The sequence below is a fragment of the Choloepus didactylus genome, chromosome 18, assembly GCF_015220235.1.
Source record: "Choloepus didactylus isolate mChoDid1 chromosome 18, mChoDid1.pri, whole genome shotgun sequence".
NCBI classification, from domain to species: domain Eukaryota; kingdom Metazoa; phylum Chordata; class Mammalia; order Pilosa; family Megalonychidae; genus Choloepus; species Choloepus didactylus.
Window position 1 is genome coordinate 49,997,007 of NC_051324.1, and position 72,089 is coordinate 50,069,095.

Consider the following 72,089-nt stretch of genomic DNA (forward strand, 5'->3'; position numbering starts at 1 on the left):
AGTACCACAGCCCCCGCCGAGGCCCCGTGGCTGGCAGACCCGTGTGGTTTAGCTTAACCTAGAGACTATGTCTTTGACAGGGTTTCCTGAATAAGGGAGTAAGTGCTCTTCACTAGGCGATGTCTGAGTCCAGGCCAAAGGCTCTTTCACAGGAGTGTGGTTGAACCTTGGACCAGAGGGCCCTTGAGGTCTCTTCCAACCACACAGTTTGTTCTGACCCAGTGATTTCTTTCAGGCCTGATTTGAGAACGTCAGAACCCAGTGGCATGTCTGTCATCAGCAGATACTGTGAAAATGCAACTAGAAGAATGTTGTTTTGGTACTTTTACACGTCAGCTGCTAATCTTTGTCGAATTTTCCCCTTCCCAGGGTAAAGAGAAGAGGAAGTGAAAACCGGAGGGGAGAATTTTCTTAAAGCACCTCTCATCCTGCTGACAACAACCAAAAACCCCCTTGGGTCTCAAGAGCACACTGTATTTTTTGGTAGCTTGCAGCCATCCATGGATTGCCTCATTTAGTTCTCAGGGTACCCCCACTATCCTCCACCTCCACCCCCAGGTGGGAGGTGGAATTCTGAGCAGTTCCGATTTCACCCTATTTACAAATGGGGGCACTCTGGGGCTGAAGGGAAGGACTAGGGGTGGCCGATTTGGGAAAGGTGCCATTCTGGAAGGGAGCTGGAAGCTCTGAGTTTTTTCAGCAAAGTGGGGTGGTGGCTCATCCATTGTCTGATGGAGAAAGTTCTGTGTGGACAGGGAGGGGAGCCAACCGTCCTCTGGGGGAGCCCTTCGGCCATGGAAGGCAGAGGGGCTAGGCTCCCCAGTACTGAGTCATGATCTGCCAATCTCTCCCAGCCTTGGGACTCCCTGGCTGTTGCAGAGCCCTCACCCCAAAGCCCAGGGCCTTTGGGGGCTCCCAGATGCAAGGTCTGCTGCCAAGACAAGGGTGTCTTCCCCAGGGTCCAGGAAGCCTGTCCCCCACCTTTCTCGCTGCTTTGATATATGCACAGGGCCATGGGAAGGTGGGGAGAGTCTGGAAGCAAGTGAGAAGAGGCCCTTGTTCTCCAAGAAACTTGCTGTCTCCTGGTGCAGATAGACAAGGACACAAACAGAATTTAAGGGGGTGAATGGAGGGGTAATGGGGCAGGCAAGGGAGTGCTAACAGGGAATGAGGCAGCCTCACCATTCCACTTTGGAACCCCCATGCCAAATCCCAGGGCAGAGTCTCCTGGCCCAATGCCCCTGCTCTGGTGACCCCTGAAAACCACAGTGTATGGTTGGGCAAGTATGAGGGCTCAAGGGTTCAGGGGGCACAGTGTTGGAAATCAGATGGTCCCAGGAAATCCAGGTCACCATTCCCATTGCTCTTTGGGAAAGGCTCCATAGTGTGGCTTAGCTGAGCTGAGAATAAGGGGCTGGGACGTGGAGGGCAGACAGTGGGCTTAGTGGGCGGGGGATATCGTGGTGGCCCTCTCCTGCCTCCCGTGGGTTTTGGCTTGGTTGGGGGTTGGGATCTTGGGGCCAGAGGAGAAGCTGGGGACCAGAGCTGCTGGAGTCCCTACGTTGTTTGACAGAGATCAAATGCAGGGCCATGTGGCATCCCAGTAGGGCTGAAAACGAGCCGAAGTGCCAGAGTAGAAAACAATGCTGTAGGATTAAACACAGAACCCCTCTCCCTCACACACATTCCGAGACCCATTTCCGTGTCTCGCAGGCAGGAGGAGTGGGTTGAGTCTGAGCTTGATGTGGGCTGAGAATCGGAACCTTGGGGAGGAGGCCATGGAAACCGGCCCCGCCCATCTCGCTGCCCCCATCCTGTACTTTCCACCCCAGAGCCTGCCTTCCCTTGTGCTGGCTCCTCTCTCCCTCTTCCACTGCCCTTTTGGGGCCATCTCCGAAGCACACTTCCATGAAACCTTTCCTCTCCTCCTCTGAGCTTCCTAGCTTGTAGGCCCACACGTATGCCACCTGCCCAGAGGCCATTCATGCACCACCTTCTCTGTCTCCAAGATTCTAACTCCTTGGGCTGAACCTCTCTCATGGCTGAGTTTGTCCTAACTCCTGGCTCTCTATGAAGCTGCCAATAAGAATCGAATGAGCACGTGGAAAAGATCCCTCAGTGGCTCTCAGGCCTCCGTCTACCATCTTTTTTCCTGGGGAAGAAGCTGCCTCTTTTCCAGGAAGAGGATGGGGAGAGAGTTGGGAAGGAGCACACACAGCAAATTCCCCTCAGAGATCGGGGAGATTTCATCAGGGTCAGGATTGTGGGATCAGGGGGCCCCAACCAGAGTCCTCAGGAATGATGTACCTGTTTGCTGGTCTAAGGCAGGAGGAAGAGAGCAGAAACCTTTGCAAACGGGACTCTGGCACAGAAGAATTTGTCTGGTCTACAAGTCTGAGAGGCGACTGGTTTTCAGGTGAGGCCAGAGCACGTCTACCCAGGTTTTTATTTCAGCTCCTTCTGTTCTTTCTGGGATACAGAGAGTGGGGTGACTGACAGGGAGCTGGACAACCTCCAAGAGCAGCCAATTCTGACCCCAGACCCATGTTTCCAAGTGAATAAAGCTGTGCTACAGCATTTCAAGCAATGATTCATATTTCCTACAAGCTAAGACCTACTTCCTTCTGTTAAGGCCTGGCCTTCCTGGGAGAGGCCCTCGGTGTGGGACTTAATGTGTGGGGACTTCATCTGCATCCCAGGAGTTTTGGAACTGGGTGGACAGGAAGCATCTGTTGTTTTAAAAACATACGTAAATCATCTCGAGCTGTTTTGAAGTAGCTTGGAGTGGCGATGGAGCCGGTGGTGTGAGGGGCTGGATAGGGGAAGGTTCTGTGTAAAGGGAGTGGCCGCTGGTATGGCTGCTTCTTGTTGGCACTGCACGCACCCGATCCCCGGAGCTGGGCCCTCTGCAACTGGGAACCTGCCCCTCCTTAGTCACTCGCACACACCCCGGTGCTGTGAGAAGCCGCCACTTGGTCTGGCCTGGCTGTTCCATCAGTCTCCATCTCCTCATTTCCGGGCAGCCTGGATTTGTTATCCCTCAAAGTTCAACTCTTGGAAAGACACCAGCCTCTTATTATGTTTCCTATCTGCCCAGAGGCCAAGCAGGTAATTTGGCCTCCTTTGGGTGGTGGATTCACTTCTGGCCTGGGTGTTCCGACTCCACCTCTGGCACCAGTAGGGTGGGAAGATGGACAAAGTGATTAAGCCCCATGGGTTGAAAGGCGAATTAATTCTCCGTGCAACCTTTTTTTTTTTTCTTCTTCTCTTCCTGGGTACCTTCAGATGTGTTAATCCAGGACTTTTTTTTTTTTCCTTTTGTCAAACAAGGTCTAATTTATATTAGTTTATTTTAACTGAATTTTTCATTAGAGTTTTGTACATGTGAACTAAAGATGTTTATCCTTGTTTAGTGTAGAAACAGTTTAACTCTATTAAACCCAGTTTTGAAAGATCATGCACAATCCACTGAACACATCAGATCAGTTTCCACACATTCCTTTCCAGTCTTCATCCAGATGCATATTTAATTGTATGCAGGCACGACACATTTACTTTTGGAAAACCTAATCTGATAGCATATACATCGCCCCTTGTTGCTACATAGTCCTTCTCACTATTAGTAATGCACAAAATACCTTCAGTCTCATGATTTATTTAACCAACTTCCTGTGGCTGGACATAGAATGTTTCTTTTTCAGGCTTAAACCACAGCCTTTGCCCCTCAGTCCCTGGGGCAGAGAAAGTGGGCTAGACTTGTATCAGGGTTAAAGTGATTCTGGACCTCCCCCACGTCCTACCCCTCAACCAGGTCCTGGGTCTGACCCCTCCTAAACAGTTCTGGCTGTGCTCAAGTGCCCACGAAGCTCCCTACCCCTCAGTTGGTGAGGGCATTTCCAGGGCACATTTTTGCAAAGTTTTTCAGTCACAGTGGCACTCACCCACTGTAAGTCATCTCTACTAGCCTAAAGGCAGGGCTCTGTTGTAGTGGTTGGTATTGCGGTTCCTCGGATGGATCTTAGCATACAGTAGGTGCTCAGCAGTTGTTTGTTGAGTGAATGAAAGCTAAAGGAAGGATTCCCAGCTGGGGTTGCTCTTTCTCCAGCCTGGGCTGCAGAATCTGACACCTTTTTCTGACTCAGGGGCCTTTGGGCTTTGACCTGTTTATCCAGTAGCTCCTTTCTCCTTCCTGGGTAACGCTGCACCCCTCTCCTTAAGGGTCTGGGCTGTGCACCTGGGAGTTAGCATGGCCCATTGCTTCCTCCACATCTGGCTTCAACCATAAACTGATGAAGGTTTATTAGTGCAGCATCCCCACCCCACCCTCTCCACACGTATTTAGGTCCCCCTTTATTTAATAGGGTGACCCCCTTGTCCCAGTTTGCCTGGAACTTTCCTGGATTTAGGACCGAAAGTCCCCTTTCAATCCCAGGCAAAGAAGGACAGTTTTGTCCTAGTTCTCTGAACGCATTTCTTACAAGCTCCTGTAGGGGGCGCTGGAGGCAAAGCGGAGGAGACAGTTGCCGGGGTGGACGGAGCGTTTGCTCTTCCAAATGGAAGGTAACATCACCCGGAGAATAACAGATTTAGGATTCCGTCTCGGGCCAAGTGGGATAGAAAACAGCTCAGCGCGAGCCCAAATCTCCCGAGCCCTCCCACAGGAAAAGCCTATGTCAGGGCACAAGACGCCGGCTGGGGAAGAGGGCGTCATCCCGTCCGCGGAGCCTGCAGCTGGCAACCCTCTCTGTGTCTAGATCCCGAGACAACAAATCGCATGTAAATAAATTGTGGCGAGTTTCAGGCTCTCAAGCTACTTGGGATGTTCTAGTTCTAACTCCCCAGACACGAGGACGCTCCGGTCGCACTGCCCTGTAACGACTTAGGCAAGAACAGGAGAAATGGGCTTGGTTTCTTTCACGTGTTCCAATCAACGCCCCACTTTCCTCTGGTTTATCAGATCTACACCCCCTTGGGGGACTGCGTGGGAAATCATAAAATTTACTTTCAAAGTGGGTCGCGATCCTGAAAAAGTAATCCTGCTACAACATTTCTAGTAAGAGAGGAGACCCCCACCGGTGCTACCTGGGTAATATCCTGACTTCAGCCGACAGCGCGGCAGCACACGCCTCTGGTTCTTCCCATGACTCGCCCGACCGCGTTGGTGCAAAACATGCATTGTTGAGGTATTCACCTGGGCTGAAAAGTATGTGGATACTATCACAGTTGGATTCTTTACTAGTTCTCCCACTTGTTAGCCCTTTGTAGTTAAGTTCAGGCAATAATTGCGGTTCACTAGATCTGCTGTGAGAACTGTTTTATAAGGAGGGCCTGGATGAAAACAGCTTGGGATGTCATCAGGGTGGACATTTCCATCTGCAGAAATTCTGGAAAATGACTATTAGGATACTATTCTATAAAGAGAAATCATTCGCTTCTAAGCCCTCCACCCTTTAAAAAATAATTTTAAGAACTGGGGAGTTGATGAGAAACTTGTTGGTGCTTTTCAAAGTGTTGTGGGAGAGAGAAAGGCCAGTTGGCAGTCAGTTTGAACTTGCATCTTGCAGTTCACCCATTCATAGCGCTGGAGTCAGATCTGGGTTGGAATCCTGTCTCCACCTTAAATTAATTGTGCAATCTTGGACAAGTTACTTAACCTCTATGCACATTAGTTGCCCCATCTTTAAAACAGGGGTTGATAATAATTGCATTCCCTCATGAGGTTGTTATGAGGATTAAATGAGATTACATGTGAAAGCACTTAACCCGGAGCCTGACACCTCCTGTATGTTCAACAACAACCTATTGAAAGATTCAGTGGCTCCCTTTCCTTAATTCCAAGCTGACTGCCTATTCTGTTAAAATGATATTGCTTCAGCTTGAATTATATTTCAGTTGATTAAGTTGTGGCTTGCTTTGGTAGTTCTCAAACTCATGTCACATTGAATAGGTTTGGATTTTTCCCAGGTGTTTTATTGTGAACTGTCATCTTCATCATCAACAACAATAGCAGCTAACATTTATTGAGTGTTTGCTAGGTACCGTGCACTGGGAAAAGTGCATTTCACACAGTCTCTCATTTTCTTCTCACAGCCACCCTCGGGAGACTGATAATTTAAAAGTTTTATCCCCATTGTGCAGATGAGAAAACTAAAATGGCAAAGCTGGACTTGAATCCAGAATATACTAAAGTGTATGTTCTTTATTACTCTTCACTGCCTCTCCTCACATGGCTAATCTCATTCTTTATGGTTTTTTGGATTTTATCAGTTTGGCTTTTTGGAAAGCATATCAAGTTTTAGGCATCCGGGTCCCAGTTACAATTGGTTTTGTATTTCTGGTGACCTTGGTAATGGTGCCATTGCTTGCTATTTAGGGAGCAAAATAGAATTTCATTGCAAGGCAAAGTGATCCCTGGTCTGATAAACTGACACAAGAGGAAACATTCAAAAGAACTGCACGCTGAAGGATGTGAAACCCATGGCAAAGTTCTGTCCAACCAGGCTTGAATAGGTTTTTTCTTTTTAACATTCCAGAGATCTGCCTTTCTCTGTCAAAAGCTGTCTTGGGTCTGAGGCAGTTGGACCTTAGATGAGCTACTCGCTTCTCACTTCTCATTGGCCTCCAGTTTCTCCTTTTGTAAAATGAGGGGATTGAAACAAACCAGTGGTTTTCAAAACTTTGATGTGCTTCAGAAAATGCAGATTCCTTGGCTTGACCCTGGAAGACTGTGAGTCAGTAGGCTTGGGTGAGACCCGGGCAGCCTCCCCGAGGAAATCTGATGTCCATCAGCATCTGAGAGCCACACACCCAGGCTGTGACTGACATGTGATGGTTTCAAGGAGATATTTTCAAGCTAATGTCCCATGATATGATGGAATGTTTTTTGAGGGGGTGGAAGAGCCATCCAAAGCATATACCCAGGAAGAGCTGGGGAAGTTTCAGAGTGATAAACTCTGCATAACATCCATCTAATGTTGGTACTTCCTGAAATTTTCTGAGACTCAATGAGGGAGGACTTTCAAAAGGTTCCCCACTGCTCACAGGTTGACAGGAAACCACAACCGGGGTAAAACGCAAATATAACACACCCTGTCAGACATAAGGGCAGTTATCTATGCAACACTTGTATCTTGTATCATCACAAACTTTACAAGTCATTTGGTTTGTGTGTGTGTATATATATGTATATGTATATGTATATATCACATATATTTATTTCATCTAATACTTTGATGGTATGGAGAGCTGGAGGGAGGGAAGTGAGGATTCAAAAAGGAATAGTTTTTATACTTATACTTCCCAGTATAAGTACACTGATCTCTAAGTGGATTCTTCTGTCCTGAGTCTTTTGGATTATTAATCTACAGTGATGAAATCCTTAAGACTCAGTCTCCATGTCAATTAGTACTTTGTTCTATAGCTTGAGGCTATTTTTGCATTCTCCAGGAAAAATGGTTTATAGGAGTTGATTGATCAACTCAGGCCCAAGATCATAAAGTGATCTACTTTCATATTAACTTCAGGAAATAGAAAATAAGACCCAAAAATACATAAAGCACATGGAAGCACATGGATTTATTATTATTAGTGGATCACTGAATTAACTTTCACTAATTTGTCCTTGAGTTATAAGCTGTTGTTGATCCAGGAATAGCTTCTAAGATAGAAGACAAGGCTCCCCAACTCCAGGTAGCAAGGAATATACCTACACATTTGTTAGTGTGGCCTTCCCAAAGAGTGTAATCCAGACTACTATGTGGGATTGAGATTTTGGGAGGTATGCAGATCTTTTAAATAATGTTCTTTAGAATAGTATGTATTTAAATATAAACATAACTATGAAAATAACTGTTTGAAACTATTTTCTTTTTATAAGAAAACAGTGGTTTTGCATTGGTGCTGATATAAAGTTTCCTTTTAAAATAAATTGAGTGAAATAAATAAATTGATTCAAAGAAATCTGTCACTTGATAATAATATACAGGTGGTACCAAGAAATGGTAAAAATTGTGATGATGGCATGCAAATGACTGAGCTCTGAGAATTACTGTGTAATATAAGTGGATTGAATGTGCTGGCTTCCCATTTTGCTACATATGAAAATATTCATGGTGCTCTAATCTATAGTATGGTTAGTATAGTCTAGTAGAGTAATAGTGACAGTATAAAATTTTAGTGCTGGACAGGACCTTAAGATCATCATAGAACAACTCTCTTATTTCAGACAGGTGGTTTCCAATGTGTAGAGATGTCCCTTGCTTACGTGCAAGTTCACTGGGGGAGGAACTGCAATTTTGCTGTTACTAAAGGAAACATTAATGATTTCTAATGGTCTAGACTTCAGAAGTAGAACATGGACAGTCCTTCTTTACCCTCAATTCATCAGATCACAAGTGGATGCTTGAACTTTTGGAAGAGAGACAAGATGAGAATGGAAAACGGTGTCCCGTGAGAAAGTATTTCAAGGGGTCTTGAAATATTTGAAGGTTTTTCATGTGATGATAATTACATTTATTTTGCTTGGCTTCAAGTTGTAAAAGTAGGACCAGAGGGGTGAAATTATAAGGCATTTTACCTCCATGAGAAAAAATACTTCCTAATGGTTACTTAAAGAAGGAAGGAGCTGTCCTAAGAGATGGTGGGCTGTCCAAGGCCAGAGGTATTTATTTAAGCAGAGCTGGGAGGACCCTGGGGAGGGGTAGGGGAGAGAGTGCTCTCTGGTGCTGGGCGGGTGTTTAAGGTGGCTGACCTTTAAGGTCCTTGCCACTCCAGAATGTCAAGGAGTCTGTGGCAGCCTTTCCTGCTTTACAAATGGCTCATCAAAGGGAGACACTATCTGCAGTTACCATCTCAGTTTTATGTAAAAAGCAACCATCATTTGGGAATTTCCCCTCCTCACATCACACTTTTTACTCCTGAGTACATGCAGAAGAAATTTAAGAAAATTTTCACTGCTAGATGGGAAAGCACAGAAACATAACTCAGTTAGTTGAACTATTTGTTTATCATAATATATTTTAAAAATCGGGCTGTTAAATACTTGATAGTTTGGGATTTGTATCACAATCAGGGTTTTGTTTAACAATATGCAGTAATTATTAGAGATGCCTAGGTTAATGTGGTAAATCAAAGTTCCATCATTTTCACACTCAGAAATCTCGAGTTACATTTGGAGTATAACACTAGCATATTTATTAGGTTGAAAAAAGTGAAATTGCCACTTTGTAGATAAAAACCTACACCAGCAATTTCATATGGTCCAACCTAATACTAAGTCATTTATAAACAGTTTTGTAATCACTAATACATTGACTTTGTTTTCTACTAAAGTTAGTATTTTCTTTACCATACTGATCAAAGAAACATTATGACAATATGTCAAATTTTAATTCAGCATGATTCTTCTAAAAAGCTTCTGAGTTCCTTTTAGCTTGTTATTGTAAAGTGGATTTTTTATTTGCAAAGACCTTAAATCCTCTAATGTGCAAATCATTAAGCCAATTATTGTTCCAGCAAGGTTTGCCCAGCGGTAAAAAAAAAAAAAAAAAAAAAAAAAAGCAAGCTAAAACTCATGCACTTGCTGAAACCAGGTGGGGAGACTGTGTGTGGTAGTGCTTAGGGGTGGAGGGGAACAATTTTTGAAATGAGGATTTAACAAAGTATAATCCTTCACTGCCTGTTCACATGGGAAACCAAAGCTTCAATTTAACTGCAGGCAATGGGAGTTTCACACTGTCAGCACCAACTGTCTAAATCGAAAACTAGTATCTAAATGTGAAGGATCAAAACTAAAAATTTGGAGGGATTTACTTAAAAGTTCAGTAGAGTAGATAGATATGATCTCAGATTCCCTTTTTCAAATATAGTGAATCAAAGTATACATCTTTTCTGTAGGACAACCAAAATATGTTAAAATGAGATAATGCCTTTCTTCTCCCAAAAGCTCTGCTATCCAGAATACAAAATAATCATACACTATAGGAGAGCCATTTCAAAGGACATGTTTGTTAAGACTGGGAAGAGTATTTGAAATTTGAAATTCCTGTGAGAAAATTGGGATTCCCCTCACCCATTTGTTGCTTAAAATTAAAATTTAAGCCCTCAAACTTGATGTATTCATATTCAAAATAAATGGACAAAATCATAGCTATTTTGGAGCAGGAAGGGCACTGAGATACTAAGTTGTTCGACCTATTTTACAGTTGAAATAGGCCCAGAGTTTGACTTGCCCACTGCTTATGGGAATATGAAAAAAATAATAAAAGACCTCTACTACATTCCACGTCCTCAAATTTGAGAAACATCCCAAACATTGGTGGTGTCTACATACAACATCCTGACAAAGAGGAATTTTAATTCAATCTTTCTCCCTTGGGGTTAAAAGCTGTCAAATCCCATTCTGACTTAATTTTCATTCTTTGGCCCACTTGTTGGGCAGGCTTTCCGAATGCCATCTCCAGCTCAGCAAAGGAACTATTTCTGTCCTCTTGGAGAATCTACACCATCATAAATAACCTTATGTCTTGCTCTGCCACTGTTCTCCACCCATGTTATTTAACAGCTTCTCTGCTCCATTTTGACTATTAGAGTACATCAAAGAGGATGTCTAATTTGTCAGGGATGAGATGGCTGACATCCCTAACCCAATGACACCCAGAAATCTATTTGGTAAGTTAATTGTGTGGCTCACAAGGAAATAGGAGAAAGATTCCATAGATTATTTAGAAAATCTATCCAGGGTTGTTTCCCAATGTTGATCTTCCTCTTGCTAGGAATCTGAGCACAGAGTGGAATCAAGCGTAACTAATAACGTGCTTTGTGCGGAAGGAACACTACTTAAATAACCGGGAATTCACTAAAAATGAAGTCTTGCTGGTATAGAGACATTATCTCCATGTAAGCACAAGGCTTACATTTATTTTTTAGTAATTTTAAATTCATTGCCTTTTTCATATTTCTCAGATGTAAATGTAGAAACTTTTGAAGTCAAAGACCAACCTCCATATGTAACACGTCTATAATGTAAGGGAACTGATTTTCACAAGTGGGTTATATAACTGTCTTACTATGCAGTTTATAAAGATGGAGTTGGGTGGGACAACGGCCCCAAGTATGCAAATTTACAACGGCTGCGAGTGGTCACTCCACACTCATGTCACCTCATTACAGTAACAAAAGTGTTGCTAGTTTTGCATACAAATATTTAGTGCATCAAAAACACTGACACTTTTTTTTCATTTTTTTTATTACATTTGGACCTTTAAAAACATATACCATTAGTTACACCACTTTTCAGGAAAAATCTATTTTAGTTTTTGGAAGCATACGTGTCACAAACTATCTTTTGCTTCTAGTCTCTATGACTATGGAGTTTATCAAAAAGGTAGAGTCTGACCTGTGGGATCCTGAGCCTTGGGGTTTTGAATGTTGTGATTACTGTAAAACAATTTTAAGTGGATGAACTTAATTCTCAGCTGTTTTTCTTCTGGAATGGACTAATCATTTCAAAGTTACTTATTCCATTACAAGAATAGTCAACTCCTTAGGTTTTGTGGTCTATTCTGTCTTTGGAAACTTGGTAAAAAAGTAATTGTTTTCTGTAAAATAAAATGAATTTACCAGAATGTACTCTATATTAATTATAAAAAAAAAAACAGTATAGATAACGTGTATGTGCTGTGTTCACTTTAATGACTATTTCTGGTAACTACCCTAACCATGGAGACAGCCACTATTTCCAGATCAGTCTGATCCAAGGGTAGCTGAGGACTACACTCAATTCCTTAACACAACTCTTGGTACCTGAAATTCTGATTAAAAATGGAAAAGGGGAAGTGAACCAACACTCATACATGATTACATTTTCAAGAAGCTACTCTTTGCAGAAGTAAACAGGAGAGGGGACTTTTAGGATGCTGTTGATGGGGACTGGAAAGGATTAAAGCTATGGCTTTGGTAAGCACCCAAGTGAACTGTAGGAAGGCAATGGTAAGAGCAGATTTGACAGCATCAAAGAATAATTCTCTAAAGATGTGGGCATATTCTCAATCTAAATTCTGAGCATTTCAGCAGTTGAGGGCTAGAAACTAGGTCCAAAAAAAAGAGCCACCTTCACAACTGCTTTGGAAAAGGTGACTGTGCCATTAGGCCCATGATGCTGTATGGTCCAAAAGCCTTTGGTAGTGTGATATGGACAAGAAAACAATTACTATACAAACCACATAACACCATTAAAACTCCAAAAAACATTATTTCATTTAAAAAAGTATTTAGAACACATAAAACAAGGCAACATTTATTCTTTTTTCTCCTCTTCTGGTATGGGATCTGTTGGTGTCTCCTCCACTGTTGCACTGTTGCTGTCTGAGCCAGTGTTGCTATCACTGGTTCCTTCCTCTGCCATACTGTCGACCCCCTCCTGCCCACTCTCCTTGTCCTCAGTAGATGTGCCTTCTTCACCATTCTGTTGGCCTTCTGTTGTTTCTTCAAGATGTGCCTCCTCTGTAATCATACATTTGTCACTGTCAGTTTGCCAAGACAAAATTTACGCTTCTAACATGCTGACAGTCTAGAGCTATGCTGTTCAATACTGCAGCTGCTATTCATGTGGCTAATGAACACCTGAAATGTGGCTAGTGTGACTGAGGAACTCTGAGCATGTCTGGAACAATTTGGGACATGTAAATCTACTTTTTAAATGTAAAATTTATGAAATCCAAAAGCAGATGAAGTATTTCTCATGTGTTCTAAGTATAAAATACACACTAGATTCTGAAGACTCAGTATGAAAAAAGGAACGTAAAATGTCCCATTAATAATTTTTAAAATGTTGACTACATGTTGAAATGGTATTATTTTGGATATACTGGGTTAAATAAAATATATGATTAAAATTCATTTCACTTGCCTCATTTTCCTTTTTCAAAATGTGGCTACTTGACAATTTAAAATTACATGTGTCTTGCATTTTATTTGTACTTGACTGTGCTGTTCCAGAATTCTTTGGATTAAATCAGTGTGAAACAGTTGGGACATAAGAAAAAAAAAGGAAATACAGACTATAAGCTTTGTATCAATGTTGAATTTCTTCAACTTCTTACCTGCACTTAATGGGATTGCATAAAAGAATGTTCTTGTTCATGGGAATTGTATATGTGAATTATACTGTTTGTTCAAGGATGTGTGCAGCTTGCTCTCATATATTCAGAAGACAGAGCAACAGATGATGGATGACAGATAGGGAGGGAGGGAGGGAAAGAAATGGTGGTGTGACAGGATGTTAAAGCTGGTGGACTGGGATATTGGGAGAGGGGGGTCGGGGTATGCTGGAGTTCTGTGTATGGGTTTTGTATTGTTTTTGCAACTGTTCCTGTAAGTTTGAATTTATTTCAAAAAAAAATAAAAAAAAAATAAAGTGGTATATAAATGTTAAAAAAAAAAAATCAGTGAGAAAGCAAGTGTGGAAAAAACATAAGGTTAATATTTTAGATACTTTGTTAAAAGCCAGGCTGGGCTGTTTACTGTAAGAAATTAAGAGCATGAGGTTCTTAAATAATAACAATTTTCTAGCATGGCTACTGTCCCTTCCATGTCTTGCAATTATGATCCTGGCCTGTGATTGTGTTTCCTATGACTACTTTCAGCTTGAACAGTGCCAGAAGTTAAGGTGACCTCAAAATTTTAAGTAATAATCAATTTAATCAGTATTTCGTGTAAGTTTTACATGTCATTTTTTTTTTTACCTTAAAGAATGCTTTTGATCAGGAAAATGAGTACACCTGGAATTAAAATTTTTTCTAGCAGAGGTTGGCAAACTTTTTCCTCTAAAGGGCTAGATAAATATTTTAGGCTTTGTGGGTCAGACGGTCTCTTGTAACCATTCAACTGCACTGTTAAGACCCCAAAGCAGCCACAGACAATATGTAAAGTTCCAATAAACTTTACTTTCAAAGGAAGAATCTGGCCTGTAGATTTTACTGTGCCGAACCCTGTCCTAGACACCAAAGACGATCTATCTTAAGAGCAGTTCCCATCTTGTTAAATAATATTGGCAATTAAGGTTAAAATACTGAGTCAATACCACCTCAAACCCAGTACTAAATGCTTTAATAATCTTCTTATTTACCCTTTAGAAGTCACATTTGGAGGCAGGTACTAAAATACTTACAAATGAAGAAATTGAGATTAAATAACTTACCCAAAGTTACAGTGCTAGCAAGTGGTAAAGGAGATTAGACCCAGATCTGTTTGATTCTAGAGCCAGTGCCTGTAACCATTATATTTTAAATCCTCAAGCCAGAAAATGACATGAATCAAACTGGGCAGATAACCAAGACCTCAAATAGCAAGACTAAAGACAAGATGCCACTGCTTTTTTGTACTGATAACTAACAATTTATGTCAATCTGCTATAGAGAGGTTAAGATTTGGAAAGAACTTGGTAGGTCATATAGAGAAAAACTCAAGAGGCAAGATTAATAGAATGACCTCCAAAAGCACTTAGAAAGAAAAGTCAAAATTAAAGACATTGTAAAAACCCTTGCCATTTTTTTGACATCACCTGGGGTAGCCCACCTGTCTCCATTGGAATGCTCTCATCTTCCTTCTTTTCTTCGATTTTATTAGCCACTTGTTCTTCCTCAGGAACAATACTGCTCTGGCTGTGTTCAGCTTGTTCTGCTGCCTCTTTCTCCCGTTCCTCCTGCCTTTTGCGGGCCTGTTCCTCTGCCTGTGCAATTTCAGCTGCAATTTTCTCCATATCCACTTCTACCTTCAAACCGCACAACTAGTAATCATAAAAAATAAAGCCTTCTTAATAACGTTCTGTTATGACAATCTTTGAACCAGAAAACTGTTTCAAAAATGAATTTTCTTGCATAGAAATTATATACATATATATGGGGAAAAAAAACTTGGTTCTAGGTCTTCTCTGAAATGCTGTGCCTCTGAAGTCTCAATCTGACAGAAACATTGTTAACGGCCCCAGCAGCCATGTAACAGCAGGTTTACAGAGGAGTTGGTGATGCAATATGGAAAACACCAGATTATATACAAGGCTTGAATTTTATATTTCAGGCTACCAAATACAGATTTAATTGTTTTGATACAAAATGCAAATTGTGAACTGTATCTGATGAAGACATTTGATGACTAAATCCCAATAAAATGAAAATAATTCTTGATTGTGTAGGAGTTAAATTAAAACAGCAGAGGGTCCTAGAGTGTATAGGTCTAGTATATTATATGATAGCTCAGATCTATTTCAATTTTGCTAGAAAAAAATGGGAATAATTTTATAAAGCAAAGATATTAAACAGCTACAGCAAAGTTACTCTGTTGCAAAGTGAGTAACATTCAATCATAACATTATTTTTGAAAAAAGAAAAAAATTAACAGTGACAGAAGAACACAACACATTAAAGAGATACCCTTTTAAGTTCATTGTTAAATGAATCTGTGCTTTCCAGGAATTTCCTCTTCTTTTCTTGGTGTCTCTCCTCTATTTGAAGAAGTTCAGCTTCTAGTTTTCGCTGTAAAACATAAAATATATGAACAGGCTTTATGCCCATGGAATCACTTTCTCTAAGGCAAATGCCAAAGACAGTAAACATGTCTCATTTTAATGGTCCACACCTTTCCACAGTGTAGCAAATAGTGTTCTAAATTTTTAATTTAAATCATTTATTACATAATGTGTGTAGCTAAGATTTTAAAAATATAAAATGGAGGATAGAGAAATGAGTATATAACGATTCATAAGTATATGCTACAGAATACTGTTTCAGGATTGAGCAATTTCTGTGGGGAAAAATTAGTAAAGCAGTAAAAGTTGGTAAGATGCCTCAAAACTCTTAGGTTAACATGTGTTTCTTAACAGATTTTTTCCCATCACAAGCCTCCACATTACAATTTTAATGCCAAACTTATTAAATCCTTGGGAAAGGTCCACTCCCTTAAGACTCTTCCCAGAATTAGAACAGATGAGATTGAACACAGAAATACTGAACATGCACATGCATGTATGGTACAGAATCAGGTCACCTGGGATCTGTGGCACAGTCCCATTTTATTTTAACAAATGTTTTGTAACTTTACCTGATGCACCATCAAGGACTGGACCTGTCGTTTGAGGACCTGCATCCTAGCTGTTGTGACAACTGACCGAACGTCTGGCACCACACTCTCACTAAGGATTTCACTGATGAGGCGGTGGTTTCTCTGGAAACGGGCCGTGGCTGTATGCTTCATTGAAAAGCCATCATCATAATCTGGAATAAACAAAAAGATTTGGAAATCAGGTCACCAGTAACCATAAACAGGAGAATGTAACAATGCTAACAATTAATTACCAAGGAGCCGTAGCCCTCACTGGCCTGACAAGCATCATGGGAACACGAGGGTAGCTGCTTGATAAAAAACTTACAGAAGTCACTTGATAAAACCATACACAGGACACAACATATTCAAGGTACTGGTTTTTCTCACAAAATCTTTTAGGTGATCATGTGTGTCTGAGAAGGATTTTGGTGAAACACAAATGAGCTATAACCATGTGTCCTTTGGCCTGGGAATCAATTTGAAGGCTGTATATGATAGCAGTAAGTGAAATTCTGTTGAATGTTTCAGTCTCTTGGTAATTTAAGGCATTTAACAACTGATAAATAAATATGAACTGGGTGGTGCCTTGCCATTGCAGCACTTCAATATTAAAATAATGAAAATGACCATTTGTAAAATTGACTTATCACTGCAAAGAAACTATCTCCAGCAATATCCAGTCTCCCAAACCATTTTCCCAGATGAAAAAATCATTAAGGCCCTAAAGTAGTATTATGGGGAAGAAATAAACATTTGAGTCCAAATTTACTTTTAATTTTTGTCAACTTATAGCATACAGTTGTCAGGGTGTAATGGTATTATGATGTTTTCTTCCACCAAAGTTCTTATACCTGTGGTATGGATCTGGTTTAAGAGCTATACAACAGTGTTTCCTTAATCTCAGCCTTTGTTCTATCATCTTCACAATTTTTGACATACTTGCTAACAACTTGTACTATTATTGACTTAATATTTTTAAATTGACTCATTAAAAAAAAAAAAGTGTCCTCTTAAGCAATGCAATTAAAACAAAAGTTCTTCAATGCATCACCTCATCATTTTAGTTTCCCTCAGAGGTGAAGGGACCAAATTTCAGGAAACCCTGATAAGAGGGGCTACACTGTGCTGAAATGTCAGTTGAGTGCCTCTCTTATTATTTGGCATTTAAGGAGTTCCTAAATCTTTCATTATCATGAACACCACAGTCACAAATTTTGTTCAAACTACTTTTTGTTTCCTTTTGAATATTTTTTTAGGGTGTGTATGTATGTATGTATATATATATATATATATATATATATATATATATATATAAATATAAAATATTTCATAATGAAAATTACTGGGTAAGAGATAAAAAGTTTTTTTTTTAAAGGTGATCTTTTTAAGGGTTTTTTACGTTCATATTTAAGGTTATATACAGTACATTTGTGCTACCTCCATTTCTCTAAATTATCTTTTTGTTGTTCTTTGTTATTGAAAAAGAATATTGATTTGTTGTTATTTTTTCTTTCATTTATATGACTAATGTTGACCATAGGCAGGGAAAATAAGTCCTTCTTTGCACTTTGTCTGAATTTTTTTTCTTACATTTTCTAGTTATTACCTAATTCACTAGCTATTCACTTTATCTTAATGAATACTCTCTTTCCAAAATATCACTAAAAAAACAGCCTTTACTGTCCTGTGAGGATAACTGATATGCCTTATAGATCTTTAATAATCTTCTCTTTTAAAAGAGGTTAACAGCTATTATACTGGTAGAGATGCCACCTTTCTCTTGGTTTTATGTACATTTCCAACTCCCAAGTCTTCGTCTTTCCACTCAATTCTGAAGGATAAAGTCCAAGGTATAAAGTCATCCTATCCTGGCATCTTAATTATCATTTGTTCTTTAATACTAGTGGCTTTAAGTCCTACCTTAAACTTAAAAAATAATGAGTAGTGAGAGACAGAGGAAAAAGAATACTCTGTTAAAGATGGTTTCTCAGTGAATCTCTTCAGCCCTTCTTAATGTTCGTACTGTTATCTTTCACTTTAGTAAAAGCTTTTAGCAATTTCTTACTTAAGCCTTCTATGTTGCTAGCCTTTGTGACCTCTTGTACTGATCCCCATCCTCCCAATTATTTATAGACCATATCTTCTTCTATTTTTTAGTTCTGTATATACTCTTTGCATGAGTCACACCATTTCAGTAATTAGCTGTAATTTGGGTTTGCTTTTGCTATGTGTCCTTAGCACTGCTGATTCTGTTTAATAATATTGTTTCTGTCTCATATTCTACTCTCTATATTTATTATTACATTCTATTTTCTGTATTTATGGGAATAGTTTGTCAATATCCCAGTCCATTCTTTCTAAAAAATCATTTTTGTTTTTCCCACCTCTTAAGTATATCAGTTTATTCATGTCTTTAGGTGATATTACCACCTTCTTTCTCATTGCTATCATCTTTTAAGTTCTTCAAAGCTGCTTCTTTGTTATTGCTACTTTAATAACAGATCTTAAATTATTTTCTTAATGTTTTTGTTGCTTGTAGCTTAGTGTTCCCAAGTTTTTCCACATCACAGCAGCACACAGAGAAAATATTAATATTTGTACAGTCTGCTAGATATGTGGATAAATGTGCCTGTGGTTGGAGGTGGCTGGCCCTGGGGCTCCTTGCAGCTCCAGACCCTGCCTAGCTTCAGAGGACCAGGGGAGCACTGTGCACGTGTGCAAACTACTCACAGAATGCCCACTAGGAATCTCAGCTGTTTGTGTGGGTATTTTCTTTGTTTAATAAATATATATAGATGTTTGTTGTGTGCATAAAATTTGTATGTGTGTGCCCTCACAAGTGGTTATCATGAGCTATATTTATAAATTTTAGTTGGATTTCTGAATTAACTGGAAAGGATATTTCAGAATTCTTCTACTACTTTTCTCCCCTTTAATTCAGCAAATTTACTGAACCAATAACAGAAGAGATATAACTTGAAGGCATTTAGCTTTTTAAAAGTAGCTGAGGCAAAATCCCAACTGTGACTCAAAACCCTTTCATGTATTCTGGAAACAAATATCTTGAGGAACAATAAATGCTTTTTGCTATTTCCTGCACTAAAACGGTATTTCTTTTTCTTGTGGGAAATTTATGTACAAATATCACTGAAAATACCTAATCAAGATATTGAAATAGCATTAAAGTTATAGTTTTTCTGATTTGCAATTTAAGACAGCAAATGAAACCTTAACACTTAAGTTTCTCATATTTTTACCCTCAGAGAAAGCACAAACAAAACCCCACTTTTTTTTTCTTTTTACCATCTGGATCTTCAGCAGGCTGAATGCTCATGTAAGGTTCTCCTTTCTCCATGCGAGACTGTCTCTGTCGACTTTCTTCCTCTAAAGCAGCTTCTGCACGACTTTTTGCATTTATATAAGCAAGGTATGCGGGGGAATTATGATAGGCCTTCATAGATTCATTGTACTCTATCTGAAATTCAAATGTTTTTCAGTTTTATAAATGACATTTTGCAGGTTATACTGTATACCCATAGTACCTTGAATATCAAAAGATACAATATAAGCAGAATATTGTGATTAACTACCTCCTTTTTACAGACAGTAAGTCTGTGGCCTAGGGAAATTAAGTGACTTCACCAAGGCAGACAGTGCTTCAGTCCAGTGTCAGCTTTCTGATAAATCTTATGTTCTTTTATAAATAATATGCCAATGTTTATGTACTTTACATTTTATCCATCTCATTGTAGTTCCCATCCTACCTTTTCTGCTTCGTATTCGTTTAAATATTCTTGTTTCTCTTCATCAGTGAGATCTCGCCACATGCCACCAATAATCTTGCCAATTTCCCACAACTTTAGGTCAGGGTTGGAAGCCTTTACTTGGTCCCAGACCTTAAAAAGGAAACAAGTGAAATTTCAATACCACTGATGGTTAAAAACACAGACCTTTAAAAAGATTTTTTATTATAGAAACTTTAAAACAGAATAGCATAATGAATTTGCATGTACCCATCATCCTGCTTCAATAAATATCAACACTTGGGCTATCTTGTTTCATCTATATCCCTGCTGGATTATTTTAAAGTACATCTCAGACACCATGTCACTTCTTCATAAATACTTCAATTTAACTGGCCAAGAACATTTCCAATCACTACAGACACTTAAGATGAGTTTACTCAAAAACACAGTTTATGTCTCTCTAAAAGTTCATGTGATTCTAGAAGTGGTTAATCTGCATAACACAATAAATTGTATCATCATATATGTATATAATGACTATGATAAAAAGACTTTAAATTTTATAATAAAGTAATTAAAGGCTCTTGTCTTTAATAAAAATATTGGCTATACCTTTTATTTTAAGAGTAATCACACATGGAAAAAAGGGAAAACTTAACAAAATAAAAAGAAAATAAAAATTACCATAATATTAGAACTCAAAGACAATCATTGTCTTCAAGGCATTTTCCCCCTGTAAACTAACATGTGATTGCTATTATTTTTAGAAATATAAGATATCAATATATGTAGCCTGGGATCCCTTTTTTCACTTCATCTTTTTCTCATGTCACTAAATGTTCTTCAAAACACTTCTCTAATGGCTACATAATAGTCTGTCTTAAGGATTTTGACATAATTTATTTGATCATTTTCCTCTTGTTGGAGTTTTGTTCTGAAATGTTGAAATCAGAACTAGTCTCTTTAAAAATTGTAATTCTTTATCCTTAACCCTTTAAATATGCATTGAAGTGCTGGCTAAGCCACAATGCAAAGAAGCAAAGATGGAAGTTCTCACTCTTTGCCAGCTCCTTGGTGCCTACCTTTCTGCTGTACCTCATGTAGGGCATCAGCGGCTTATCTGGTGGCTTTGGGGGTTTTGGAATCGTAATACCAGAGGATGCCTACAAAAGAGTTAAACATGTTCATTATTCAACTGCAAGGAGTTCACCAGCAAACTGAAAAGAAGAGTCCTTAAAAAAGTCTAATGCGCCTTTCTTCTACTCGTCCATGGATACAAGATTCTTTTATTATCTCCCACTGAAAATAGCTATCTCTGAAAATTCAGAAATGTTTGCATCAATAGAAAATTTAAAAAAATGTAAGCACATAATTTTAAAAATGTTTTACATAGCAGTTCATTGCCACTGCTTTGACAACCTGGCTGTAGAACAAATAAAACATTAAATAACAATCCATACATTGAAAATATACGGTTAAATATTAAACTGCTCACATTTAGGACATTTCCTGGCACACTTTAATTTTACTTAATATACCACTACACATACAGTCAACGCTTGATTATCTGCACCAGAATCTGAGTCCCTGCAGCACTTACCACACTCACTGTCTACAGAGGACTTTGTCTCTATATGCACCATTCCAGGAATGCATCCCCACATCAACAACCACAACCACAACACAAAAAATACCTTCCTGATTCAAAAATCAAACCGAAACAAAATCTTCTTATGCCTTTTACTATGACTACAGACTTTATTTCTCTTAGGTTCTATATCCATATCTTGTGGTTTTCTTATAAAGGGGATCAAGAAGTGTGATCTAAAGTTCATGGCCTTTCTTTGTTCTTAGTCCCAAGTACAGTGTAGAAGTGAACAAGTTTACCAAGAACAGAGAACTAGCAGATATGGGGCACGATCAAGTTACTTCTGAAGCCTTATCAAGATGCTTCATCCCCTGAAAAATTTTTGAACTTTTGGGGAAAGCATAAGAGAAAGAGGAAAGACAAGACGCGCAGGAAAAGGGAGAGCAAAGAAATGAAAGGGGAGGTGAAACTGAAAAATATTTTTTAAAAGGGTAAAGAAATAAGTGGGTAAAAGAAAAAGGAAGGAAAAGAGAAAAATAAGATTGGTTCTTTCTATGGGCTAATATCTAGGCAAGAGATGCCAGATAGTTTCTGGTAGCACTCCAGACAACATCAAATTAGAGTGCCTATTTCTGAATGTCTTAGTCTCATTCGAACATACATGACTGCATTTGATCAAGGACCCAGAATATGAAATCCACAGCTGAATCATACTTATTTTCCCCAGATTTCCAGGGGATTTCTGACACTGACTCTCTTGGCCAGGCTGCTGGAAGACGTGCTGGCTTTATTCTATCAAAGTCAGGGATTGGCCAAATCCCTGTAACAAAACTGAAGTGGTACTTTGTCCCCTTGCTCGTCTGTTGCTGTTGTGGCAAAACCCTAAGGATACTCATCCATTCTGGGCTGAGACCCCAATCATAACCTTATTTTCCAACCATGGGCTCAGGGATTAACCTGTTTATGCCCCTTTCCACTGTGGAACAGTAATGCTTCTCTTCCTACCAGGGTATTCCTCCTCCTCCATATACTTTACAAAATGCTGCTTCTTCATTCATTTCATCTCTGAAGCAATATTTTCTCTTTCTGCTCCTCCCATGCATTGTTGCCAGTGCTAACTCTGCTTTTTAGCTAGCAGTGGACCATGGGAGATGGAAATGGTGGTATGAGCAGGCAATAAGGGCAATCTAAATCAGAGTACCCAGGAATTCTTTTAAGAGGAAGGGGAATTCCTACAAGACCAACCTTATGTCACAGATTCAGAGAAAAGAGACAGACAAAAGTCAATGACTCACATCAACACAAAATTTCAGAATTCAATGAAGTGGGTTAACAAATTTGGAATTGTATCAATACTTGACAGTGGTAGACAACTATTAAAAAGAGGCAGAAAATTCTAAAATGCTTATGCTTTCACAAGCTTTAAGTGTGAATTGAAACATTTTAATAACAAATTATAGTAATATTTGCTCTGATATTTTTCAAAGAACTACATTTTATAACTAATAATTAGCTTCTTATTTCCTTGCCTTTCTCCCAAAGAAAGGGATACAAATCATCTGTGTATTGAAGTCATGTTTTCATTACATTGACCAATCAATTTACAAACACACACACACACACACAAACACAATCCAAAACAATAACAAGTTAAATTCCAGCTGGTTTTCAGTATACTAAAGTCTTATACATTATTCTTTTTCAAAAAAGTGAATGAACATATTTTAATCTTTTCTTGATAAGCCAGAGTCAACTAGAAACACCCACTGATTTGTGTACTGTAATCCTCTGAAATGAGGTATGAAAAACTGATGGTCCCTTTACAAGAGATAACCACTCTGAGTCCAGTGGTTATGCTTTTGGAGAATACATTTCCTGTTTTAGTGGTTTCTTTTCTTGTTGGTGTTTATGATTCTTTTATTGCTATCAGGAAACCCACTTCTAACACCAACTCTCCCTTTTACCAATTTTCTGCTTCTAATTTGTAATGAGTTGGAGGCAAACAAGTAACTATGCTTCTCAAAACTGTGCTTACATTAAGATTAAGGTCCTAGGACTCTCCTACGAATAAAGTCCATGACTTTGTGAAACTTATCTTGGTTATTCACAGAGTTTTTTGTTGTTTTCTTCTCAATTCTTGGCTGTTTGTCTGGTAGGGTCTTATTTAAGGGTTTTCTTGTGAGATGAAATTTCCACTGAAGCAGAGAAACAAGATGTTTTTAACATCTCATCTCAATTTATTTTTACACCCTATACTTAAGAGAATGCTAATTATTACCTGGATGAAGAACTAATTAAGAGTGAATTCCATCTCACAGCTACCATAAACACTCCAAAAGGTTTCAACATGCCATATAAAAAGTGTTTATTGTATGAAAACTATCCAAGTGTACTGGAGTCATCAGGGAAACACGATATTTTGTGTAGCCTACAGAAAACTGCTTTACAGGGTTTCATGGAATCATCCTATAAAATCACTGACTAAGGCAATTTGCAAACAATACTGAACAGAAGAAAAAATAAAAACAATCGTAACACATAATTGGGGTCATCTTGAATAAAAACACTTTTATACTGGTCAAAATCTGATCTAAAAACTGAATCCTAACAACTAAAATCAGACGTATGTAAAAGGCAGTTAAAACTTTAGGCATAACTAATCTTCTTAGAGAATGATTCAATTCCTCAGGAGAGAGGTCACTGAAATACACCCCAAAGTTGGAGGGCTTGCGATTAACAGAAGCTAAAAACCTCCACATTTGTTAGGTCCTTTCATGTTTAAAGTTTTAAGCAGTTTGATTATACTTCAATCTGGAAAATAATACAAAGAACACAACCACAAGGAAGCAGAACAACGAATTTTCCATGCCCAGCAACCCTCCTATACTAGTCTATCCTGAAGCTAGAACCCATTCCAAGTGCTTTCATTTTCTGGGATCTCACTTACTGAATGATCTCAATTTATTAACAGAGAATCCCCACAGATAGATCCAAGTTAGGAACATAATGCTTATACAAAGCCCAAACCAAATTATTCTAATTATTACAGGTACTACCATTTCTATTCCATTAACATAGATAATCAAGAGCTGACTGTATAGAGCTATTAAACTTGATCATTCTCGTTTACCCATGAATAATTTTCTGCATTAACATGAATGATCCAAAATAGATTCTGCTCCTTGTTTAAATTAAAATGTTCTTTCTCACTGGATAACTTGGTCATCCATTACACTTGAGAAACAATACATGTAGGCCAGGGAAAAACACGTACCGATGCACATAAAAATTATATGCATTGTGAAATGCATACATACACACATTGTCAGAATTCTTTAGATACCACGAAATATGCATGGCACATAACAGTTGATATGCTCATGAAGTACAAATTATGCAGAAACAATGAAAAATTTAGACAAACAAAACCTATTAAGTTAATCAATATGCCTACCAAGACAGACAAACAGTTTGATAGTTACAAGCTTTCTGCTCTGGCTTGACTACAGGGTGAGAGGGCTTTTTGGAAGTTACATTAATTGAAGGCACTTATCATGAATATAGCAAATTGAAACCAAGTACTGAGAAGTTTACAGCCATTCTGGGTTGTATAAATTCTCACCAATATCATGTTCCAATGTATGTAGATATTTGGCTTCTGGATTTATTTTTATTTGTTTAGTTCTGAGATATCATTTTTTACAGTTATAAACATGGCTTTCTTGGGCTCTTTTGTTTCTTTAGTATATAAACTTCCATGAATGGAGTTTAAGATGACTCTAAATTAAAATGTTTGAAAGCACATCATTCAATTTTGATACTTTTGGATGATCATTTAAATGAAACATCTCAAAGTTTTAGAAATCCTGTCCCTTTAACCTATAAATTAGAAATGTACTTTTACTTGTATATAGCTAACCTGATACTTCAAATTAATTTCATTCAATTTCATTCTACAATTCTCTGAGGTGACATAAAAATCTTTTTAACTTAGGAGAAATAAATCTCAGAACGTTAACTATTAAATCCAAAAGACAAATAATGATGTACAGTAGTTCAAACTGAAGCTTCTGGTAGACCAAGGCTTTCCAGCTCTGAAAAAACCAAGTTTGTAAGCCCAGCCTTTACTAAGTAACTGAGTTCTTTAGCCTAATGCTATTTACCTTAGAAAAATGAAAGACACTCTTCTCAGAAGAAATTTTAGCTCTATCTACATACAGTACAAGCATTAAGTGCCCAAGGCTTTCTCCCTACAGACCACCAAACAGAATGGATTTTCTTTTGTTCAGTATATACATATCCAGATCTCACTTTTTTTTGGGTGTAAGATCATACAATGAAAGTCTGAAATAGTCAAAAAGCTAGATTAAAAATTTTTTTAAATGTCTGTGCTTATGATTCAAAAGGACCTAACTCTGAAGCCATTTCTGGTCAATTCCAGTTGTTTGCTGGATGCTGTAATAGTTGAATCTCCTACCGTGACCCGGCTGTTGGTGCCCGGGTTCCCTCCCAGCCTGTAGTTGTTGTAGGCGAGATGACTGTATGGATTGTATCCCACAAACCCTGGTGTGCTGGGCATTTGCTGATGGAAACAAATGAGACAAAAACACGAATGAGAAATGAGCTCAAACGAGGAAAACACAGAAATGAAAAATGATCTGCATATGGCATGCAAAAGCAACCTGAACTTAAACAAGCAATGATGTGTTGTAATTGTTCTTTTTCATTGAGAAAATTAAATTTTCTTTCACTGAGAAACCTGTCTGCAAGTGTTTTTTATCTGTTTGTAGGAGTGAATGTATGTAGCTTGTTTTTTTGAGATAATCAATATACTGAAGTGACTCAAACATCCAGGATTACTTTATGGTCAGCAGTATGATATAACAACTCAACAATATATGATATTTGAGATGGGAAAGCTTGAAGTATGATAAACTAGAAGTCTGTAAACACTTTACATGAAAACAAAACATGATTTATTTGACAGTTATGTAGATGCTATCAGTGTATTCACCTACTATAAACAAAAAACAAGAACAAGAAATGGCTCTGCTTTCAAGAGAATTTTAAATTATTTTATATAAATATGAGAAATGAGAGAAGACTCAAATCAAGAAGCCAGAAGTTGTCAATAGAAAAGAACATATGTCAGATTCAATGGATGTCATATACATGATTTTGAAATAAAGACTTGTAAGAAGTGCATGGATTCATTCTGGGATACTGTCTGACCTTTTTAACCCAATCATTCTTTTTTAGGCTTTTGTCTTCCACCTCTTCCTTGATCCATCTTCCATAGGTCAATCATGAACATTTTCTGCATTTTGTTATAATGTGAACTACTTTTTTAGTTGACAGGCTTAAATTTTCTTTTTCCATCTAGTTTCCTGACAGCGTTAGCAAAACACAATTGCTCAATGCAGCAACAGAATTCTTGTTTTTTATTGTGAATAATGTGTTGATGTCATCACAAATGGGCTCTTACATAGTAGTATCCTCATGGTTAATTCAAGGACATCCAATGTTCATGAGAATCAAGACATAATGCATAAAAAAAATGTAGCAAAGAGAAACCAAAAGTAGGGTATTTCACCTAATGAAACGCAATCAAAACAAGTAACAGAAATTTCATTTTATCATGCAATTAACAATATCAGCCCTGAATTTTATGTGAAATACACTTAATAACACATCCCAACTAAGCTGTAGCTGTCAAAAAATAAACACAATTTTCTAAAAAACATACTGATGCACTTATCCCTAGTGTCCAAAAGAAAGGCATTCAAGCTGGTATCACACTTGATAGTCTTTAGGAGAAAAGAGAACTGAACAATTTGTCTATATAGTTTTATAGAAGACGCAATTTAAGTACATTTAAATAGGCATCATACAGATGAAGTATCAAAGGCACAAACAAAGTGTGTATTACGTTTGGGTGGTGGCGGCGGAGGAGATGGTGGTGATGGTGGTAATGGTGGTGATGGTGGTGATGGTGGTGGTGGTGGTGGTGGTAGAAGTAATGGAAAAAAAGGAAGAGTAATAATTCATTTAATAACCATTCTGTTGGATGTCCTAATCTCTAGTCTTCTGTATTTTGTGTCAATGTGAAATTATGATGATTCAGAAATATGACTAAAGAAAGGCCCAAAATCCCTTTCTACATTTGGTAAGTCCCATAAGGGGACACTTAGTTTTTGAGCTATTCTAATCTCAAAAAATCAAGTTTGTTCTCAAGATATCATACACTGTCAAATAGGCAATATTCACATCAAAATGACACCTTCAAAGGTTACATAAACACTAAGAAACACTCTCAACATTTATAGGCAATAATGTAAGAAAAATAAGGGAACTAAAAAAATTGAAACTAAAGCATTATAATTATACCATTTCCAAAACTGAAGTACATGGTTAGTACTTTGAAGTCAGGAAATCTCAACTGTTCAACTCCACCTGTATAGCCACTAGCAGAGTGCCATGGAGATGGTCATAAGAAATTTTCTTTGATTTAAGAAAGAAAACAAATCAAATACCAGATTTTAAGATGTTACAGAAGTAACTTTAGAGACGGTATATTATATAAATTGAACTGGAAACATGTGATTCAGTATCTTTTTCTTTGAAAAAGCATCTTACTGAAGAATAACAAATTCTTGATAAACATAACTAAAACATCTGAGGGTTAGTAAATAAGAGTAGTTATCTAGTGGAGAAAACAAAATTACACAAGGACCTAATTAGTAGTGAAAAGTAAAGTAGCCTGAAATTTAGATGGTAGGGGGGTATAGAAGGAGGGCAAACAGCTGTTAAAGAACTGGTTTTATAGGATATGGTCAGTGTTAACAGTGTTTTGTTTTGTTTATTAAGAAAACAAGGACTCCATTTCAGCAAGGCCTGAACAGTTACTATTATATCTGTTTTGTGGATTGGACAATTATTTTACATGCTGACCAAGCTGGGCCAGAGCTTGCTGGGTGAAAAAAACTAGTTCACAACTATTATTTAGACACTTTGAAACATATCAATTCCCAAACCAATAAAATATTATTTATAGAGTAGAATAAAATTCAATAGCAGGATCTGACCCACAGATAATGAAATCCTTACTTGAACAGCTTGAAAATAAAGTGTTACTATAGAACTAGAAGACAGTTGATTTAATATGAAAATTATATATAGATTAAAAAAAGGAGAAAAATGTAACCAGTTGAAGGTTAGGTTTTAAAAAAATATGCCAGAATGAGCATTCACTCAATATCAACTTTAAAGACTCTTAATAATTAAGATTAATAAGAAAGAAGTGTTAACTTGTCACTTGTTTCCCATTAAAAAAACACAAAAACAAAACTGAGCATAGAAGATCAGAATTTCAGCAGTATGTTTCTTTAAATGTTGGGGTTGGTTCAAGGTAAGATGCAAAGAGTTATTTTAATTAGTAGGAAGTACTGTTTTTTTAGTTGAATTTTTCATACTGTTGCTGTGATGATTGAGTGACTGTCACTGGAAGACATCTGGGTTTTTGTATCAAGGCCAGACTTGGCTATTACATTAACAAGAAAATTAAAACTTACTGTTGCAGGAGCTGGGGTGGGAGGTGGGGCATAAGATGGTCTTTCTGTTTGAAAGAAAATAAATAACTTCTTGTAAACAACTGAGATATAATACTATGCAACAAAACTACCAATGGTCCTGTTTTGAAGGAAAAAAAAAATGAGAGTATTTTGGAATTCCCACTTGCTAGAGCATTAGTCTCTTATTAACATAGATTGATAAATATAAAAATGAAACTTACTTGACATTTTGGAAGATTAAGTTCTCAGTTCCTTAAGAATGAATATGAGACACTAAAATAAAAAAAAAGAAAAAAAAAGAAAAAAAAGAGAATCAAAACTCAGCAAGCATAAGAGGATGTTCTAAAGAATAGGGTTGTTTAATCGGTATTTCTGAGAAAAATTACTTTATATTATCTTCTAGTAATCAAGCCTTTTGCATATTTTACTAGTTCTTATAGGTCATTTGGTTGATCAGAATTAACTGACAAACAAATAATTGAGAATATTAAGAGTAATATTAGACATATACTTTCAGGTTTTTTGATACAGAGCCACCTTTTGTATGGAAAACATTTTGCTGTTGCCATGTAAACATTTAATCAGACTGATAAAAAGAAAATGACAATAGAATGTGATGTACTATCAAGGCCCACTGGAAACTGTCAGGTCCCCTGATCAGCAGTCTACACTTTTGCTTTTAAAACAATGACTTCTATTAAAATAGCATAGCATTTTACTCCTTGAGTCAGTGTATTAGGTAATTGTCACAAAAATGAGACTTAACATTCTCTAATAGTGGTAAATAGCTTCATAACCGGGGATAAATTTTGAGAGTCTACCTGAAAAACTCTTAATCATCCTTCACAATCCATTTCAAAATTTATCTCCACTATGGGGCTTCTTGATGAAAGACCTGGGCGGAATTAATTGCTCCCTCATCTGAATTCCTTTCCAATTTACAAAGATCAATTGTTTATTAAACCATATTTTCTCACCTGCCAATATAGACAATGTGCATATTGTACGCCTAGTACTTAGCGCAATTCTTAATAAATTTTTTTCTAGTATTTCCAGCTCACATGACCCTACTCATGTGAGCTTGTTCCTTACATCATCATACATCACCAATAGTGTAATATAAAAAGACATTTATTTTTAGAAAAAAGGCAAATCACCTTCTATGACCACTGGATATTTTCTTCTAACATTATATAAAACAAACATGTTTGGCCCTATTTTGCATTTTAGGGGAATTTCTCAGAGTATAAAGAATAAGAGGCCTGGTGTAGACAGAAATATATTCAATGGCACAACCTGAGTCTCTTCCTTCTTCCTTTAAAAAAACAGGCTGGAACCACTGACACTGGTGCAAATTTCCTTTCTGATCTCTTTCAGGGGAGCTGTCAACACCCATTAGGCCTTACCATAAGAAGCCCTGATAATAACTTCCACAAGCTCCTTGCACATCACACTTCGTTGTTAATACTTTAAAATTACTGATCTCCCTTCCTACACTATAAATTTTAAGAGTAGGTTTGTACATCTGTACACCACTGGATCCATCCCGTGCCTGGCACATAATAAATACTCAGTAAGTACTTTTGGAGTGAATACTTTATCTGGGAAATGCTTATTAACTATACTATCTAGTCTACTGACGCAGCTACTCTACAAGATGTGTACTGCTATCCCTATTTTACAGATGTGAAAAGGAAAGCTCGACGAGTTTATGTAAGTTCTCTAAAGCCACCCAGACAGGAAGTGCCCGAGTTAGGTTTTAAACCCAGGCCAAACTGTTTCACAGCTTTCTCTTCGCTCCAAGTCACACCGTGAGCCCCATGTCGCTGCCTAGAACCAAGAAGGACTAACTTCTTTGGGGTGAGGATCATGGGCTTGGCTTATCCCGAGAGCTTCCTCTGAGGTCGTTTCAGGAAGGATGCACTTTACCAGCAACTTAACTAAACGTGGGAGAGGGGGGCGGGTATGCATAGATGCTTAGACCAATTTTGGGTTGTCAGTGGAATGGGTAAATTATACCGCCGAGGAAACGCCCCAGACGGAACTCCCATCCTCGCTCCGCTAGGCCTCAAAGAGCCCATAACAGGTCCCCAGCGCTGGCCCCGCAGCCAAGCCTGAAACCCCAGCAACCCCCGAGAACTCAGGGTGCAGCCAGGCGGAGACACCGAGACTTGCCACCCTCCCGACCCGGTCAGGCCCAGTTCGAAACACTCACCAGCGGGCAAAAAGAGCGCCCGCAGCTCCGGCTACGCTTCCCTTTGTCCCACGCACGCCCCACCCCTCGCCTCCCGAGTTTCCGTACTCGCACTTTCGACACTCTTCTTAATTTCTTTCCAGCCTTCCCCCGATTCTCCTTAGAAAATTAATCCTTCTGGTAAGGGTGCGGTGATGCTTATTACCATCCATAATATTTTTTTCAGGCCCTATAAGTTCCTCAAAACTCCCAGATTTCGGTATTTTCTCAGTCGGGCGCCGATTCGTCACGACGGAGAGGGAGGAGGGGGCCCGACCTCGGGATAGGCCCGGATATCGCTGTTGGAGGAACTGAAGTGGTTCGGCGACAGGTGACGCGGCGGGAGGTACAAAGCTGTGCCAAGGGGAGCTGGGGGACGTGGCCTGAGCTTCCACGCTTCGAAGACAGCAGGAATCGCGCCGGGGCGTGAGGCACCGGAACCACCGTGGCCGAGAGGGTCGCGGTGCCCGTCCCCGCCCAGTCTTTTTTCCCCTTTCTTTCTGGGCGAGAGTACACTTTAAGCAAGCCGAGGATGGAGGCGTGGAGGACTCGGTTCACTGAGTTTTCTTTTTCATAGGCACCTCGCAGAGTTTCCTTCCCTAACGGCCTGGCATTATCCTTGACGAAAAACAGTGCAGAGTTTTTCAGTTATAGTGTAATTGCCCCAGTTTCTGAGGCAAGGCCCAGAGATGTTAAGCCGCGCAGTGCCCAGGGTGCCAGTGGTATTTGCTTCAACCTATGCCTTGGCTGATTCGGTTCCTTCAGCCAGGAACTTCTGTCCCCACTTTCAATTTAACCTCATTCATCCTTCTGGATCTGATTCAAATGTCTCTTTGTGATGTTCTCCTGGAACTCTCTCCCCAATAATTCCTCCTCTTTACTCCCACGGCACTTTGATAATTTTATTATCCTGTAGCCGACCTTTGTATCAATTTGTGTTTATTGCCAGTTAAACACATGAGGGCCTTGAAAGCAAAGGTTCAGGCATCTACATCAATCATCTTCCTGTTACCAGTGCCTGCGCCAGGGCTTGAGGTATTACTAGGTACTCCACAAACATGTTGAGACAGCCTTCTGATCTAGTCCAGGGCTCTTTCCACTAAATAATGAGTAAGTTGGTTTACCTTGTGGAGTGAGCAGCCCCTTCCTTGGATATATAAACATCTGGCTGATGTTGTGGTCACTGTGGAGGAAGAAGGAACAAATGAGATCCCTCCCTGATCTGTAATTACTTGAAAACAGTGTTATCGTTTAGAGTGACTGACTGGATTCTTGCTTTGCTCTCAGACTCAGAACTGGGTGTGCCAGTAGGGACTGGGGCAGCTGTAAAAGGCCGCGAAGCCAGGGATGCATGACACTGCGTGCAACTCTTCCACCTTTAATAATAATTTTATGCTAGTGAATAAAGATCAGTGAAGAGATATTGAAGGGAAAGATTAAAGACAAGGTCCTCAAAGGATAGATAACAGCTGCCTGAGTGGTGCTTGAGATAATGTGCATGAAATTGTTTAGTGTAAAAGCATCAGAGACATGTAAAGGATTAATGTAAGACACACAAAGGCCTCAACAGGGATCCCAGTACCTTGTTTCTTTGGCTTTGTTCAGCAACTCCAGCCTGGTTTCTTCACTGCCTTTGGGATTATGGTTGGGGGATTGGCAAGTAGGGTGCTGGGGCAGATGTTCCATTGTATCATCTCCAAACAGGCCTCTGAAGAAAAGTTGCCGATGCTGCATGTTAGGAACAAAGTACACTATAGTGGGAGAGTGGTGGCATAAAAATGGTGAAAAGAGAAAGAAAGGGATCTGAGTGGAGTCGTGACATTATCAGATCCATTTTCTCACCTCCTTCTGGTCTTTGCTTAAATGCCGCCTTCTTTTCTCAGTAAGGTCTTTCCTGACCTATTTAAAATTGTGACTTGTTCCCCAACCCCTGACTCCGTTTACCTTGTGTGCTTAATTGTTTTCTACAGCACTTACCACTGCCTAATATACTATATTTTTATGTGTTTTTTTTTGTTGTTTTTGTTTGTTTGTTGTCTTTGTTCTTCTATGGGAATGAAAGGTTCTTGACAAGGGCAGAGACTTTTGACTAATTTCGTTCATTGCTAAACTCTAATAACTGGAACAGTGTTTGGTATACTTAGGTGCCAATATTTGTGAAACGAATGTATGACTGGCTATTCAGTTTCTCTCCCTTTAGCTGTTTCTCTCTTGAAGATTTGCAGAGTTAAAGAAGAATATAGGCAACAAAAGATAATTGAAAAAAATCTCTTCTCTAGTCCTGAAGAAATTAAGACTGAAGAGTGAAATATCCAGCTAGATGGACTATACTTAACCCTGACTTTTTTTCCCAAAGCAAAAGTTAGGACACATGATCTTGTATGTACAAGGACATTTATGGGGACCACAGGGCAGACTTTTGGTTTTGTGATTTTTCCTGGAACATCTGGGGTGCAGTGTTAATATGACCATTTAAACTATATATAACTTTAAAGATTGGTGGGAGCCCTCATAGGGACCTTGTGGTAGACCCCAGAGATAGTCTTAGACCCAGATAGTTTGTTCTTCTTTCTGGCAGTGTGATTAGGGGTTGGCTTGCTTCCCCCCTGACACTACCCATTCTTTTTTGGAGGGGTGGGGTGGGGTGGGGGTCATCCCCCAGACAAGGGAGCCAAAATTAGTAAGTGATTAAGCTGGGATTTGAGTTTATATATCTGATTTATTTCTACAGTACCATGGGAAAAAGCTGTTGAGGGAGATAGAGTAGAAAGAGCACTGTGACTGGAAAGGAAGAAGAAAAATGAGAAAATGGGAGAGAACAAGAACAAACCTTTAGTCCTCAGATACCTAGGAGTGTATGGATATGTTCCAGGAGGTCTATGAACGCTTTAAAATTGTACACGGTTTTTATGTGCATTTTTCCAGGTAAGGGTTGGTAACTTCATCAGATTTTCACCGAGGTCTGTTGTTCAAGAAAGATTTTGAACCAACCATGGAGCCATGCAGTTTGTCATATGTTGTAATGATGCATTTTAAATGTGTTTTTTCCTTTTAAAATAGAGAAAGGGAGGATAGAGCTCTGTCTGAGCCAAATAGCCCATAAAAATCTGGTTTTGGCAAATGGTGAAATAGGCTAATTTTCTCAACTGTTTCTGTGAAACCAGAAGGAGTTACAGGTATTTCTTTTCTATCACTAGAAGTAGTTGTGAAATGTTGAAGCCCAGCAGCTTTCAAGAACAGAGTGATTCACAGTGTTCTGTAGAAGTTGACATAGTATGGTGTGCTTTTACAACCTTCTAGCTTATCCCCAAAATACCTTGATTGGGGACATGAGTTTTGATACATGGTTGGAAAAAGATGATAATATTTGAAAACAGGATGGTCCTGGTCCTGGAAAATCTGGGGTCTGAGTCTCTTATCCACAGATAATCCACAGATATCCACTGATCTTATTGAGATGGGTCAGCAGATTATAGCTGCAGGCCAAATCCAGGTTGCCTCCTATTTTTGTAAATAAAGGTTTATTAGAACATAACCGTGCTCATTCATTTCTATCTTGTCTATGGCTCCTTTGGGCTACAAAGGCAGGGTTGCATACTTCCTGCAAGGACTGTATGGCCCACAAAACCTAAAATATTTGTCATATGTCCTTTCACAGAAAAGGTTTGCTGACTCCTGGTCTATGGTCTAAGTGTGTGGGGACATTGGGAAGGGGTTGTCCTGATTTGCACATATGCCTTGTTTTGAAATGTTTATTATTAGTATGTCCATGAATATTGGAAATCTTCATGAAACTGTTGACTGGAACTTGTTAACATAAAACCAGATTCTGCCTTGTTCACAAATTCCTTTGATTTCATGTGTTTTAATAATTTGAGTAATATGTATATACATATTATTTAACTGAAATTTAATTTTGGTCCAGGAACCATACTGTATTTCCATTTGAAACTTTCAAATTAATTTAGCAAATTAATGTTTTGACTTTAGAGAACATTTTCTACTTTAAAAAGTTTCATGGAAGAAGTTCAGCTCACTGGTAAAGGACCCTTTCCTGACAGCAATCGAAGAATTAGAACTACTCTCTTTACCTGTTGTGTTACGTATCATTGCCGGCTATAATTGTCCTCACAAATTCTTTACTCCCAAGGATAATTTTCATCCAAATAATACTGTATATTTGAGTAGTACTTTACAAAATATTTTCACATGTATGTTGTTTCAGACAACTCTGTGAAATGGGCAGGGTAGGAATTATTATCAAGCATCACCTTTTCCTTTGTTTTTGAGTGTGAAAATTGAGGCCTGGGGAACTTAAAGTGATTCTTCTTCGTTATGTGGTTAATTAATGACAGAACCAGGGCTAGAATCCTATAATGTTAGTAATTGGAATTAATTACTTATTGTTACATTTTTTTTATGGAACCATGCATTTGAAATATTTCAGAGAGATTGAAGAATATTAATTTCTATTGACTTATAAAATGAGGATATTACACATCTCATATGATTGTTGTAAGGATCAGAGATTATATATGAGTCCATTGAACATGCCTAGAGCAAAGTAGACACTTTACTAATGGTACTACTGTTATTTTATTTTCTCTAGGATTATGTGATTACTTTGATTTTTTAATTAGAATAAAATACCAATGTACCATCCTTAATTTTTTTTGTAAAAAGGTGTAAAAACCATTATCTGTCTACTGTGATTGCAGTTTTTTTTCCTCAAGTGAGCTAACCTATTAAAGCAATTAATTCTTTGCTTTGCTTAGCCATGCAGATACATTTGAATTAAAAGAAGTGTGTGTGAAGTTCAAATACAATGAAGCTTTAGAGTTCATGTTTAATTTTTTTTTATTGTAGTAGTATCATTTACTTTGGCAAATTCATATCCCAATTTAAAATGCCCCAAAGCAAGTAAAACATTGTTATAAACTCAAGTATTTAAAAATGTACGTTATAGACACAATAGCTGCATAGAGGAATTACTATAATAAGCAGTTACCTTTGTGATGCCCAGTACTAAATTTTTAACACTGCATGTAGATTACTAGACATACTGCTTTATGATGATTATTGTTACTTAGTATAGTAACTGTAGTACAATAGCTTTTATGATTGCATATTTTAAAGTTTTAATGAAGTTAGTAGCACTTAACTAATATTGAATGAAAGCACTTGTATGTATAGAATGTATTTTAGGTCAGATGCTTATGCAAGAATAAGCACTTAAGATGGTGTTATATCTTTGACAAAACAAAATCATCCCTTTTCACTAAAGAAAATAAGTCAGACTTAAAGGAATCTGGAGTAATTGAAAGGAAATGAAAAATTTTGTATCTCTATAGTATGTTATGGATTATGTAACATAATTTTCTTCTGGTTAAAATGTACATTTTTTTTCCTCGTTGAAATAAAGAGAAGAGAGAGAGAGAGACGTATTGTAAAGGCTGTGCTAGAATGCTGATGTAGCTTTAGCCCTTAGATGATACTTTAGCTGGAAAAAAGTATGGCGAGTTGTATTTGACTATTTTTTCTGCTAGAAAAAAATTAATATCTTATAAATTTCTAATGTTTTAAACAGGTGTTTTTAATTTAAGTTCTTAAAATAAAAATACCTATATTAAACAAATTAGGTTGCTTTAAAAACTTTGCAACAATACTTCACTTATTCACAAATATATTTTCTATCCATATATATTATAGTTTGAACAATTTAAAAACAAATCTTTCAAATATTCTTAGTGTAGATAATACTGTTTTTCTTAGTTCATGTTAGTTCATGTAAATGATTGCAAGAAATATTTATACTTCATGTAGTATCTTATCTAAGGCTTGTAGCAAACAATCACATAAATTTTACAGATGAAAAAATTGTATAACTTTTCTGTTTTAGCAATTGTAGTGACTACCTCTTCAATTTTTTCTTTCATGTTTTGTTTGTGTAGCTGGCTTCCTAATTTTTTGGAGGAGGGGACACGATCTTAAAAGTTCTTTGAATAAAGTAACTTTTCTGGAATCAGACATAGAGATTACAAATAACTTTCAGATGTAGATTAACAATATATTTAATCCTTGGGGTGTGTTCCGCAGTTTACTTAGAATTGCTCTTTTGGGGGAGTTGTTTTCTAATGATTGTCTCAAAAGGAAAAATCCTGGTTAACTAAATAGTCCCCTTAAAGAGTTTTTTTTATAATTGCCTTTTTTTTTTTAGTAGAAAAAACTTTTTAGCTTTAATCATGGAATAATGATGAATAACTTAGTGTGACTTATAATAAACTCATATTCAAACAAATTGTTCCTTTTTCCTTAGAGTATTTAGCCGTTGAGTAAAATTACAAAGATTGAACTAAACCAGTTTACTGCTTACAGTCTCTGATAACATTTCAAGGGAAAAAGGAAAAGAATATTTGGAGAATTAATAAAGTAGAAACCACACTGAATTCCTAATTTTATTTTTAAGTCTCCTCCTCTCCATAAAATACATCCATAAGGACTCAGAGAAATTTTGTCCCTTACTGTTTTTACTTTCTGTTGTTGATTCTGTTGTTGATGTTGTTCTGAAGAGAATCATACATTGATCATAGCCTTTTCCATATGTACTTAGTACCTTTCATTCTGGGATGGAAGAGGGTCAGTATAGCCCACCTAGGTCCATCCTAATGTCATTTTCAAATCATATCATATACTGTCTTTGGATTAATTAGCTGGTGACGGAGGCTTGATGGAGGGGATACTGCACGATCTTCTCATGACGAGCCTGACTTCTATATCTGGTAGATTGTCCTGCTTAGTCTGTAAACACCCTTCATCAGTCGCTGCTAAGTGAAGATCAAATCGAAGGGAAACAGATTTTTTTCTTAATCGAGGGTTATCTTTAAAGAAGGAACCTTCCCATTCTTTAATAACTTCATCCACTTTCTCTGTCCTGAAATGATAAAATAAACCTTTCTATATGAAGAAGTATGGGTATATTTAAATATATATAATATGTATTACATATCTATGAACAATAAATTAAAATTGTGGAATTTATATATTATATTCTTTATATCATGAATTTCTGTGGAATTCTCATGTTTTGGTTATGTTTTTAGGAAAAATGGTGAGTTAAGGGTGGAGCACTCTTACATCTGAGTTTTTGTTTATATGAAAAATAGATTGTCACGTTAGATTAAAATTTACAACATATTAAACTTTATGTTTGGAAAACATTCAGACAAGATTAATTACTGGGATAACTCAATTGAAATTAATTTCTTTGCATATGTTTATTATTTCTTAGTCAAAATTATTTTACTCACTGTATAGTGCCATGAGCTTCAGTGCTCTCTTTCACGATATTCCCATTTGATATTGCCTGTGTGGTCACTGTTTCCACTTTCTCATTCTCACACTTTTGTGGAACTTTTGTTTTAAAAGATATTTCATTTATGATGGCTGTGAAAATGTTATTTGTGAAAGGTTAAATTACAGTGTTCAAGTATTGTTTACAGTCAATTTCTATATCAAACTTTTATTCAAATATTGCTTATTTTTGCTACTTTAGAGTATTTAATTTTATAATCTTTGGCACTTCATTTTTCAAGTTAGTTTACTTACATCAGAGACTCACCTGAAGGTAGAACAAAACCAACTCTACTTGTGGTAGGTTTTTGGTCTTTTTTCCCACCTTGGATAGAACCATAATATCTAAAAACAGAAATAATTATATTGTAGGAGCAACACTATAATAACGAATAATTGAAACAACCTAAGTGTCCACCAGCAGGAGAATGGATAAATTGTATTGTATTCATACAATGGAGATACTGTTTAGCAGTGAAAATAAATGTACTAAGGCTATACTGTATCCTTGTGGATGAATCAAGCATAAGATTATGTAAAAAAATAAAAGGTAAGTTACAGCTAATTTTATTAATGTTAAAATAATATGCCAAACAATTCCATATTTTGCTTAGGGATACTTACATATTGGATTAAAGGAATGTGTAAACATTAAATTCAGGAGCCAGATTAGGAAGAGGGAGGAGAATGGGATGGGGGAGTTTAGGTTCAATTAAGTGAAAGTAGACTACAATTACATAGAAATGCTTTACTTAAGCTGGAGGAAATGGGTACATTCATGTTTGTTACATTTTTCTTGATACCTTCTTGTTTATCTTAAATATAATAACATTTTTAAGATTTGTTTTATAGGATTATCAAAGGACTAATTTGTCAATATCTTGAATGTTGAGGAGTTAAAGGTCACAACTATTTATTTTATTTAACAAATACTTATGTAATGTTTACCACGTGCCAGGTACTGTTTTAAGCACCTTACAAACATTAATTCACTTAATGGTCACAGCTTCCCTATGAGGTAGGTAATATTATTTCCGTTTTACAGATAATAAAACTGAGGCACAGAGAGGTTAAATAATTTGCCCAAAGTTACTCAGTAAGTGATATATTTTAAATTAAATTTATGCTTTTCAAGGATTCTATTATCGGCTAAAGTTGTTTCATCTAGTTTTGTAGGGGATTTAGAATTCTGAAGCAAGCAAGAATAATGGTTTCTTTTTATGGGAGCAATAAGAGTTGGAGGTTTTGCTGTGCTCAAAGCTGTATGACTTTCTATGTAATTGAAGATTCTGAAATTGCTTGAATTAGAAAAAAACCTCTTGATACCTATTCTTATTCAGGACATCTGGAAATCTTTTAAATCATGTACTCAGAAAAATAATTGCTTTCCATTGTAATATAATCAAATTTACTGTTGTTACTATTACTTTGGCATTTGATGTGTGGGTGGGGTGAGTCTGAGGAGGGGAACACGCGATAATATGTGAATTTTCCAAGCTTTCTTTGTGGGTGGGCCACAGAAGGCACGGAGTAATCCCCAAAGGAGATGATTGGCAAGGAAAGTGGGATAGTTGAGAGAGGTCATTTTTGTAGTGATTGATAATTGCTTTCATTTTGTTCTAGGCTTAATGTGCTTGCTCTTTGTTGTGGCTAATACCCCTGACTTTGGCTATTTCATTCCTTACCTTGGAAACAGCTCTTCCACATATTCTTTGCTGTGTCTACTAATCCTGTTTTACTGTAAGAACTCAGTGAGTCTCCATGGTGATGATGATTTTTTTAAGATTTAATTTCTCTGGCTGCATCAACAATGACTTAAATGGCTTTGTATTTCTGGCCACTTGTTATTAGCTATATGGAATCAGGTACCTGATTTCTTCCTTTTCTAGGAGGCGGCGATAAGTTGCTATTTCTTGTTCTAGCCTCATCTTCGTGTTGAGAAGCATCTCATGCTCTTGAAGCTGCTTTTCGATGCCGCGCCTTACTTCCTGTAGCTCTTTTTCTAGTCCTTCAATCACGGCTTCTAGGTCCTGGAGCTGCATCTGGTAATGCTGCTCACTGGCATGTAGGGAGTTTTCAAGGCCCCTTTCCTGTTTTATATATAACCCCCCCCCAATTAGTGAGCCAGTGAAATAAAAGGTGTTTCTGAATTCTAATTTGCATTATCTCCCTTCTATTGTATTTTCTTCTTTCCATGTGACTCAAAGTAAAAAAAAATATATTTTACATACAAAGCTAGAGAGCTTACTATTTCAAAGGAATCTTGTGGTAATTCCTATGGCCAAAAAAAAAAAAAAAAAGTCCTCTGCACTAGTACCACTCTGATTTATCTGATTTCTCAAATATTGAAAATGTTGGATATTAAATATCAAAGCCAGAGTACACTGCTTTATAAAAGGCATTTGAGGAAAGTGCTTAAATATTCTTTTAGCAGTTTCCAATGTCATGGTTAAAAGACTCCCTCCCCACTGTTGAGATCTTGGACAAAGGCTCTTGTTTCCCCCATTTCAACAGAGACCCTCAGGGTGATAAGCAAGTATTATCATTTTCACAGATGTGAGCCAAACCTTGAGTGGTTGATAGCAGCCACTATTATGATGGGGGAAAGGACATAGTGGAATTGGGACCAGAAATAGAATTCAATGGCCTTGATTTTCAGTTTCTTACTGTAAAGGATATTATTAATTTCCTTCTCTTAATCAAATAACATCTGGGGACTTAATGGGCCAGTTACTTTTGAGATTATTCTCACCACAGCATGGAGAGATTCAATTTCCATTTGCAGGTGGTGCCACTGGCGTCGGGCTTCCTTGAGTTCTGCTTGAGCCGCTTTTAAAGCCTCTTCATCTTTGTCCATTTTTTTGCTTATATCTTCTTCTAGCTATAGGAAAGCCAACAACAACAACAACAACAAAAAGACAAGCATCCTTAAAAATGAGATGTTTAAAAGCAATTATTGAAAAATAGTTTAGGAATCAAATCATTTTTCTTTAAATTGTTGGATTGCAAATGTGTGTTCTGGTGCATAGTTACAAATTAATTAAATCTGTGAGCAAGTCAATTGCACTCTCAGCCTTGTTTTTTTCAGATGTAAAATGACCTCAAAAAACCCTTCCAGCTATAAAAGCCTATGAAATGTGGGAAATGGATCTATTTTAATGAAAAGAAACAGTTTGCAGGGCCTAAATTTGTGATCTCTGATTCTTTTAACTTTTCATTATTTATGGCATCATTAAGGAAGAAGTATTGAAAACTAACTGCTATTTCCCCCCATACTTTCTTTTAGGCTTTATGGAAACAGATATTCATTCAAATTTGACCAATTTTGGGATCAGGTATATGGACAGAGAGTAAATACTGCTGGGAAGGATGATGGGAATGATTTAGAGAGTTACATTATGCTAGACAGTAGAGGTTCTAAAATAGACTTCTGTTGATTTACCTTTTTCAAAAATGGTCTTTTTTTTAGAAGTCATGTTTATTTTTAGGTATCTGGGGTAGTAATAAAAATGACATCTTTAAAAATTGTCCTCATAGAATATTTTATATTCTATTTTAAACACTCTTTGCTGATGCTGGAATTAAACAGAAATATCTTTTGACAGACTTCTCCACATTTGCACCCAACAAAAGTAGGAGCAATGTATAGAATTGGTTGTAGTATTTTGAAGCAAAAATTACAACTTTTTAATGATTTTTATCAAAATGCATTTTAAAATGAAATAGTTTGATAGAACATGGATGTTTGTTTATTTATTTATTTTGAAGGACACTGGAGTAAAAAGTCTGTAGAGCAAGGTGTTAGAGAACAAAATCCTTATGTTTCTTTTGGTTTGTTGTGTTACTTGTTCTTAGTTTAATGTGGCCAAGTCATGCAGCAATACATACCAGAGCAAATGCTAAAGAGAATTTAACGAATTTGGGAAGTAGGAGAGCATAAAAATACTGATATTTACTGGTCTTTTTGGATTTTGTGTATCGAACTGGCAGCTGAGCTTGTGTGGTAGCTAGGTTCCAATGAACCATTCTCCCTGGTATTCATGTCCTCGTGTAGTTCACTTCCGTGGTGAATCTGGGCTGACCTGTGCTTGCTTTACCCAGTAGAATGTCATGGAAGTGATGTTGTGCCTGTTCTAGGCCTAAACCTTAAGATGCCCTGACAGCTTCCATGTGTGTGCTTTTGGGACTTCTGAGCCAAGATATGAGAAGTCTGGATTCTCTGTTGGAGAGAGCATGTAGACAGGCCACATAGAGAGAGACTCTGAGATTACATGGTAAGAAAGAGATAAAGAGGCCCAGTTGTTCCAGCTGAGCCAACCTTCCAGCAACCCTCTGTGAAGGTCCCAGACTCATGAGTGAGCATCTGAACATTCCAGACCAGTTGTGCCCCAAGATGATTGCATTCCCAGCCAACATCACATTCAGCAGAAGACTCACCCTGCTGAGCCCAGTCAACCCATAGAATCATGAGAGAGAATATAATGGTTTTAATTCACTAAGTTTTGGGGTGGTTTGTCACATAGCAGTAGGTGAGTGAAATAACATATTTCTTTATTGTGTAATAATTGATCAGCATTTCTTGAATTTATTCTAGCTGACTTTCTGAATTCTTTGAAAAAACTATCCTCTAGTTTTTTGTTAAAAACAACTAAAAAACTTACTATGGTTTTGCTTTTTCATTTATATTTTCTCATTTCAACATTGTGACTTGTAAAATAAAAACTTGTGTTTCTACTATTGTTAAAATAAAATGTTTATTTGGTTTATCACATTCTGAAATTGTCATCTATTAATTTTTTCCTTCTTTTTGTAAAAGACGAATAAACTGTTCTAACACTTAATACAAATTTCCTAGTGACTGCTTAAACAGAATACTGGTCATTCTTTATGAAGACTGGAGATGTTACCCAGAGGTGAAATTTATAATGTTATTTAAAGGGAGTTGCTAATGAAATAAAGACCAATGATTTCCTAGCAATATTTTTTCCCATTTGACAGTTTTCTTAAGTAAACTCTTTGTGGTATTTGGGTACTTAGAGTAGAATTTAAACTCAGATTTGATAGGTCAAGTAAAAAATATTAAATTCATAAGTTTTCATTTCTAAAATATTTATTTGTAGATCTGTTTAAAGACTTGAGACCTGAATTAATTGCTAATGGTGATGGTTCTTTTAAAACTAAGTCTGTGAAATTAGGAATAAGCCCTTATTTAAGTTTGCTCTCTCTTTTTTTAATACTTGAATATTGCATCCTTTCTGCTGGAAATAACCATTATCTCATAGTACAAAAAGAAAAAATCTAAGAAGAATCATCATCATCAATTTGGGGAATTTTGGATGTCATAATTTAGATCATTGTTTCTGAATGCCATGTTCACATACTGAAATGATTTCTATTTTTAATAATCTGGTATAAAACTGAACTCTTTAAAAGATGATAGAGACCTTTTAGGCATATTTTCCTTGTTGTTTTTTGTCTAGGAAGTGTGCAAGTTAATCTCACTATAAAACTTGTCATTTTAAAGATGCTATTTAAATTACCTCTATAAATAACTGCATATCTTTGAAGGGTCTTTGAAATGCTTCCTTCCTTGAAGAATGTCTAAAAGAGGTTAGAGTGAATTTTATGTATGTAGACACTCCATGTTTTGTTAATGATAATATCCTCATAATTTATATAAAAATCAAATGCAGCAACCAACATTCATTAAATAATAATTTAACAGTATAATCTTAGCAACTCCCCACCCCCTATAGTTCCAGTCACATTGCAGTAAAACCTAAATTCCTTCCCCAGTATATGCTGCTTTGAAAAGGAAATACTGTACCTCAGAGAGGCTGGGACAGGAATTGGGTAGACATGGACTGTCTCTTTATCCGGGAAGGTGCCTGTCTGTATGAAATCATTACCTGGATCCTTGCTGAGAGCACGGTCTCTATCTGATTTCTGGTGAGGAGCTTTTCATAGTTTGCCCTGATCTCATTGAGTAGCTGGGACAGTTCCATTCTTTTCCCATCCTCCACCTTGGCTATCTGAACCTTACCGATAGGATGAGTCGCTGCGGCAGAGGCTGCTCTGCCTGCGTCGAAAGCAGACAGCGAGTGCTGTGGACCCTTAAAGATGCAGAGCTCCTTTTTCAGAGGCCATGGAAACGCCTGTGTTTCTAGTCAATTATGCAAATAGATGGTAAACCCCCACTCCTATTGTTCGTATAGTAGGAGTGTCAGACTCCCCATAACAGAAAAATGAACACAACTTCAGTATTTCTGAACTTTTTGTTTGTAAAATTGAGCACTTTAGGAAAAAAAAAAGTTAATTTATCATGTGGAAAGGAAATGGGCATAACATAAAGAAAATTACAAGTTGTTTTTCCCAAGATACTGTATGGAAATAAATCTGGTCCCAGAACATGACAGCTAAAATTATCTTTTATTGTTTTCCCTCAGCATTTGAATTATTTAAACAAACACTGTGGTAAGTCATTAGAATATGTTGTAAATCTTAAATACTCTTGACAGTTATTGGAAAAAGTACCATCAGATTAAGTTGACAATCATCCTTAGCCATAGGATCAATAGACTGTATTTCTCTCAGTTGCATACTGTTGTTACCCATGGCAGACTGCTGGCCTGATAGGGTTTGATGAATTGAGGTGAATTCCTAAAGGTGTATTACAGATGAGGCTGTAGTAGAGATGCATGGTAATAGAGCCTGAGAGCTGTGAGTTAACATTTCGAACATTTTAACAAGGTTGAGGAAGTGGTACCATATGGTCCCTGTGCAGGGTGTATTCATTGAGGTAAGATTTACTGTGGGGTTGCTCCTATATTGGAAAGCATAGTTACTGCCAACTCGTACATATAAATATGACATTTGTAGAGCTCTTCTAACTTTAAAAAGCACACTTGTCTCTATCATCTCATCCGATCTTCACAATCGTTTTGTTTTGTAGCCTGTATAGATGAGAACACTGAGGGGCATCTTGCCCAAGTCATAGGACGATGAAATGGCATCATTGTATTTGGAATTTTGATTGTTTGGCTGTAGTAGATATATTTCCCTGTTGATCTCTGCATTCTCTCTCTCCTTACCTAAATTCCTTGTTTATTCTGGCCAGCTGGTTGCTAGATGTGACTGAAACATGCTTGAGAAAGGATTTATTATTATTTGTAGAGTGGCTTGGCTGTACTGCTTCCAGAGTGTAGTTCTGGGACTAATCAGTGCTTTGGCTCTAGCACTCTCACAGGGCCTTTGCACACGCATCATGCTCTTTCAGTTTCTGAATTAGCTCAGTGCTGTCCAGGTAGCTGTGCTGGGCTTTCCCACGGTCACCTACAAACAAAGTTGACCTACCCATACCTTCTGCTGAGGGGAGAGGTTCTAGCTCGTCCCCTGTACTCTGTTCAACCTCATCTGCTCTTCCTCACCCTCTCTCCCTTCCTTGCCGACCACAATTGATTGATCAGGGTGGATGCTTGACCCTTTGGCAGTCAGTCCATTGATTGGTCGGAGACCTATGAGTTAGCCTGATGCAAAAAGCTCCAACTAAACAGGGTCATTGATGATTATCTAGGCCAAACCAATTTTCTTTCTTGGTAACTGGAACTGAGAAATATGAAGAGATTCAGGCATTTGGTGGTGGGAGGAGAACAAGAAAGCAAAGAATTAAACTCATGTTATTTAATGTAGCTCCTGCTAATCTCTGCCTAGAATACAGAGAGCTGAACTAGATTCAATAGAGGGTAGGTCCTGGCCATCTGCATTTTAAACAGGACTCCCAGGTATTTCTTAGGCCCTCTAAAGCAGTAGTCTCTAATAGAAATATACTGTGAGCTACAAATGCAAACCACATATGTTAACTTTAAACTTTCTGCTTTCTAGTAGCCATAGCAAAAGATATAAATAGAAACAGGCGAGATGAATTTTTAATATTTTTTATTTAACCTGCTATATCAAAAATATTATTTTAACATGTAATCAATATAAAATATTAATGAAATATTTTACATTCTTTTTTGTTGTTACTGTCTTTGAAATCCAAAGATTATTTTACACTTACAGCCAATTTGGACTAGCCACATTAAAGTGCTCAATAGCCATTTGACTAATGGCTACTGTATTGAACAGTGAAGATCTAATATTTGGGGCCCACCAGCTCACACAAAGATGAGAGGTCCATGTCTGGCACACTCTAAAAGCATACCAGATGCTTGTAAAGCAAATAGAGCCAGATTTTTTAGGGGCAGGGAGTAGCATTTAGAAGGGTATTCTACAAGCAAGTAAGTAATGAAGTTAACTATTTCAAGATCTTAAAAATGCTATTTTTCAAGGAAAAAGATAAACACTGCTAATTTACTTTTCAAAAATACTGCTTTTTATAAAAAAAAATCAGTTACAGTAGCTCTGAAAGGCTGTGGCTTAAACAAAATTGCAGAGTACTTGCAATTCTCAGTACTTTAGCTATAGTTATACCCTGTTTTCCCATATTTCAGGAATTCTAAAAGAATGCAAATAAGCAAGGGTGTCATTATTATTGGGATCATTTTGAATCTACTCTGGTTATTAGAAAATTAAATCATTTGAAAATGTTATACTTTATTAATAGGAACATGTTAGTTATAAAATCACTTACAACTGTCATAGCACTGTGGTTGAGGACCCCTGCTTTAGGGACATCCATGAAAGAGAGCCCCCAGTTACTCAGGAGTTAAAAGTTCAAGACCGAAGGCCATTCATTTGGTTACTGGATGGTTGCACAGAACTGTTCTGGGTGCAGATCAAGTGATAGAGGAATAAGGAAGGGGAGAGATGACCTCTTGGGTCTGCAGTGGGGAGAAAAACTGAGGGCATTGTAAAGGAGACAATAAAAAAAAAAAAAAAAATAGAGGGGGCCCAGGGGGCCCAGGGTCAGATCATGGAAAGGCAGGCTATGAATTCTGGATTTTATTTTGTAGGTGATGGAAAGTCACTGCTTATTTATGAAATGGAGAGTCATGTGCTTACATTAATTTGGGAATAGTGCAAAAGATTTTGGAGAAAGGATAACAATGTCCCAGAAAAAAAAATAAGGGTGTTTTAGAAGTTCAAAATGAGAGATCATAGGGAAGTGAATTTGAGTAATTTCATGGGAATAGAAGTGGGAGGTGCTGGCGTGAAATCGGTGAGTTTTAGCAAGTGGCAACTAGTAGTGAAGGGAAGGGGAGGAGATGTCAAAGATGACTCAGATTTACCCTCTCTGTGGTTCCATGATAAGAAACAGAGAAGAGAGGATGGTAATTAGATTAAACTAAATCTAGAGCCTTAAAGCAGCAGAACAGACCTGGGTTCAAGCCTCTGCCCTGCCAGTTATTAGCAAGGTGACAATTGGGTAAAGTAATGACACTCTTTGAACCTCAATTTCCTCAACTGTAAAATGAGATTAATGATACACCTGTCATACTACTAATAATAACATTGGAGACACAATTATCATCTTTCTCTTCTTTTAGATAAATATACTGAGACACAAAGGGGTTAAATTTTTTGCCCAAGATCACCCAGAGCCAGGCTGGCTGACTCAGGAGTCTACCCTTTCAAGTGTAACTGCTCTGTAGCTTCTTAGGGTACCTATTAAATGACAAGTAAAACACTCCTCACGTAATAGAGGTTGTTAAACCCTTACTATTCAAAGGGGGAGCTTGTTAGAATTGAAGAATCTCAGGCCCCACCCAGACATACTAGATCAGAATCTGCATTTTAACAAGAACCCCAGATAATTTCTGTATACCTTAAAGTTTGAGAAGCACCACTTAAAATCAAACTTGTCTGCACATTGAAATTACTTGGGGAACTTTAAGACATTGCGATGCCTGCATTCCCCTCCCAAAGATTATGATTTAATTGGTCTAGGATGTGGACTGAGTATCAGAGATTTTAAAAACTCCCCAAGTGAGTCTAATATGCAGCATAGTTTGAGAACCATTGTTATAAATCTATTCCCTTCCACTCATTTCCCTCTCATTCTTCATCCAGAGGAAATGGATTAATATAACTGAAGGATCTTGGAATTAAATATTGGCAGGTGCCAGTATTCATGCTGTAGTTGGTACAATTCTGAGTTTATAAACTAGGTGGATCAGACATACACATTGCTTTATTTTTCTATAACAAATTTAGTTTTATATTGAGCTCCCATTCTGCAGAGGATGTGTGCTAAATCTTGTCAGTTGGGTTTTCCACCTTTTCTCCAAAGTATTGCATCTAAGTTTTGGGGAACTTATGTAACTGTAACTAGGGGAACTGTATTGTCCTTGATGTCATCTCTCCAAGCCTGTGTTTACCAAAATGGTCATTATTCTTCCCACCTGTCTCATTTGTGTCCAGCTGCTCTCTCTCATCCTTCCATGCTTGAGGGCTTGGGGTCATTCTGATGCTCCGAAGTGCCAGTATCATGGAAATAGCAGGCAGAATGTCTGTGACTCCTGCCCAGGCAAACTGTGCAGCCATAACCTATTTTGCTTGTATCCCTTTCCTGTAGGCGCAATTTAGGAAGCAGGGAACAGTGATCCTAAGCAGTCATATCCCCCAAACTTACCTCATGTTTTGCTGTCTTGCAGGGGCTCTCCCTTGGAAATAGGGCTTGGGGCTCTTCTTGCTGGGACCCACCAATGCCCCTGTCTCATCATTCCCCTTTTCTCCCCTCCCCCTTCAGTCTAAGGGAATCTCTTCTATTCTTGAGGATGGGATGGAAAACCCTGCTCTTACCACTAGAATGTAATCTACAAGACCTGTCTGTCTTGTTCATTGGTGTATCACCATTTTCTAGCTCAGTGCCTGGCACAGAGAAGACAGACGATAGCTATGTCTAGAATGAATGATATGTCTTCTGACCATTTTGTGTGGGCCTTGAGTCCCCTTCACTCAAGGCCAGGACTGGGCATCCCATTGTTTTTGTTTCACCCTCCTCTGTGGCAGTGAGCACAGCATATCCTATTTGCTTAAAGAAGTGGGGCAAGTAAACTACCAGGAGGGAGAAGACAGATAAGTAGCTCAAAAACATTACACTACTCAAGTTTTTCATGTTTATAAATTGAAGCAAATCAGATGCAGAGCCATTCTCCATCTTGGTGGATTTTTACTGAGTGCCATGCTAGAACTTTGGCATTAAACGTTGGAGAAGTATCATTTCTTCTGATTTACCATATTTGACTTAGATGGCACATTCAAGAATTGGGTTTTGACTTTAAGGAGGGAAAGAAAAACACTGAAAGGAAAGTAATGGATTGATTTATTTTTATGCAATGCATTTGGGCACGTATCTTTCACCTTTTTAAAGTACCTAATCTTGTATACAAGGATCACAAATTTTAATCCATTTAATTTTTTGCCTGTCCTACTCATGAATGTTGTGATCATCTTTTATTCTAAAAAACATACTAGACAGAATCAATGGCAACACAAGTTTATATTAAGCAAATCTTCCCTCCTGGCCACTGTAAATATGAATCTCTTTTCTTTAGACAGATCAGTACAACTGATCTTTTAAATTTTAGGGATAATCCCATCAAACTTGGATATTATTTTGTTTATGAAGTGTCATTTCTTTAGCAGCTTGGGATAGTGTGAGTCCCTCCTTTTAATAAAGCACACATTTTAATAGGATTTTAGATGCATAATTAGTTAGCAAATACAGATGGATTTTTCTGTGTGTTTTTAAAAATTGCTCTGTGACAGGCCTTTACTTTATTGGTTTATGTCCTTTTTGTTAAATTGTTGACTTTTCTACTTACAGGAACATGCCTCTACAAGATACAGTTTAAACTTATGTTTCATATATTCATTGAGAATATAATTAGACATGTAAGGAGTTATGTGTTGGGACATGTTTGTCATCATTTTTCACCGTGTTTTCAAGGTGCATGAGAAATGATTACAGGCATTTCTGTATGTCCTGCACATATATCTCATATGGTATGATTTAACAGACTATAGTACCCACACAGTCTTGTTCTCAGCAGATAAAAAATTCATTCTTTGCTGCTGTAACTCAAGTAAAATGCAGGGACATTTCTCCAATCAAGGACTTTGCCTATGGGTCCTATCTTCTCTGTCATCTTCCATGGTGTTTTCCTTTCCAACTTGTTCACTGCAGCCCAATGCACACGGATATTTCATGCTCAAAAATAAGCTTTACCGGAGATTGAGCTCATTTTTAGAACATCAATTATATACAGTTATTAAAAATGCAATTACTGTTATATTGTTAGCTTTGCAGATTTATGACTTTGGCTTATGGCATTATGACATTGCTCTCTTCTATTAAGTGTCTGAGATACTCATGTCTTGGTCAGTTTTTCCCCATCTTAGTTTTTTCTAGACAATTTAGTTACTTGCCTCTGCATTTGTCCTTTCTTAGATTATCTCCCTGTTGTCTTCTTTTCCTCTCTCTTTAAAAATTTCTATTTTATTAAATTTTTTTACTGGGTTAGATCATTCTCATAGGCTTTCTGCCCTCTGTACCAGTTTTTTTGTTTTTTTATTTTTTAAACATTCTGACAGGTATAAAGATAAAAGCTTCATAGTTTCTTAAAGGTAACCCTTAATACTGCCCAACTCTTTCTCTGAACACAGCTGTGAAGTTTCTTTTCTTCAGCCTGGATCGAATTTCCCTTTGCGATATCCTTACTTAATGTTGATAATATGCATGTGCTTATTCATCCAAGGGCCTGTTTTTCATTTTTTAATTAAATTTTATTTTTTAAATTTTTTTACATTTTTAATTTTTTTAATATTCATTTTATTGAGATATATTCACATACCACACAGTCATACAAAACAAATCGTACATTCAATTGTTCACAGTACCATTACATAGTTGTATAATCATCACCAAAATCAATCCCTGACACTCTCATTACCACACCAACCAAAATAACCAGAATAATAGTTAAAGTGAAAAAGAGCAACTAAAGTAAAAAAGAACACTGTGCGCCCTTGTCTGTTTGTTTGTTCCCTTCCCCCATCTTTCCACTCATCCATCCACAAACTAGACAAAGGGGAGTGTGATCCCCATGGCCCCCCAATCCCACTGTCCCCCCTCATAAGCCACATTTTTATACAATTGTTTTCAAGATCCATGGGTTCTGGGTTGTAGTTTGATAGTTTCAGGTATCTACCACCAGCTACCCCAATTCATTAGAACCTAAAAAGGGTTGTCTTTACTGTGCGTAAGAGTGCCCACTAGAGTGACCTCTCGGCTCCTTTTGGAATCTCTCTGCCACTGAAGCTTATTTCATTTCCTTTCACATCCCCCTTTTGGTCAAGAAGATGTTCTCCATCCCACGATGCCAGGTCTACATTCCCCGCCGGGAGTCATATTCCACTTTGCCAGGGAGATTCACTCCCCTGGGTGTCAGATCCCACATAGCGGGGAGGGCAGTGATTTCACCTTTCAAGTTGGCTTAGCCTTTCCATGCGTGTGGGCTGCTCCGCTCTCCCAGTTCGAGACCTCTTGACTCCAGACCTCAACCTCCATGGCTTTGTCTTTGAAGAAAATTTTCCTTCAATTTGTTCCTTGTCTTTCTCCTCCAGTCCAGACTGGCAATGGCTCTGTCTATAAAGATCTCGCAAAAATTCTTTTGGCTTTGCGTGAAGCACACAGGGGTCCTAATTAAACTTTTTGTTTTGCGATCATTGTCAATTCTCTTGGAAGAAATAATACAGAGAAATCCCATGTCCCCTTTACCTAGTTTTCTCCAATAATGTCTTGTTAAACTATGGGACAATACCACAAGCAGGGGCATTTATCTAGTCAAGATGCAGAATATTTCCATCACTACAAGCACCCCTCATGTTGTGCAAGGCCTTTTCTGGCATTTTCTCTGGGCAGTGTGCTGGCACCTTGTGGGTCGCAGAGAGGAACCAGGTGCTGACCCTGCGGAAATGGCTTCAACTCAAGGTGGAAAGCAGGAAGTGTCACAAAAAAGGCACCTCTGAGGAGTGATTACCTTTTGTAGAGAAGATCATAGAAGGCTTCACCGAGGAGGTGGGTGCATATTACAGACACTGGCCGTGAAGGATAGTACATTCGTAGGCAATCTATTTTAAAAATGTAACATTTTTCATTTGCAGTTTGGCCCATATGTAGGACCCTATCTTAGGCAGGTGGCAGAGGCTTTGACTTGAAATCTATAAAAGCCTGTTTGCTGAGGGAACATTTTATGGGAAGGTATTATATGTTAGGCTTTGAACCCCAATCATGAAGAGTGCTTTCTGGTAAGCAGAAGTAGTAAAGTGGAAAAGGTGGGAAGTAGAAAAATCAAGTGGTGGCTGATGATGGAGGAAGCAAGAGGTTACGGAAATTCATTTGCTTGGCTTTCAACATCTACCCCACCTAACCAAGCTTGTATCTCAGGAAGGGTCCTCTCCGACAATAGGGCTGGTCCCTTCCCCATCCTGGATAACCAACCATAGGAGTATTAACAGTCTATTCCTTGGAATTAAACATTTCATTTAACTTTATGTTTCAGATGCCTTGAGTGCAGGACCCATTTTTGGTTTTCCTTCATTTTCCCTCTGCAGTAGCCTCCTAGGGCTTCCATGACAAAGAGCCACAAACTACGTGGCTTAGAACAATGGAAATTTCTTGTCTCAGAGTTCCCAAGACTGGAAGTCCAAAATCAAGGTGTCAGCAGGGCCACACTCCCTCTGAGACCAGTAGGGGAATATCCTTCCTTGCTGCTTCTTAGCTTCTGGTGGTTTGTCGGCAATCCTTGGTGATCCTTGGTTGGCAGCTGCAGCACTTCAGTCTCTGCCTCCATTGTCACCTGGTGTTCTCCCCTGTGTTGTGCACGCATGTGTGCGTGTCCAGATTTCCCTCTTCTTATAAGGACCTCACTCATGTTTAATTAGACTCACCCTAATCCAGTTTGACCTCATCTTAACTAGTCACATCTTCAAAGAGCCTATTTCCAAATAGGGTCACATTCACGGGACAAGGGGTTAGGACATGAGCATAACTTTTTGAGGGACACAATTCAGCCCATAACACGTCCCCGTGCCAGGTTGTGTGGGCAGCATGAGGAGACCTGTGTGGGTTATACTCAAAAGCTCGACGTAGTTCTCATCTGTAGCCAAAATTCATATATTTTTGAATATTATTTTTATTAGTTGTCTTCAGGTAACAGCATGAATTATTGAATTCTGTTTTCAGGCTTAAATAGCCTCCCTTCGCCCAAACTGACCAAATCAATGTGCCCATTCCAGAAGCAAATTCTCTGTTTCCTGAGCCCTTTCTGCCTTCCCCTTCCTTCCCCATGCTCTCCACTGCCTCCTTGGTTTTCTGCTGATGGTACAGAGCCCTCTCACTTTCTCTGAGCGGAACTCTGTTCCCAGTCTGCTGCCTTCAAATCCTGTTGTTTGCGCCTCTCCCCTCATCCTTCTCTTCCTCTCTTCATTTTGGTGGCTTCCAGCTGCTCAGCACTGTTGTGTAGCTGTGGAGGACATAATGTACACAGCTGGTAGCACACTTGTTCTCTGTCCCTTTTCTAAGTAAGCTTGATATATAAATGCTGGTATCCCAGAAGCAATACATTTGGGCTTTTTACAAAGAGAAATTTTTAATTTTACGAAAGAAATTTTAGCTGTACCAAAAAAAAAAAAAAAAAAGAATAATATTTAAAACACAGAGCTTTACAAAAATTCCGTTTGCCTACAACTTTTAAGTAGGGTACATATTACTTAATGATTATTCTCTCTCTGACTAGATTGTAAATTTTTTAAGGGTGCAGAATATATGTCTTATATTTCTTTTGAACTGCCCCACCCCATTTTCCCACTAACCCCTTAGATTTAGAACTTAGTTAAAGCTTTTGAACAAATGAATGGATTTCGGAGTAGCCAATCTTTTGTTGACTTTATATCTAGTCTTGAAAAGATATTGACTATTTTATTGTTAAATTTCTTTAGAAAATATGTCTTGAGTTCTGGAAATGTTTACTGCAAGACTCAGGCTTTTTTTGACTTTGCAGTTGTTTAACCAGGGAAGGTGTTGCTCACTTGGGGATTACTGTATATATTTAGAATAGCATGATAATCTTTTTCTCTTGGATGGAGGCTATGTTCAGGTCAAAGACACTAATACAACACACTAGCAATTATTCAGTTTAATTCAATTGAATCACATCTGTAGATCATATCATTTTTGTATAAGCATAATATTTCTACTTATGTAAATAATTTTGAGCATTTTCAGCAAATACTGGGGTGTGCAGTTTTTACCCTCAAATACCATTATCTTAGAAACCTTTGCATGTAGCCACAAAACTAATGAGTCCTGCCTTGAAGGAGATGGTCATTGAAGTTTGTAGTGTTTCAGAATTAAGGAAACATTTTCAGTTCTCTTTGATAAATCCCAAGTGATAATCTTAAGGACCTAGTAAAACAGAACCCATCCTTTTTTCAATTGTGTGATTCTATATGATACTTTTGATAGTTAATCTATACTTCCTTATTACTGTACCTTCATATAATTTGAGCTACCAATGAAAAATAATTTAGTATTAAGATTAAAATGTGCATGATTCATTTTATAATTTAGTGTTTAATATCAACATGTCTGCTAAATTCTTTTTTTAATGCAATTTTATTGAGATATATTCACATAACATATAATCCTTCAAAGTGTACAAACAGTTGTTCATAGTATCATCATATAGTTGTGCATTCATCACCACAATCAATCTTTGAACATTTTTATTACTCCAAAAAATAAAATAAAAATTAAAATAAAAAACAGCATCCAAAACATTCCATTCCCCACCTTCCCCCATTGTTCATTGACTTTTTTTAAACACTCATTCATTGTTTTCCTCAACTTTATAAAAAAATTGAAAAACAATTAAAAAACCCATTTCAAACAAAACCAAAACAAAGGAATAAGAAAAAACAAATATCCTAAAATAGCTACATTGCTTCCAACATGTTCCTGCCATACCCCAAGAAAATTAACAAACCATAACCAAAGGAATAAGAAAAACAACCTAAAATACATTGCTTCCAACATGTTCCTACCCTACCCCAAGAAAATAAACAAACTATAATCCAATAGGAAAAGCAAATGACCTAAAATAACAACATTTCTGCGAACTTGTTCCTACCATACCCCCCAGAAATTAACAAACCATAGTTTTTCCCGAGCATTCCCATAACATTAAGTTTACCCTCCATAACTTACCTGGTCTTATTAGATTATCGTTCCCTCTTCATTATTTGCTGTCTATTGCTAGATCCCCTACATTCTACAATATAAACCATTTACTTTACATTTTTCACAGAGTTCACATTAGTGATAACATACAATATCTCTCTTTTAGTGTCTGGCTTATTTCACTCAGCAGTATGTCTTCAAAGTTCATCCATGTTGTCATATGCTTCATGACCTCATTCCTTCTCACTGCTGCATAGTATTCCTTCGTGTGTATATACCACATTTTGTTTATCCATTCATCTCTTGAAGGACATTTGGATTGTTTCCATCTCTTGGCAATTGTGAACAATGCTGCTATGAACATCAGTGTGCAAATGTCTGTTATATCACTGCTTTCAGATCTTCTGGGTATATACAGAGAAGTGAAATTGCTGGATTGAAGGGGAGCTCTATATCTAGTTTTCTAAGGAAACTCCAGACTGTCTTCCAGAGTGGCTGTACCATTATACAGTCCCACCAACAATGAATAAGAGTTCCAGTTTCTCCACATCCTCTCCAGCATTTGTAGTTTCCTGTTTATTTAATGGCAGCCAATCTAATTGGTGTGAGATGATATCTCATTGTGGTTTTAATTTGCATCTCCCTAATAGCTAGTGAAGATGAACATTTTTCATGTGTTTTTTGACCATTTGTATTTCCTCTTCAGAGAAATGTCTTTTCATATCTTTTGCCCATTTTATAATTGGGCTGTTTGTACTATTGTTGAGTTGTAGGATTTCTTTATAGATGTAAGATATCAGTCTTTTGTCAGATATGTGGCTTCCAAATATTTTTTCCTATTGTGTTGGCTGACTCTTCACCTTTTTGACAAATTCCTTTGAGGTACAGAGCTTTTAATTTTGAGGAGTTCCCATTTATCTATTTTTTCTTTTATTGCTTGGGCTTTGGGTATAAGGTTTAAGTAGTAACCTCCTAATATAAGGTCCTGAAAATGTTTCCTTACATTATCTTCTAGGAGTTTTATGGCACTGTCTCTTATATTGAGGTCTTTAATCCATTTTGAATTAATTTTTGTGTAGGGTGTGAGGTAGGGGTCCTCTTTCATTCTTTTGGATATGGATATCCAGCTCTCCCAGCCCCATTTGTTGAATAGACTGTTATGTCCCAGTTCAGTGGTTTTGGGGGCTAATTTTTAATGAAATACTGTGTCTCCAACACTATGCTCTTTAGTGGTACACAGTGTCTGTTTCAAATTTGTGAACAATTTTTACATCGTTATAAGTTTTTTGGCCCCTCAATTTGACTGCTGTTTTCTTCTGGCTTCTTAAATCATTGGCCCATTTAGTTAAAAAAAAAAGCAAGTTTAATAAATTTTAAGATGTCTTTTGGCTTAAATTGCAAACACTTATATTTAGAAATTAATAAAATGCCTGAAATTTAGTCCAGCCTATAAGAAAAAGAAAACTGTTAATAGGGCAAGAATAGTAGCTCTGTAGTGAGTCCACATTCTGCCATACTTTTTATAAATATTTTTCACACTGTTGCCTTCAGAAAAATTTGTTATACTAATCCATCAAGCTTCAACTCCTTCTTAATTTCTTTTCTCAGAATGTCTCATTTCCCTGGTGGCTTGGTGCCATTTATCATTGCTGACTCCAGAAATGAAATTTGGTGATATGTTGACAGACAGGTACTGCAAGCTTGGTTATCCTAAAAAATCCTTGTCTTTGAAACTTCTGCAAGTAGCCACAAAACTAATGAATGATGCCTTGAAAGAGGTGGTCATTGAAGTCAACACTGTTTAAGAATTAGGGAAACATTTTCAGTTCTCTTTGATAGATCTTAAATGTTAATCTCAAGAATTTAGTAAAAGAGAAACTATCCTTTTTTCAACTATATATGATTCTAAATAATACTTTTGATAGCTTATCTATCTTACCTTATTCTGTACCTTGTATATTATAAGCAATCAATAAATGTTTTTTGAAATGAGTCAAGAATCTATAAGGCAGCCTTATCTGCATGTTTTCTTACTGAATATGGCATGATTTTTTGGGGGTATGACTCATTTCTGGAAAAGATCTCTCTGTTGTGGTTAAGAATTCACACCCTCAAATACCATATTGAGTTCTGAATTTTTAGAGTTTGGTATGTTTCAAAGTGATTTTAGAAATGTAGTCTAAAATTTCAAATATTTTTCAGTTGTTGATGACTTTTGTTGTGTACAATACATTTTCATAGAAACAAAGACTGTACGTTTTGATCACCATATATGTATATCTTAGTGCGATTTGTAGGCAATTGTCCATTTGTATTTCTGGTTTTCTATTAGATACATACACGGATGTTCCACTGTTACATCAAACTTAATATACCTATAACTTGCCAAGTCAGGTTTTCTTCTAATTCTGCTCTCCTTCCAAACGTGCCAATTTTTATGTCACTTTGAAATTTTAGAATTTTTGTTTACCTCATCTTAGCTTTTTAAAACAATAATTAACAAAATCCTGTCTTGGATTTTCCACTTCTCCTAGGATTATCTCAGTCTGGAAAAGTTTCGATTTGTCCTTAAATTGCTTCAGTGACCTCCTAACTTCACCTCCAGCTCCATCTCCACTGCCCCAATCCTTCTTGGACACAGAGGCCACGTACATTTTCGTATACCCCTTGATTAGGTTACACGTCAGCCTAAAGCCTTCAAGAGTTCTCTGTGGTCCTTAAGATAGTCTGTCCTCCTCAGAGAGACTCTTAAGATGCTCCATGATTTGACAGTATTCCGTATATCTTATTTATCCCTGTTATTCTCCAAGGTGACCTATTCACTCTGCCCGATTCAACTTCATGGTCTCACAAATATCATGATGAAGCCTATCACTTTTCCTTTCACGTCTGCTTTCTTTCTGCTTTTTCAAATCCTTCTTTCAAAACTCATGCTCTGTCTCCTTATTTAACTTAAAAGCATGATTGAGTAAACACAAAAGAATATTTACAATATATGTATAAGATTATATAAGAATAGTGTATGTTGAGTAACAATACAACAAATACCCGTGAACTACCACCCAATTTAAGAAATAAAACATTGTCATTTCTACTACCTGTGAGTCTCCAGTTTGTCCTCCATCCCCACTTCCTCTTCTTTCTGCCCCCCTTACAGGTGACCATGATCCTGCATTTTGTGTTAATATTTCACTTGCTTTTCTTTTTAGTTTTACTTCATGCTGTTTGCATCACTAAACTCTGACTATTTTTATAGTGGTACATGTTTTTGAGCTATATATAAGTAGAATAATATTGTATATATTCTTCTGCAACTTGCTTTAGGTTCATGAAATTCATCCTTGTCATTATATATGTTCTAGTTTATTAATTTTCTCTGGTATATTGACTTCTGTTCTTATCAAGGAATTCACAGTTTATCCATTCTACTGTTGAAGGGACATTTGGGTTATTTTCAATCAGTAGTGCTATGAACATATTTCTTGGAACACATGTACACAAGTTTTCACTGGGAGGACCTAGAATGGAATCTAGTTCTTAGAACAGTGCATGGCCTATAGTATATGTTCAATGAATATTTGTAGAAGGAATGAATGAATGACAAGAATTGCTAGATCATAGGATAACATCTTTAACAGTAAAAGATAATGCCAACTGTTTTTCGAAGTGTTTATTTCAATTTATACTCCCATCAGCAGTAGATGAGTGTTCCAGGTGCTTCACATTCTTGCCAGCACTTGAAATTGCCTTCTAGATTTTTGCTTGCTGTTCAGTTTGAAATGCTATTTCAGTGTAGTTTAAATTTACAGCTTCATTAGTTTTTCATTGGCCTCTATGGCCCATATTGAACTCTTGTCTGTGAATTCCTATGATTCTTATCTGTACCACTAATTTTGGTGCCATATGATATTCTAATGCCATTGAACTATTTCATGAGCATATCTCACATCTCCATCTGGATTGTAGTTTCTAGAAGATAGTACTTGTCTCTTACTATTACTGTCCAGACTGCTTAGCACAACCTTGGGACCAAGTTGGTTGCTTCAGATCACAATTGAAAACCTCAAGGTTAGACCTCCTGAATTAGAAGTATACTAAATTTTTGGTAAATTCACAAAGATTAAAAATCTCCAAAATACAGGGTGAGTGTGTTCATATGATTTTATTGTATATGAGCAAAGAACTCCCCTAATATCCTGCTGGCTTATATTTTTCCCATTGTTAAAAGGTCAGTATTGTTTAAATATGTCCCCTTGTCTTCCTGACTTTTTAAAAGTTTGACTCTATATACCTGCTCCAGCCCAACTCAACCCCAAGACCAAAGAATACACCAGGCAAAAGGTTCCCCATGAATTTTAATAGGGTTACAGGAGGATTTTTCCCAATGATGGTGGGTAAGTCTTTGCAAACAAGAGGAAGGGAAGTGCCTTATATAGCAGAGCCTCACTAGATTTGGTTACAAAGAAGCCTCACCTGAGTCTCGTGGAAGTTCATTACCAATAGTGATTAAGCTCAGTGCCCTTCAATGTCTGTGCCCTGGTCATGCGGGCACAAGGCTCCACACTTTTCCCCAAAGGGAGGAGGTGGGTGCCGACCCTTGGCTGCCACAAAACCTTCCACAGCTTTCTACAAATATGACCAAGATGAAATTATTCCAGATGCTCTGTTTGCCTTAGGTTTTGTGTCTGATTTGAGTGATGGCTCCTTAAGCTGGTCTCTGGTGAACATCTTTTATTTGTGATGAGACAACAATACCATCAAGCAGTTCTTCAACAAATGTCTTGTACTGCAGCATTTTTCTTGGTTCTGCAAAAAGAAAATGCAATGTCAATTATATGTTGATGGAAACCAGGCAAACCGATAAAGCTCTCTGGTTGGGCATTTATTAACTTCTTGACCTACTGAATAATCAGAAAGGTATGCATATAAATTTCATTGATTTTAATCTTTACTTTTGTAAAGCTTCACTAATTTGGAGTGATTTTGACAAAGGCCAGTCATAATTGTAGTTATATTATATGTTTGCACATCTTTTCCTTCTTTCTAGATTGTAAATTTATCAAGAGAGGGACAATATCTTCACATCTCCAACATGAAACATAGGTGTTTATTAAAGGCAGAACATGATCTGTAGCCACTCAGCGATACCGATGGATCTCACAAACATCAAGCTGAAGGAAACAATCCAGACACAAAAGAGAACACACTGTATGATTCCATCTATAACAAGTTAAAAAAGGGCAAAACTACATTTATGTGTTAGGAATTAGGAGAGCAGTGATCCTTGGAGTTATTAGTGGCCACATGGGAGCAGGATGGGGCCTTTGGGATTGTTGATTATTTTCTGTTTCTTGAACTGAAGGTTGGTTACAGAAATGGGTTTTATTTGTGAAAATTAACTGAGTTGTTAACTTATATGTGGAGTTTTTTATATGTATATTATATCCTAATAAAACATTAAAGAAAGAATAAAACAGTATAGCATATGGTTACAAGCACAGAACCTGAAGCCAGACTGTGTAACTTGGGCAATTTACAGTTTCCTTACCTGTAAACTGGGATGATAATGGTACCTACCTCATAAGATTGTTGGGAGGATTAAATGATTTAATACATATAAAATACTCAGATCAGTGCCTGACAGAGCAGATTTGCCCAGGGGTTGTCAAACTATGATCTGTGAGCCAAATCCACCTGCCACCTGTTTTTGTAAGTCAAGCTTTATTGGAAGAAGGCCATACCCATTTATTTAAGAATTGTCTATGGCTGCTTTCGCGCAGTGGCAGAGTTGTGTAGCTGTGACAGAAACAGTATGGCCTGCAAAGTTGAACATATTTTTTATCTGGTTCTTTACAGAAGAAATTTGCTGAGCTCTGAGTTAGCCTTATGTAATGAACATGATGAATATGAATATGTTATTAATGGAAAGCAAATCTGAAGGCTAATTTGAAAAGAAAAATCAGCTGGTATTTCTTTTAAGAATACGCTGAAATTTGAACTGGGTTCCCTAAGTATTGCCAAGGGAAGGCCTTGCTTTAATAATGGTTTACAGATAGTATGTTAATTTCAGGGAACTGAAGACCTGGAGGATGAGTGGAGAACACAAGGCTGAGTTGTCTATCTACAACTTCTCTGCTGGGCTTCTGTAATTTAAAATCTGCTGTGGATGGGTAGAGAGAACAAAGAAAAGTGGTAGAAGAGGTGATCCAGAACATGGGCCTTATCAAAGCTTTCTAAGACCCTTGGAGCTTGGCACTGGGGTAGCTCAGAGGGAGAAAGCCACACCTGGTTTGAGGAAGACATGGTTGTTAAAAGCACTGGAGGGGGAGCATATTTATTTGTTTGTTTAGACATTAGTTGCTGTTCTAGTTTGCTAATGCTGCCCATTATGCAAAATACCAGAAATGGATTGGCTTTTATAAAAGGGGTTTATTTGGTTACAAAGTTACAGTCTTAAGGCCATAAAGTGTCCAAGGTAAGTAATCAACAATCAGGTACCTTCACTGGAGAATGGCCAGTGGTGTCTGGAAAACCTCTGTTAGCTGTGAAGGCACGTGGCTGGTGACTGCTTCGGAGTTCTGGTTTCAAAATGGCTTTCTCCCAGGATGTTCCTCTCTAGGCTACAGCTTCTCTCCAAAATGTCACTCTCAGTTGCTCTTGGGCGTTTGTCTTCTTTTAGCTTCTCCGGAGCAAAAGTCTGCTTTCAAAGGCATCTCCAAAATGTCTCTGTAAACTGCAGTTCCTCTCTCAGCTCCTGTGCATTCTTCAAAGTGTCCCTCTTGGCTGTAGCAATCTTGCTCCTTCTGTCTGATCTTATGTAGTGCTCTAGTAAACTAATCAAGGCCCATGCTGAATGGCCGGGGCCACACCTCCATGGGAATTATCCCATGAAAGATCTTGCCCACAGTTGAGTGAGCACATCTCCACGGAAACATCCAATCAAATGTCTCCAACCCAATCAACACCAATACGTTTCCTGCCCACACAAGACTGCATCAAAGATAATGGCATTTTGGGGGACATAATACATTCAAACCAGCACAGTTGCCAAGGGCTATTCTATCTGTAGTAGAGAACTAAATAGTCAAAGTTGTATCTCTCACAGAGCTTATATTCTAGAGAAGTGTAGCAGACAACAAACAAACACTATTAAGTGCTATAAAGAAAAATAAGACCATGTAGGAGGGAGGAGAGGGCCAGGACCGGGTAGGGTGGGGGGAGCCTCTGTGATGTGCTGAGATGGGGAGCCCTGAGCCTGAGAGAGGCTGCTCCAAGCAATAGGACCAGCAAAAGTAAAGGTACTCTAAACTGAACATAGCACCAGATTAAGAGAATCCCCCAAAGTAACTGGCCACAGAGGATTCCTTCATCAAATGACCAGGAAGTCCTCCAAAAACCAAGGAAAGTAGCAACCAGCTATGTTGGACAAGTTAATTGTCCAGTGCTTCAGTTTTCTCATCTGTAATTTGGGGAGAAGAATAGTCTACCTCACAGGGTTATAGTGAGTATTGAATTAGTTGATACATGTAAAATGCTTAGAGCAGTGCCCTGCACATGGTATATATTTAGGTAGAGGTGAAAGGGCTTGGTGAGAAGTTCAGTATGGCTGGAGTTTAGGACCCATGCGCTGGCAGGGCCTGGGGTGGTTGGTAGAAAAGAGGAATGGAGTTAAATAGGTTGGGGCTAGTAGGTTGGAGCTAGATTAAGATGGGTGTTGTGGATAGTTAAAGCTCCTGGAGGCAGTGGGGAGCAAACAGAGAGTGTGTTCCTAAAGCAGTGGAATGTTTTAGGAGGTGGTTCTGGCATCAGTTGGAAAGGAGGACTGATGGAGGTGTAGATAGCCTGCAATAGAAACAGTTGCTACCAACATTTTTCATTGCAACCCACAGGAAGAAATAAATACGTCTTGCATCATGACCTTAGGAAGTGTACAAATATTTAAAACTGAAGCAAAAGTTTTATAAAATAATATTTACCATCCCTGGGTGAGATGTGCTTTGACACTTGTATCAGTTTGTGTATATTATGTTCCCCAGAAAAAGCCATATTCTTTAATGCATTCTTTTAGGGGCAGACATATTAGTGTTGGTTAGATTGGAACCTTTGGATTGGGTTGTGTCCATGGAGATGTGACCCACCCAATTATAGGTGACAACTCTGATTGGATAATTTCCATGGAGGCATGGCCCTGCCCATTCAGCATGGGCCCTGTTTAGCTTACTGGAGCACTATGTAAGCTCAGACAGAGGGAGCTCATAGCTGGCTGGAGCTGAGACAGACATTTTGAAGACAGCTGTTGGAAGCTGGTGCAGACATTTTGGAGAATGCCGTCTTGAAATGCAACCTGGGAGCAAGCAGATGCCAGCCACATGCCTTCCCAGTTAACAGAGGTTTTCTGGATGCCAATGGCCTTTCTCCAGCAAAGGTACCCTTTGTTGACGGACACTTTATGGCCCTAAGACTGTAACTTTGTAACCAAATAACCCCCCTTTTATAAAAGCCCATCCATTTCTGGTGTTTTGCATTCTGGCAGCATTAGCAAACTAGAACAGATTTTGGTACCAGAGAAGTGGGGTGCTGCTGAGTTTGCAAATACCGAACATGTTGGAATGGCTTTTTAAATGGACACGGGGAAGATTCTGGAAGAATTGTGAGGCGCTTGATAGAAAAGGCCTAAACTGCTTTGAAGAGACTGTTGGTAGAAATATGGATTCTAAAGATACTTCTGATGAGGCCTTGAGCAGAAATGATCAATGTGTTGTTTTGAACTGGAAGAAAGGCCAACTTTTACTGTGTTCCTTCTAGCGATGGTAAATACTGGGACTGGGGGTGTGGGGTCATAATTCAAGGTCTTGTCATTGCGTTCATAGAGCTGGTAATGATGGTATTGAACATTGGACTTAATGGATTGGTCCTGTGGAAGTTTGTTCAGCCCTTGTAGGATAACGTCATCTCATTTAGTTAAGAATAAAATAAAGGCAACTGGATACATAGCCTTGCTTAGAGATCTCCCTTCTTCACCAAACCTGGCTTTTCCTGTGCCAGCCCTGCCCCTCCAGCAGGCAGTGATAGTTCAGTTTCACTCTCCAGGTGCATCTTGATGTCCAGGGGTTGTTTGCAGCCTGCGCTCTGGTTCTCTGTCTCCTGCAAATTTGAAGGGGCTGGGTCTTCAGGGCACTGATCTGAACCTGAGTCTGTGAAAGTTGAGTCAGGTAGTGGCCTCTGATTCTGTCAGGCTGGCTTCCAGGGATTTTTTTCTGAGGGTGTAGTGAAGTTTGCCCAAGAGAAAAGATGAAATGAAGAGTTTTTTGGTTAGATTGGTATCAGATCATTTTCCTTTTCATTTTGCAACAATAGGCATTGTACAGATGTTTTCCCTCTTCCATTCTCACCTCTTCTCAAGTAAAACAGCTATAACCCTTTGCACACTGACCTCACCTTTTAAAGTGGTAAGAGTTTGTGGTTTCATGGAAAGTAGGATACCTCAGGTGCTGAGTTTCTTTGTGTTACTAGCATGGTAAGCATTGGATTTCCTGGAGTAGGAAAATTCTGCTTTCATACCTTAGCATAATTGTTCTCAACTAGGGCGATTTTGCCCTTCAGGGGACATTTGGCAATGCCTGGAGATGGTTTGGGTTGTCACAATTCAGTGGGGGGTGCTCCTGGCACTTAGTGGGTAGAAGCCAGGGATGCTGCTAAACATCTTATATACCTCCCCACCCCCTCACCCCCCACAAAAAGAGTTATCTGGCCCCAAATTTCAGTAGTGCAAAGGCTGAGAAACCCTGACTTAGAACATAACATTTGGAAGTTATACATTGCAAGTTTCAAGAAAATCCTTGAGCAAGAGTGAATCTGATTTCATTTAATTCACCATAACATTTATTCAGTCCAACTAATACTTTATTGATTGTTTTTAAAATTTAGTTGTATAGAGACATAGATTTTAGAGCTAGAAGGTGCCTCAGGGATCAACTCTCTCATTTTACAGATAAAGAAAATGAAGCCTAGAGATAAACACTTTTAGAAGGGCGGCTCAGCCAAGGTTACACCATGGGTCTAGAGACTGCCTGGGATGGCAAAATGGAGCAACTTGCTAAGACATTATTACTTTGATAAAAAGTTTCTCTGTGGTTATCTCAGAAGAAAGAGATGATGCCATTATCCAGGCTCCCACTCACTGCTCCTAAAACACCGGGCACCACAAATACTTATTGTAAACAATCTTGCTTTTTAGAGTATTAGTGAAAATTGTTATAAAAAAGTGAAACATTCTTATTCCAGTTTGAGTGTTTTAAAATTTCTTAGTTAAAACTGAGCATATACACTCCTGGATATTAATGATGTCCCAGCTAACGTACAGGGAGGTATTTTATCTCGATTACTTTTCTTAAGCTTTCAGATGGGAACCCTGCCTTACCACCCACTGGAGATAGAAACAGTGATCTCATTCTGCATAAGAGCCAATGTTTCCCTACCAGCTATCTCATGTTGACATTTGTGGTGTCTCAGCTAATTCAGTGGCTATAGTATTTGCAAAATATGGGCTATGTGCAGTTAATAATTTTACGTCCAGATGTTTCATTTTCATTCATTAAATGGAAACTTTTTTGAGTTACTAACTGAGGAAACTCAAGATCTTGGATTTTTCTTAACAATCTTTAAAGATAAACTTTTTAGGGAATATAATACTTCAGAAACATGTTGCTAAGGTGAAATCATGACAGTTTCTGTGTGGACAAAAGTTTGGTTTATTGAATATTCACCCAGGGGGAGATTTTTTTTTTTAATTTTTAGAAGATTTTCTTTACTCCAGAAAAGAATAAAGACAAAATAGGAAACTGAAATCCTCCCATACCCCTAACCATTCCCCCTCCATTATTGATTCATAGTATTGGTATAGTACATTTGTTACTGTTGATGAAAGATTGTTAAAATACTACTAACTGTAGTATATAGTTTGCAATAGGTATATATTTTTCCCCATATGCCCCTCTATTATTAACTTCTAGCTATAGTGTCATACATTTGTTGTAGTTCATGAAAGAGATTTCTCTTATTTGTACAGTTAATCACGGACATTGCCCACCACAGGATTCTCTATTTTATACATTCCCTTCTTTTAACTTCTAACTTTCCTTCTGGTGACATATGTGACTCTGAGCTTCCCCTTTACACCACATTCCCACACTATTCAGCACTGTTAGTTATTCTTGCAATGTGCTACCATCACCTCTCTCCATTTCCAAACACTTAAGTTCAACTTGGTTGAATATTCTGCTCACAATAAGCAACCGCTCCGCATTCTTTAGCCTCATTCTATATCCTGGTCACTTATATTTCATGTCTATGAGTTTACATATTATAATTAGTTCATATCAGCAAGACCCTGCAACATTTGTCCTTATGTGTCTGACTTATTTCACTCAATATAGTGTCCTCAAGGTTTCTTCATCAACCCATTTTTTTAAAGACAGTTTTGGTTTTGTTCACACACCATACATTCTGTCCGAAGTAAACAATTGATGGTTCCCTGTATAGTCACATATTTATGTATTCACCACCATCACCACTATCTATATAAGGATATCTCCATTTCTTTCACAGAGAAGGAGGAAGAGTCAAAGAAGGTAGAGAGACAAAAGAAAAAAAAGAAAAAAAAAAACAAAAAATAACATGACAGATAGGAAGCAACAAAAGGAAAGATAGCATTAAACTAAAGAGTCAGACAACATCACCAATGCAAAGAGTCCCATACCCCTTCCTTATGTTCCCCTCTTATATGCATTTAGTTTTGGTATATTGCTTTTGTTACATTAAAGGAAGCATAATACAACATTTCTGTTAATTATAGTCTCTAGTTTGCATTGATTGTGTTTTTCCCCCAGTACCACACTATTTTTAACACCTTGCAAGGTTGACATTCATTTGTTCTCCCTCATGTAAAAACATATTTGAACATTTTATCACAATTGTTGAACACTCTGAGTTCACTGAGTTATACAGTCCCAGTCTTTATCTTTCCTCTTTACTTCTTTTGTCCCACATGCTCCTAATCTTCCTCTTTTAACCATACTCACAGTCATCTTTGTTCAGTGTACTTACACTGCTGTGCTACCATCACCCAAAATTGTGTTCCAAACCTCTCACTCCTGTCTTTTCCTATCTGTCTATAGTGCTCCCTTTAGTATTTTCTGTAGAGCAGGTATCTTGTTCACAAACTCTCTCATTGTCTGTCAGAGAGTATTTTGAACTCTCCCTCATATTTGAAGGACAGTTTTGCTGGATATGGGATTCTTGGTTGGCGATTATTCTCTTTCAGTGTCTTAAATACATTACGCCACTTCCTTCTGGCCTCCATGGCTTCTGGCCTCCATGGTTTCTACTGAAAAATCCGCACATGGTCTTATCAAGCTTCCTTTGTATGTGATGGATCGCTTTTCTCTTGCTGCTTTCAGTATTCTCTCTTTGTCTTTGACTTTTGATAATCTGATTATTAAGTGTCTTGGTGTAAGCCTATTCAGATCTGTTCTGTTTGGGGTATGCTGCACTTCTTGGATCTGTAATTTTATGTCTTGCATAGAGATGGGAAATTTTCATTGATTATTTCCTCTATTTTTACTTCTGTCCCTTTTCCCTTCTCTTCCCCTTCTGGGACACCCATGGCATTCATGCATTTCATGTTGTCATTCAGTTCCCTGAAATGTTGCCCATATTTTCCATTCTTTCCCCTATATGTTCTTTTGTGTGTAGGGTTTCAGGTGTCTTATTCTCTGGTTCCTAAGAGTTTTCCTCTGCCTCTTGAGATCTATTGTTGTATGTCTCCATTGTGTCTTTCATCTCTTGTGTTGTGCCTTTCATTTCCATAGAGTCTGCCAATTTTTTCGAACTTTCAATTTCTACCTTATGTTCACCCAGTGTTTTCTTTATACACTTCATCTCTTTTGCCATATCTTCCCTAAACTTTTTGAATTGATTTAGCATTAGTTGTTTCAATTCCTGTATCTCAGTTAAAGTGTAAGTTTGTTCCTTTGATTGGGCCATAACTTTGTTTTTCTTAGTGTAGGTTGTAGTTTTACGTTGTCTAGGCATCTGGTTTCCTTGGTTACCCCAATCAGGTTTACTCAGACCAGAATGGCCTCAAATGTCAGAAGGGAGCAATATTCAGTATCAGGTTTCCCAGAGGGTGTGTCTTAGAAGATTGACACACCCTGTAAGGCCTCTAGCCGCTGTACTTTCCTAACCTGCCCAGCAGGTGGCATCTGTCAGTCACTCCTGACTGGTGTAAGGAGGTGTGGCCAGCTTAGTTTCTGTTTTGGCTGTTTCCCCCCAGGCTCTGGGGTCTGGTTTTGAATGGGAGGCTGGTAGTAGGTCTGGGTACCAGCTCCTTCCTTTTAGGGAAGATACATACTCTAGGGAGTGATCATTAGCATTTAAATAGATTCTTTGTCTCTCTGACTCTGCTATCTCCACCCTTGTCTGGGTCAGAGCACTGTGAACTGAACATGGCTATGGCTTTCTCCACTGAGCTGCCCAAGTTGAGAGAGAGAAAAAGTGACAGAAAGCCCTCCTTCAGGGCCAGTCCATGGCCCCCCAGCTTCACCCACTGGCCAGAGATAGCATCTGGTCCTCTGGGCTCCCTCTCCTGGGACAGAGAAGTGCTCTGGCTCTTTAAGGTCAGTTGTTACTAAAAGCCTCTGTCTGCTTGTTGGGGATTTGTAGCTTGTATTGAGCAGTCCATGTTTGTTAGCTAAAATCCCAGTTGGAGCTGGGCTGAGATATATTTGCTTGTTCAGAGAGTGCTGCTCTCTATCACAGCAAGGTTTTGCAGTTCGGGCTGCTGTGGGGGGAGGGGACTCCTGGCTCGGATCTGTAGTTTTTACTTACAGATCTCAGGCATTCCCCCCAATCCAGGTTGGTGTACAATGTGTGGACAGTCACGGTTGTCCCCCAGCAGTTTTTCCAGATTATTTACTAGTTATTTCTGGTTATTTACTTGTTGTTCTAGGGGGACTAACTAACTTCCACTCCTCTCTGTGCCACCATCTTCTTCCAGGGGAAGATTTTTACATGCAACTGCCGTCTGTAGGTCAATCTTCAGGACCTGAAAAGTCCCCTTTAGTTCATTTATCTTCCTCCATCTTGACAGAATTAGATGCATTAGCAGTAGCAGAAATCTGTTGTAGCACTTGCCTCTGAAATACCATTACAAAACAAAGTAATTTATCAGTGAAGTGAAGTTGTCCTAGATTTCCTGACCTTGGCTGAATTTTTAGTTTACCTTGTTGTTGAACCAGATTTCAGCATCTTGGAGATTCTGCCTGGTGGTGGTTTCATATGGGATTCTCACGTCATTGAGGAGCTCAGTTAGATTAACTCCAGGTGCAGTGTCCATTTCCACACTCATGTCAGAGCTGGCAACCGCTGACAGGCCTTTAATCTTCCTGTAATGGAAACAACCATCAAGAAACTCATCCATAATGGCAATAGAATTCGCTTCATGTATCAGAACTTTCCTTAACCTCATTAGATTGGAACTGAAGATAAGAATTAAGTAGGAAAGCAGCAAGTTATGCTTTGGTGTTTGGGCACATACATCATCATGGTTCTTCTTGAGATAAGCTAAGTTTTCTCTGCCAGAGCTTCAATCTGCATCTCCAGATCAGTCTTGGACAAAGTCAGGTCATCCACGACTCAGCACAGACCACTGATGTCAGCCTTGACTCTTTGGTGCTGGGCCAGGTCAATCTCAAACCTGAAAAAATTGTAAATACTACCAATGTGCAAAAGGTTTGTATTATTATGCTCTGTGCCAGTTTGAATGTATCATGTCCCCCAAACGCCATTATCTTTGATGTACTCTTGTGGGGCAGACGTTTTGGTGCTGATTAGATTTGCTTGGAATGTGCCCCACCCAGCTGTGGGTGATGACTCTGATGAGATATTCCCATGGAGGCATGGCCCCACCCATTCAGGGTGGGCCTTGATCAGTGGAGCCATATAAATGAGCTGACTCAAAGAGAAGGAACTGAGTGCAGCTGTGAGTGACGTTTTGAAGAGGAGCAAACTTGCTAGAGAGGCATGTCCTGGGAGAAAGCCATTTTGAAACCAGAACTTTGGAGCAGACACCAGCCACATGCCTTCCCAGCTAACAGAGGTTTTCCGAACGCCATTGGCCATACTCCAGTGAAGGTATCCGATTGCCAATGTGTTGCCTTAGACACTTTATGGCCTTAGGACTGTGACTGTGTGGCCAAATAAACCCCCTTTTTGTAAAAGCCAATCCATCTCTGGTGTTTTGCATCCCAGTAGCATCAGCAAACTAGAGCATGCTCCATTTTAAACAATCATTTTTAGAGCTGTGCCAGAAATGCTAACTTTCAGTTCAATGTAATTTGAGGTTAACATTTCATACCTTTTGGTATGATGACATTCATATAATATACTGAAAACTTTGAGGAAGAACCCTCTAAGCATTTTAATTTTTTTCGGAATCAGTTGCTACACCTCATCTCCTTCCTGTTTGTTGATGGCCCTGTACACACACCGCACGTAGAGAGTTACATTAAAGAATCCTCAGAATCACATAATGGCATTTTTTGGGAACCTCACATTTTGATACATAAAAAATTCTTATTTGTGAAGTATAAATTAGGTGGCGATTCTTTGTTTGAACATAGGATCACCATAGCATTCTTGTAAATAGTAAGCTTCTATAATGCATTCAGCTAAAATATTTTTCCATTTTTGATATTTCACTTACTTATAAAAAGAAAAATACTCTTTAAAATTAGACAGGGCTTAAACATAATGTTCGTCTCTATGGCCTATGTTTTCCACTGTGCCATTGAGGGTAACCAACATCTTGCTTCTCTCCGAAGTCCTCAGCTGCTAGTTTCACGTTGTCAGTCTATAGTAGGAAGCCGATGCTTTTGAAGGTTGCATCTGAAATCTGGAAAAGCAGGACACAAAAGAAGTATGTTTGTTGCACTCACATTCTGAACCCCTGTACACTGGTGTTTAACAACAACAGTTTCAGGTTTTTCAATGAAATTTTATATGTATATGGTTCTTTAATGACACATGCATTGAATAATTGTTTAAATATTTCTTTATGGAATTTATGTCTACTTTTGAGAACAACACAACTGCAAACAATTTATTTAGTTAATTTTACTTAAGGATTTTGGAAACATTTCTTTAATTCTTTTCATAAAAGGAACCATGTAAAAGTAAACAAACTAGAAAAAAATTAACATAGTTAAGAAGTATATTCTGTTGCTTATTAAATCCCTTAATGTGGTTAAATTGATAAAAG

At 38.0% G+C, this 72,089-nt stretch overlaps 2 protein-coding genes across 5 annotated transcripts; both read right to left on the bottom strand.

Annotated features, from left to right (window-relative positions):
• Positions 1-12,230: 12,230 nt before the first annotated feature.
• Positions 12,231-31,301, bottom strand: SMARCE1 (SWI/SNF related, matrix associated, actin dependent regulator of chromatin, subfamily e, member 1). Of its 2 annotated transcripts, XM_037808119.1 has the most exons (11): positions 31,219-31,301; positions 29,225-29,276; positions 29,004-29,047; positions 25,910-26,014; positions 20,927-21,007; positions 19,863-19,994; positions 19,402-19,573; positions 16,096-16,268; positions 15,429-15,530; positions 14,575-14,785; positions 12,231-12,501 (listed from the first exon to the last, which is right to left on the bottom strand). In XM_037808119.1, exons 2-11 carry the CDS (start codon positions 29,229-29,231, stop codon positions 12,296-12,298), a joined length of 1,233 nt encoding a protein of 410 aa, XP_037664047.1. In that variant the 5' UTR covers positions 29,232-29,276; positions 31,219-31,301; the 3' UTR covers positions 12,231-12,295. The 2 variants fall into 2 exon arrangements, with proteins under 2 accessions (XP_037664047.1, XP_037664048.1); XM_037808120.1 differs by lacking the exon at positions 25,910-26,014.
• Positions 31,302-36,104: 4,803 nt separating this feature from the next.
• On the bottom strand, positions 36,105-44,734 carry KRT222 (keratin 222). 3 transcript variants are annotated; one of them, XM_037808123.1, is made up of 6 exons: positions 44,630-44,734; positions 41,339-41,467; positions 40,456-40,676; positions 38,855-38,931; positions 38,544-38,679; positions 36,105-38,167 (listed from the first exon to the last, which is right to left on the bottom strand). In XM_037808123.1, the coding sequence occupies exons 2-6, from the start codon at positions 41,441-41,443 to the stop codon at positions 37,939-37,941; spliced, it is 768 nt and encodes a 255-aa protein (XP_037664051.1). In that variant the 5' UTR covers positions 41,444-41,467; positions 44,630-44,734; the 3' UTR covers positions 36,105-37,938. The 3 variants fall into 3 exon arrangements, with proteins under 3 accessions (XP_037664051.1, XP_037664049.1, XP_037664050.1); XM_037808121.1 differs by lacking the exon at positions 44,630-44,734 and adding an exon at positions 44,496-44,619; XM_037808122.1 differs by lacking the exon at positions 44,630-44,734 and adding an exon at positions 44,414-44,616.
• Between the last annotated feature and the right edge of the window lie 27,355 nt (positions 44,735-72,089).

Excerpts from the sequence above, each read along its gene's own strand:
- KRT222 (XM_037808121.1), bottom strand. The coding sequence starts at position 44,591 with ATGGAACTGTCCCAGCTACTCAATGAGATCAGGGCAAACTATGAAAAG. Across the intron at positions 38,932-40,455 it reads CTAGAAAAGGAAGAAATCAG|ATATTATGGTTCTATCCAAG; the intron begins GTACCTGATTCC and ends TTCTGTTTTTAG. Across the intron at positions 38,168-38,543 it reads GAAGCTCATGGCACTATACA|GACAGAGAAAGTGGATGAAG; the intron begins GTGAGTAAAATA and ends TTATCATTTCAG.
- SMARCE1 (XM_037808119.1), bottom strand. Across the intron at positions 19,574-19,862 it reads ACGAATACGAAGCAGAAAAG|ATAGAGTACAATGAATCTAT; the intron begins GTAGGATGGGAA and ends TTTGAATTTCAG. Across the intron at positions 15,531-16,095 it reads AGTCCTTGATGGTGCATCAG|CGAAAACTAGAAGCTGAACT; the intron begins GTAAAGTTACAA and ends TATGTTTTACAG.